This window comes from Nicotiana tabacum, chromosome 23 (genome assembly GCF_000715075.1).
Source record: "Nicotiana tabacum cultivar K326 chromosome 23, ASM71507v2, whole genome shotgun sequence".
NCBI lineage: Eukaryota > Viridiplantae > Streptophyta > Magnoliopsida > Solanales > Solanaceae > Nicotiana > Nicotiana tabacum.
The window spans coordinates 123,400,056-123,467,176 of NC_134102.1; the positions used below are offsets into that span (position 1 = coordinate 123,400,056).

At 39.1% G+C, this 67,121-nt stretch overlaps 2 protein-coding genes across 3 annotated transcripts; one reads left to right on the forward strand and one right to left on the reverse strand.

Moving 5' to 3' along the window:
* Positions 1-1,196: 1,196 nt before the first annotated feature.
* On the forward strand, positions 1,197-1,556 carry LOC142177364 (uncharacterized). Its single transcript, XM_075245841.1, has one exon. It carries the CDS (start codon positions 1,197-1,199, stop codon positions 1,554-1,556), a length of 360 nt encoding a protein of 119 aa, XP_075101942.1.
* Positions 1,557-52,820: 51,264 nt separating this feature from the next.
* Positions 52,821-60,723, reverse strand: LOC107829166 (U4/U6 small nuclear ribonucleoprotein Prp31 homolog). Of its 2 annotated transcripts, XM_075245463.1 has the most exons (9): positions 60,554-60,686; positions 60,151-60,249; positions 58,207-58,272; positions 56,710-56,841; positions 55,380-56,272; positions 55,163-55,233; positions 54,510-54,612; positions 54,271-54,346; positions 52,821-53,131 (listed from the first exon to the last, which is right to left on the reverse strand). In XM_075245463.1, the coding sequence occupies exons 4-9, from the start codon at positions 56,812-56,814 to the stop codon at positions 53,024-53,026; spliced, it is 1,356 nt and encodes a 451-aa protein (XP_075101564.1). In that variant the 5' UTR covers positions 56,815-56,841; positions 58,207-58,272; positions 60,151-60,249; positions 60,554-60,686; the 3' UTR covers positions 52,821-53,023. The 2 variants fall into 2 exon arrangements, with proteins under 2 accessions (XP_075101564.1, XP_075101563.1); XM_075245462.1 differs by lacking the exon at positions 60,151-60,249 and having other exon boundaries at positions 60,554-60,723.
* Positions 60,724-67,121: the final 6,398 nt, after the last annotated feature.

Below are 67,121 nucleotides of genomic sequence, written 5' to 3' on the forward strand. Positions count from 1 at the left end.
GGGAATGCCTTGTGGAAACTATAACAGAAACTAAATATGCTCAGCAAAAGACTCACTCAATGGTCTAAAGAAGAAGTTGGCAATGTGTTTGAACATGTTCAACTTTGGGAAGCCAAAATGCAAGAACTAGAGGAGTTAGATTTTAACAACAACACTGATTCCTCTATAAAATAACTGAACAAAGGGCAAGCAGAATACATTAGATAGATATCCATGCAAGATGCTATTCTGAAACAGAAAGCTAACTCCAAGTGGTTTGAAGAAGGTTATTCTAATACCAAGTACTTTCACGCCTTAATCAGAAAAAGAAGAAGAAAACTCCAACTTCACAGGATCAAAGATCATAGAGACTGATGGGTAGATGGTGATGACAACATTTAAAAAACTGCCATTCACCACTTCTAAAAGAGATTCGACATTCATCACCAATTCAGATATACTGACATTCTTGATTGCATTCCCCATAGAATCACTGATGAGGACAATAGATCTCTCACTCTATTCCTAATACTGAAGAAATCAGAGATGCAGTCTTTGATATGGGAGCTACAAGTGCAGCAGGTCCTGATGGCTTCAATGGTACTTATTTCCCTAAGTGCCGGGATATTATCAAAAATGATATCACTGATTTTGTTCAAGAGGTGTTCAATGGGAAGAGACTTACCAAATTCTTCTCACATACCTTCCTTGTCCTGATTCCTAAAGTGGAGTCTCCTACCAACTTCTTTGAACTTAGACCTATCAGTCTAAGCAACTTCACTGGCAAGATTATTTCCAAAATTCTATCAAGAAGACTTAACCCTATGCTTCACAAGCTCATCTCAGAGAATCAAAGTGGTTTTGTCAAAGAAAGATCTATTACTAAAAATATTCTTCTTGCGCAAGAGATCATTCAGAATATCAACCATAGGAATTATGGTGGTAACGTCATTATCAAACTAGATATGGAGAAAGCCTACGACAGAATGTCATGGAACTTTCTTGTGTCTGTTATGAGGAAATTTGGATTCTCAGAGGAATGAATTGACATCATTTGGTCTTGGTCAATGAAGTCTGGCATTCTATTATTATCAATGGTACTAGGAAAGGTTTCTTTACTTCTTCCCATGGTCTTAAGTAGGGGGACCCTTTGTCCCATTCCTTGTTCATCATTGGTGCTGAAGTCTTGTCCAGATCTCTGAATAAGCTATTTGAATATGACAACTTCACTCCATTTAGCATGGATAACAGAGGATATCAACCACTTAGCCTATGCAGATGACATTGTCATTTTCTGTGGAGAAAACAAGCAGTCTATCAATCTTATTAAGAAGCATATCAAGAGGTATGAAAAGGCTTCTGGGCAAAAAGTTAACAACGACAAGAGTCCTAACACCTCTGCCTCCAGGATCAATAGAATTAGACAAGTTTCTGGTTTTATAGATAAAAAGTTTCCTTTCACTTACCTGGGATGCCCTATCTACCATGGGAGGAAGAACACTTGTTTATTTGATGGCATGTTAGCCAAAATTGTCAAAAGGCTCAATGGATGGCAAGGCAAGATTCTATCTCCGTGAGAAAAATCACTCTTATCAAGCATATTCTACAATCTCTTCCCACATATATTTTGTCAGCTATGAACCCCCCTCCCCCCCCCCCAAAGGTACTGTTAACCTTATGGAAAAGTATTTTGCTAATTTTTATTCTGGGGATCTACGAATGGTAAGAATAAATACCACTCAAGTTCTTGGCATAACATGTGCTTTCCCAAAGATGAAGGTGGAATTAGTATAAGGAAGATGCAAGATGTGATTGAAATATTTAGTATCAAAAGATAGTGGAGGTTTAGAACGCAACAATCTTTATGGGCCACCTTCCTCGAAGCTAAATATTGTAAGAGATCTCATCCCGTGAGTAAAGTCCTTAACTCCTCGGATTCTCACAGCTGGAAGAACCTATTGAAGAATAGGAGTAAAGCTAAAATGCACATTAACTGAAAAATTCAAAATGGTTCCTCCAGCTTCTGGTGGGATAACTGGACTGAAAAAGGTCCTCTAGCACACCTGTGTCAAGGTACCAGGAAGTCTACAAAAACTCAAGTAAATAGCTTCTTTTACAATGGGTAATAGGACATGAACAACTTAAACCAGGTTCTACCTTCACATATTACTGAGTATATTATAAATATTGATAAAGGTAATTATATGGAGGATGACTTCCCTGTTTGGAATATTTCTGATGATGATCTGTTTGCTAACAAATCTACTTGGCACCTTATTAGATCAAAAAAGCAAAAAAATAATTTCTTAAATAAGGTTTGGCATCACTCTATCCCTTTTAAAATGTCTTTCCTAACTTGGAGATTATTTAAAAGAAAATTGCCGTTTGATAACATGATTGGTAGGTTTGGTACTAACATCACATCTAGATGCTCTTGTTATAGTGCACCACGGGTGGAGACTATGTAACATGTGTTCGTGGAAAGTGAAGGAGCAATGTTTATTTGGAATGCAATTGGCAACCCGCTAGGAATTAGGCATCAATAGGCCCTTGTTCCTGCAACCTTCAAAAGGTGGTGGGAAGAGAAATCTAACAACAAAGTCCATGCCTTGAGTCTCCAAGTCGCACCAACTGTCATATGCTGGAAAATTTGAAAACAGAGAAGCTCTTGTAGATATGGCACGCAGAAGAATTTCAATTCAACTTCATGAAATATCAAGTAGTATGGACTATCAAATCCACCATTACTAAGCTAATGCTTAATGGAGAGGCCTCTTCTCAATGGCCTACTTTATGTAGCAGGATAGAAAAGCTAAGACCTATTCAAACCTGGAAGCAAGTTCAATGGCAACTTCCTTTATATGGCACTATCAAAGTTAACACTGATGGTAGTTACATAAAGGAAAGTGGGAAAGCCGGCATAGGAGGCATAATCAGAGATGGTAATGGTGACTGTATCATGACCTTTGCTATGCATGTTATTTGTGATAGCAATAATGTGGCAGAAGCCTTAGCCGCAGAGTTTGGAGGAAAATGGTGCAACCAATTAGGTTTCACTAATTTTGCTCTCGAACTTGACTCAACGGTCATTGTCAACATGATCAACCAAAGAGGAACAAAGAACATGAAGCTAAAGATGGTGGTGGAGAGGATTTTAAAAGTTGTCCATAATGCAAATACGACTGTTCAACACTGCTACAGAAAGGGCAACCAAGTAGCTGATGCTTTAGCTAAACTAGCCTCTACCTTCACTCAAAGTTTAATCTGCCACTCTTTTGGCCATCTACCAAAAGAAGCCAAAGGCCCTTTTATTCTAGATAAATGGCAAATGCCTAGTATTAGAACAAGATATGATAAGTGTAACTTTTTTGTTAGTTGATTTTGTATATATATATATATATATATTGCACTGTCAGTAGGGAGGACTTTTAATGTATACCTCCTACTGTCTTCTTTTTTGGGTGATAGAAATCACCATGTTGTATTAAGTTATTGAGGTAATGTGTAGCCCCCCTCACTGCACTTTTTTGAAATACAACACCTCCCAGACCTCTGTCTGGGTACCTTATTTAAAAAAATAAAAAATAAAAGGTAAAACTGGTAAGGCTGCGTACAATAGACCCTTGTGACAGAGGAGCCTTGGCGTAACTGGTAAAATAGTTATCATGTGACCAGGAGGTCATGGGTTCAAACCGTGGAAATAGCCTCTTGCAGAAATGTAGGGTAAGGCTGCGTACAATAGAATATTGTGGCCAGCCCTTCCGCGGACCTCGCGCATAGCGGAAGCTTAGTGCATCAAGTTGCCATGTCCTTTTATATTAGTAGTGTGTCTAGCTACTTGTGTATATTTCGATTATTTCGTTAGGTACATATTATTTCCCATCAGCATAAATCCGGACAAATATTTTGAGCAAATTCAACTAGTCACTTACAAGCAAATTTATGTCAATTATATGAATTTTATATGTCCATATCGCTTCATTTAATCTCATCTAATTAGTCCAATAGATTAACTACCAAATTTAAGAAAGTACATCTGTTTTAGATAATAATAAAAATTATTTTAGCTGCCATGTAAGCAATGGATGTATGCCACCTCATCATGACCTCATTCACATCTCTTATGTGCATTGATGTGGAGTACGATTTGTTTCTCTAGTCATTGATGTGGATTATGTGCCATTTGAAAGATGTTACATATAAATTCTTATTTTCTATCAATTTAAAAGGTCTAAGATAAAATTACTATTTCAAACTTACCTTGTACCAAAATCTTTACCAAATATGACTTCAAAAGGCGAAATTAAAGCAATGTATAAGTTTTTTAAACATGTGCATTTGGTCAAATTGAGCTTTGACATTCAAAAAAATCTATATACATGACAAAAAATTTGGTGTAGGAGTAGACATTTTTCTTCTTCTTAAATTATGAGTTATAACGTAATGAGTATGTGATGGAATTCATTTACAAATAATCACTACACATGGAAATTAATGTTTTGTATTACTAGCTAGTATATTTTTCAATTATTTCAATTCCATATCTCGTGCATTTGCACGGGCAAAAGTCCAGTGATGGATTTTCTATCTGCAATTTCCATTAGATATGGCCCGGCAAAGATACCAGTAGTATATATATATATATTGTTTCATGAATAACTTAGTTATTCTCAAGGATGTTTCTTTTCATTACAATGTCGAAGCAACATGTTGCCATATGATTTCACGAGGCAAGATGTAGTATATTCTCTTCCTTTTAATGTTGAGTTGGATTTTTCTTTTTCAATATCCTCTTCTTCTTTTTTGTTGTTGCATTTTAACTATGAAATCTACAATCTGAATTGGCCCGAATAGAAAAATAGTAAGAATTATAAATCAAGCGGCCAGTAGCTAGGTGGACGAAAAGCAGCGAATGGTGGGGCAATGGCTTACAAACAGAAGAGAAGAGAAGAGTATTGAGGTTAAAGTGATAAATGGCAATATGAATTATGCAGACCATCTTTGTCTTTCTTTTGAGTTGGAAACCTAAGTAAGTAATGCTTTTTTTTTGCTTAATCATTGAGTACCTCTTTTGCTTTTCATGCATTTACCTTTTGTCCTGTTTCCATTTCCCCCAAACCCACCCCCTCCCCTCCCCACCTCCCACACACATGGGCGGATTTATAGCCCAAATCATGAGATATGTGAACACATGTTCTCTCTGCCAAATTATGTATTTTATATACATATTTTCTAGAATTTGTCTAATATTATCTATTGATACCCTTATTCCAAAAAAATTAAATTGCGCATTTGATTGAATATTGAATTATTTATCTAGAAAAATATGAGATTAATTTTCACTTAATATTTTTTTAGTGGTGCATCCATATTCAATGCTATCTCGTGAAGTAGTTGACTTGTCCACTCACCACTATATAACAAAACATTTGTACTATCCTAAAAACATGGTAATATTAAAGTCAAAACATTATCCAACTTTCTGCTATTAGCTAAGAGCATAGTATACTTAAACAGGAGCTGCTTAATTAGCATTTAGTCAACCATATCGTTTTGAAAGGACTTGTTCCCCTCTAAGATTTACCCAAACTACATATTTACAGACTACAGTAATCAGATTTGACCAATGTCTTCGTTATGATAACAAATATTGGTCTTAATTGTCAAGTGCTGTTACATCCCGGAAAAAAAAAAGAAAAAAAGAACCACAAAAATTGTCAGATAGCTTTCATGATTAGTTTCTTATTCTTTTTTCCTTTTCCTTTTTGTGGTGTCATGTTAATTGGGAAAGAGCTTGTCCTTATTAATCAATGTGTTTCACGGTAGTAATAAAATATAGTATCTGCAGGTTTAATTAAACGATAAGTACAAAAGATCCTCCAAATTGGAAAAGCTTTATGAATTACTTTAATTAATAACTAAAAACAAGTCTTCTTTCCACATCATTGTGACGGGATTAATGCTTTAGATGTTTATTTATACAGGCACATGTTAAATAATTTGAATTAAAGGGATCAGTATTTTGCCAATATTTAAGAACATCATTAAAAAAAAAAATTAAAAAAAGCGGTATAGTGGAAGGAATAAAGCTAAAATCAACAAAGCGAACCATGTGGGAATTCCAAAGATGTTCAAAAGATCAAAAGAATCTAGACCAATTGACAAGCATTATTATACAATACAAGAAATTAAAAAGAAAAGGATCACTTTTCTGTTTTTTCATCAGCTGTTCGTACTGAATAAGGCTCGGGAAAATGTTTTTTATCAGGATTTTTTATATATCATAAGACTTGAACACGAGACGTATGATTAAGGACGCGGAGAAATTATGTTCATCCCCCACAACTCTTAATGGTAAAGCTAGGTGGTCAGTTGACAATCCTTTGTTGAAAAATTGTACTATGTATATATGTAAAATATTACGTTTTAAACGTATATAATACATATTAAACACCATTTATCGTGAATACTCTTAGAAAAATTTCTAACTTCGCCACTGGTGAGACCACTTATTCACTTGACTTTTCATTGAGACCAAACCTACAAAAGCATATGATAATCAACTAATGAAAATATCCCAAATAGGAGTTTAGGAAGATTTCTTTGTTTGTCTGCTTATTACTATAAATAAAAAAAGTAGAAAAGGAAAAGATTACATGCAGATATATCCTTTGGTAGGTTGTTCTTGTTCAGTAGTGCATGCAAAGAAGGTAGGAACTAAAAGTTAAAGGCCCCCTTATTTAAAACTCAATTAAAGAAAAAAGAGAGGAGTGCAAAAAGAAAGAGAGAATGATTAAGGTCAATGGACCAAGACTTGGATGACAAGCTAGAATCTCACATATCTATAAGTAGTATACTTTATCCCATCTGGAAATATTGGCCAGTGTCCAAGAGGAAATGGTACAAAATAATTAGTTACAATTATACTATAAAAACAACAACAACACTCTAGTATAATCTCACTAATGGAGTCAGGGAAGGGTAGTATGTACGCAGACTTTACCTCTACCCTAGGGTAGAAAGGCTGTTTCCGATATACCCTCGGCTCCCTCCCTCCAAAAACTCTTCACCTTGCTATTGGGGTGACTCGAACTCACAACCTCTTGATAGGAAGTGGAGGATGTTCGAGCAACCTAGTCTTGTCCATAAATGAATTCTATAAAGATTATAAAAAGAATTCTATAAAGATTCCCTACATATGTATTACCTATCTACTTTACGTCTTACATAAAGATTGAGATGATTGGCCATAAATGATAAAACTAAAAGAATAATTAGCCAAGATAATGCTATATTTACTACATATAATCATATCAGGTCTATAAGAAACATCCCAAATATGAGATAAAACAAAACAGGTATATTTAATGTAACATAAGAATGGACAAATTCTGCACAAATATAATAGGATCCAGGGGCGGAGCTAGCCCATCAGTTATGGGTTCAGCCGAACTTACTAACTATAGTACAAAACCCTTTTTTTGTCTTATGAAATTCATTGATTATGTACTAATTATTAGTTTAGATAACTTAAAAAGATTAGAACTTTGAACCCATAACTTTTAAATTTTGGCTCCGCCTCTGATAGTATCCACGTGCCCCTCCCTGACTGACTTATTTGTCCTATGCCCCTCAATTATCATATATATGTCCTACATATATTTAAATCCTGTAGATCCAATGAATTTGCCTCCTCTATTTGTCATACATTGATCTCCATTGCCAAATTCATAATATTAACGAGGGGTCAAAATAGAGGATAGTCTAGGCCGATTCATAGATAGACCTCTTTCCATGTAGATAGAGATAAAGATACGGATCCATCTAGATCTTGATTCACTATTTTTATATTTTTTCTTGATTCCGATAGATTGTCTTTTTTTTTTTTACGACAAGTTTTAAAGCTTAATGCGGGCAACGAAACATTATTTTTCAATTATTACATGTAATCTTAAGATAGGTGATGGAAAATACTTATAACTTGAGCAACTTTCTCTTGTCAAATTCCATAATATTACAAATTCTTAGTAACATTTAGAAAGAAACTTTCTACAGTTTAGTCAGGTAAGTATGGATATGATGTTTCTTTCCATTAAAATGCAGCATTCCTAACTCTTTCAAACATAATTTACCCAATTGGGTGAGACTTCGTTTAATCCATGATAAATGAATATAAGTTACATATTCATGACTTTGATACAATTTTAGATCGGCCAGGTAGTCTAAGGACAAGGTGGGCATATATAGATTCTTTAGACTACCTGACAATTCAATTGTCCTTATAGACCTTATCCAAGGAGAGTAAGTGGTGGTACAAAAGTCATCATTAATGCTTTCACTATTTCCAGAAGGTAACTGTAGTATATTGTAAGGTTACAGCTGTGTACTTTTGTTTAAACTCAGGACTTTCCCTACTTTATGGAACATGCTACTGCTCAACTATGTTGACACCACGATTGGACACTTTTGGCTTCTTTCTGCCGAAAAATTGGTAAATTATCATAAAAATCTAACCAAAGGTACAACTATGGACCCCAAACAGAAGGATGCTAAATTGGATGTTTACTATCTTTAGGTCCTAGTATAGGACCTACACTCTATTATAGATATCGATTGCAAGAATACCGAGTAAATCTTTAAAGTTAACGAGTTTCTGCCACAATCTCATTTTATAATAATAATTCTGTTCATTCTTAAATATTTATAGATATTTAATAATTTTTTAATAAATATACACATGATCCGTGCAAAAATTATTGAATTACCGTAATATCATACGTTGTGCTCTAGATCTGCCATTGAATGTTACTAAATCTACGATAGTAGAAATACCTCTCCAAATTTTAAAATTTGCTCTATCTGTTACAAATTGAAACTCATGCCGCTGGTAGTAAAATGAAAATTTTCACTATTATTGCATTTTAACATGTTATAAAAAGGTTAATTGCCTTATTTTTCAGACAATTAATTTCACTTATTATGTGTAATTGTCTTCTGAATGATATGGTCGTATAAAAAAAATTATACAATATTGCTGGTAATATTAAAGTATTTCAAATTAATAGTGCCTTGTTTTCTCTTATAGATATAGAAAAGTTAATAATTATTGTAATATCTTACAAAAACTCATATTTGTTGTGCTTTCTTCATTTTAATTTGTTTATACATTTACTCATGAAGTTCAATTTGATCAGCTTTTAGAGCTAACCGAACAACAAAGTTCCTTTTATCTTCGAAATAATAGGGATATAAATTACAAAACGGTATTATAGCAATTTTCCTCATATCAAAGTGACAAAAGAATGCATTTAAAAGTTTTGAGGACGGTAACTTAATTTAAGGTTCAAGAAGTGAAATGTAACAACTTGGAACATGAAAAATATGTGTCACCAAGTTAAGAAAAGTAGCCATAGTAATAACTGCATATTGGACCACCCTCTAGTACAAACGAAGAAATATTATTCTTTGGCGTGCCTTAGACTAAAATTAGCGTGCTCTTTACCATTACTTGCTTCACTCTTTCTCTCTTCCTATCCCAATCTCAATCACCATATATAACAAGGATACACACATAAATAAGCTCCAAGAAATTTTGGTTTGAAATATACAAGGTGATATGTTAGCTTAGACACTGGCACACTCACTGCTTTAGACTTGTGTGTTTATATACAATTTGCAGAGGACGTAAAGGTATACTATAAGCTTGCACCTATTATCATATACAATTGGCTTAAAATCTTACATGGTATCGGCTAGTGGTATTTTTCACAACTTTAGTGTACCTTATGGGCCTTTTCATGGTTCCACTCGAAAGCTACTTCCCAAATCTCTTACCTTACTTCTTTTAGCGACTAAGTGCCTTCGGAGATAAAGGTTCAACAAGCTAAATTAAGAAAAAACAGGGATACAGCTTGTAGTGTGGGTGCCAAAGAAAAGGTCTATAGGATCAAAGGGGCTAGCAGCATGAAAATTTTATTTCTAAGTGACAGGCACATCTATGATCAAGCAAGAAACTCCTACGTCATCTTCTAGACTAGCACAACTTAATGATTTCGCTTTGATTAACACATGGGGTAAGTTCTATACTACACATGATAGCACAGAATAACATGAATCCTTACACACACATTGCACATGACTCAATCAAGACGGTTCTATTCAACTCTCAAGTCAAGCAAACACATACAGTTGAGAAATTTTAAGCAATAATGCACTAGGCGACATACGAGTCAAACAACTGAGAAAAAAGCGTCACAGAGTAGGCTACTTAATTTAGTTTAGGCATCACTGTAACGATCCGACTTGTCGTTTTAAGAATTTATGCCCCGTTCAGTGACTTAAAGTCTCGAGCAGCCTCGTAATATGTATTATGACCCGCGTGTGTGGTCGAGTTTGATTTACGGATGATTCGGAGAGATTTGGGACACTTAGTCCCTGAGATGGAAGCTTAAGTCTTAGGGTTTTTACTGTAGTCGGAACTGTGTGAAGACGACTCCGGAATAGAGTTCTGTCGGTTCCGTTAGCTCCGTTGGATGATTTTGGACTTAGGAGCGTGTCCGGACTGTGAATCTGAGGTCTGTAGTCAATTTAGGCTTGAAATAGCGAAAGTCGAATTTTTGAGAAGTTTGATCGGGGGTTGACTTTTTGATATCGGGGTCGGAATACAATTCCCAGAGTTAAAAAAGCTCCATTATATTATTTGGGACTTGCCTGCAAAATTTGACGTCATTCCGGGTTGGTTTGATAGGTTTCGGCATGAGTTTTAGAAGTTGGAAGTTTTAGAAGTTCATAATTCGATTCGATGCGCGATTCATAATTCCGGCGTTGTTTGATGTGGTTTGAAGCCTCGACTAAGTTTGTAGGATGTTTTGGGACTTGATGGTATGTTTGATTGGGGTCCCGAGTGGCTCGGGTGTGTTTCGGGGTGGTTTCGGACCAAATTGGAGCTGTTTGGACTAATGTTGCTGAAGTCTGGTTTCCTTCTTCGCAAACGCGAAGGGATTCCCGTGTTCGCGAAGAGGAATTTGAGGGACTGATGGTTTGGTCTTCGCAAACGCGAAGCTATGGACGCGAACGCGAAGAAGGATCAGGGCAAGCCTTCGCGAACGCGGCCCAGGTAATGCGAAGAAGAAAGGAAGATTGGGGCTTGGGGTCGTTTGGCCTTCGCGAACGCGAAGCGTGGAACGCGAACGTGAAGGAGTTGGTCAGCTGATCATCGCGAACATGACAAGGAGTTTGCGAGCGTGAAGAGGAAATGATGGGGCAGAAACAGTTGGCCTTCGTGAACGCAAAGCAATGGTCGCGAACGCGAAGAAGACCTATTTGGGCAGAATTAAAAGTCCCAAAAACGGAGGTTTGAGTTCATAACTCAAAATTAAATTTGGAGCTCGGTAGAAGGTAATTTTTGGAGAGATTCTTTCGTGGGTATTTGGGGTAAGTGATTCTTATCCAGTTTTGATTAAGTTTCATGATTATGTCTTTGAATCCATCATTTAATTCGGATTTAATGGAGGAAAAATCAAGATTTTTATAAAATCTTCCAAAAACGAAAATTTAAGATTTGGAAGTCGAGTTGTTATTAGAATTCGATAAAATTGGTATGGTTGAACTCGTATCGGAATGGATATTTGGATTTCATGAAAATTATGTCGGGTTCCGAGAGGCGGGTCCCGCATTGACTTTTGTTGACTTTTTGGAATAAAATTTTAAGTCGACGTATTATTATCCGAAATTATTTCCGATGAATTTTAATGAAGTTATACAATTAATTTGGATAGATTTGAACGACCCGGAGGTCAATTCAAGCAAGAAGGCGATTTTGGAATATCGGCATAACTTCAAAGAAGTAAGTATCTTGCTTAACCTCGAGTGGGGAAAATTTCCCTTAGGCATTGAGTCTTATGTGCCATTGGTGTAATTGAAAACCATGTACGCGATGTGACGAGTACGTACTTGGTTTATATGTGTAAATTTTATTGAGTTAAAGTCTTGAGCATATTGTGTAGTAAATTGGATAATTGTTGGCATATATTTAAGCATCTACTTGTCGCGTCTAAATCCTTGTTGTTGACTCTGTTGTTATATGACAATGTGATGTAATTGTTGTTTGATTATTTATAAAATTTCGTGAATTTGCTGGTTTGATAATTATTGTAATTTAATTTCATTATGGATTTTTCTTCTGCAAATAATTAATTAAATGAGCTTAAGAAGAGGTGGTTATATAATTATTGAAAAATTGAATTTAAATGAAGTCTTTGCCTTATGTTGAGTAAATTTTATCTCTATTGATTGTTTTTGGGTGTTGTGCACATTGTGTGGAGCTTTTGGCTATTTGTTGTGAAATTAGTTGACTTGGTTGTAGCTTTGAAATTTGGTTGTGGCCATTGGGCAAATTGTGATATGAATTGATTTTGTTATGTTGCTGCGATAATTTTTCGTGTGAATTATTGTGTTGTGTGAGTTGTTATTTTGGGGAGATAAGGGTGGCATTTCACCGTTGATATTATGTGGTTATAAGGGTGGCATTTCACTGTTGTGTTTGTTGGCTATTGATATTGTCTGGGCGGAGCGATAAGGGTAGCTATAGGAGCGATAAGGGTGGCAATAGAAGCGATAAGGGTGGCTATTGATATTATCTGGGCGGAGCGATAAGGGTGGCTATAGGAGTGATAAGGGTGGCAATAGGAGCGATAAGGGTGGCTATTGTCAGGGACGATATGTGATGGTGTGGGGTTGTGGTGTTGATAATTTTTATGTGATGTTGTGATTTTCTTGTGTTTATGTTTATACCTTGTGCAACTTGTCTTGTTGTTAGTAAATTGATAATAATCTGATTTATGTTGAAATTGAGAGCGTGTGGCTATTGCCAGGCGGTTTATAAAGTAAAATGTGGGCACGAGGTGCTGTGATGAAATGATAATGATATTTGACACATGAATTATCCGTGCAGTTGTGATATAAAATGAGGGCACGAGGTGCCGGAAAAATATGATAATTTAATTATGGGCACGAGGTGCCGTAGAAATATGAAAATGGGCTGAGACCCGTATTTACGAAATATATAAAAATGGGCTGAGACCCGTATTATGATAATTTTGAAATGAGGTGTCACATGGTGACTTTTTTATAATTGAAAGAATTATATTCAAAATATTTATTTGGAAGGATTTTTACTTAGAAAGTATTATATAAAAGAATTGTATTTTGAAAGATATTTATTTGAGAAAATTGTATTTTAAAAGATTTATTGAAAGAATTATATTCAAAATATTTATTTGGAAGGATTTTTACTTAGAAAGTATTATATAAAAGAATTGTATTTTGAAAGATATTTATTTGAGGAAATTGTATTTGAAAAGATTTATTGAAAGATTTATATTCAAAATATTTATTTGAAAGGGTTTTTACTTAGAAAGTACTATATAAAAGAATTGTATTTGAAAAGATTTATTGAAAGAATTATATTTGAAAAATAATCATTTGAGAAAATTATATTTGAAAGAGAGTTATCTGGAAGAACTATGTGAAAGCCATTTATTTGAAGGGCTTGATTTAATTGGGTGTAATTGTGTTTATTAATTGTTGAGTGATATTAATGGTATTCTTGTTGTCTGTTATGTATATCACTGGTTGTTTTATCCTGCCTTTATTATTATTTGTTTCCTATTATTTATGTATATTATATTGCACAGGTTATTAGACTGGTGAGTGTCTTGACTGTACCTCGTCTCTACTCCATTAAGGTTAGTCTTGATACTTACTGGGCACCGCTGTGGTGTGTTCACTCTACACTTCTGTACATTTTGTGCAAAGCCAAGTATTGAAGATAACGGACTTGAGCAGAGTTAAAGAGGGATCGTAAGGATTCAAGGTAGAGTTGCTTGGTCGTCGCAGTCCCTTGGAGTCTTTTCATTTTATTGTATTGTTAACTTGTAATCAAACAGTATTGTATATTCGGTTCTCGTGATCATTCTATGTATTCAGTTAGAGTTAATGACTCAGTACTACCAGTCTTGGGAGGTTGTATATTCATATTTGTTTCGCTGTCAGTTTCGATTATTTATTTAGTTTTAAAAAAAATGGCTTCAAAAGGTAATTGAAATCGGCTTACCTAGTCTTAGAGACTAGGTGCCATCACGACGCATGTGGTGGGATTTTGGGTCGTGACAAGTTGGTATCAAAACTCTAGGTTCATAGGTTCAACGAGTCACGAACGAGTCTAGTAGAGTCTTGCGGATCGATACGGAGACGTCTGTACTTATCTTCGAGAGGCTACGGAACTGTTAGGAAATTTCCATTTCTTCCATTCCTATCGTGCGAAATTTGTTGAATTTGAAATTTGAACCTTTGTATCTCCATTCTCTCACAGATGGTGAGGACACATGCTACTGGGTTAGCTGAGCAGGCATTCGGACATACTGCTAGGGCTGCAAGAGGCCGGGGCTGAGGTAGAGGTCGAGGAAGGGCACGTGCTGCGACTAAAGCACCTGTTAGAACAACAGTTGAGGAGCCACTAGTAGCTCCAGTTGGGGGACAGGTACCAGAAGCACCTGTTGTTACCCACGGACTTCAGGAGACCTTAGCACAGTTCCTGAGTGTGTTTGGTACATTAACTCAGGCGGGATTGATCTCTGTTGCACCAAATATTTCGCAGATTGCGGGAGTAGCTCAGACTCCTACCACAACTCTAGAGCAGTAGGTTCACGTTAGTCAGGTTCCGGGTGTAGTACCGATACAGCCTGTTATTCCGGTTCTGCATGAGGTCAGGCCCGAGGCATCAGAAGAAGAACAAAAGAGACTTGAAAGGTTTAAGAAATATGATCCACCAACTTTCAGTGGCACAGCTACAGATGATGCCCAAGAATTTCTAGAGAACTGTCACCATATTCTCCGCACCATGGGTATTGTGGAAGTGAGCGGAGTTGCCTTTACTACATTTCAACTGTCAGGCGCAGCGTATCGGTGGTGGCAAATCTATGAAGAAGGTAGACCAGCCGATGCAACACCAACAACTTGGAATCAATTTTCGGAAATGTTCTTGAAAGAGTTTGTTCCCCAGACTCTCCGAGATGCGTGGCGCACGGAGTTTGAACGGTTGCATCAGGGCACTATGACAGTGTCAGAATATGCTATCAAGTTCAGTGAGTTAGCCCGTCATGCACCTATCTTAGTTCCTACAATCAGAGAACGGGTCCGCAGATTCATTGAGGGGCTCGATTATGATATTAAAATATGTATGGCTCGAGAGTTGCAAACTGATGCCCCATTTCAACAAGTAGTGGAGATCGCAAGGAAGATCGAGGGTGTTTTAGGAAGAAAGGGAGTCTAAGGAGGCCAAGAGGTCTCGAAGATCTGGAGGGTTCAGTGGATTTTACTCTTTAGCTAGAACCCATTATAACGGAGGCTCGAGCAGTCGGTCAGCTCAGTCCGCACATCAGATTTCTCGGAGTGCTCCAGTTTACAGTGCACCACCGACACGAGATTCTTATAGTGGTTATTCTAATTATCTGACACAGACTCAGTACGAGCAGCTGCGACCTCAGAGGGGTTGTTATGAGTGTGGTGATACTAGGCATATCATGAGAGATTGTCCCAGACTTGGGAGGGGTGGATTTTATCAGAACACTCAAACTACAAGCTTTATTCCAGTTGATACTCCACGTGCACAATCAGCTATATGTGGAGGACAGGTGGGTAGTGGGCGCCTAAGAGGTAGAGGCCCGACCCGTTGATTTAATCACTATAATTTGGCTAAGGCCAATACACTAGATGGTGTCGTTACAGGTATGATCTTGATTTTTTTTATAAAGGGATATTTTCCTTAATTTGATTCGGTTCTGAATATTGAGGTGAGTCCTCCTATTATGCTTTACTTATGGGTGAACTTCGTAAATTTGTGACCCACTTATATGTTATCCCTGTTGGGAGATTTGAAGGTGTGAGCCCGGGTCTGTCATTTTATTTTTGGTACACCATTGAGGGCTATAAGTCCAAAAGTAATTTTTATTATTCATTACAGTGGGTTTAATGTGTTTCGGAATAATTGATTCCAATTTTTATGAATTATATGCCCTACCGGTAGGAGGGTTCATTATGTGTTATGAAAAATATTTACGAAATTTATTGAAAAGGAGAAAGAAAGGAAACTAAAAAATTTCAGTTGGCACAATGTGCAACATACTTGTGATTCGGAGTTGAGGACGAGATTCTCGCAATTTTACATGATGTGAAATATTTAAACCGGGCTGCAAGCCACGATGGAAGTTATGTAAGGACGAGGTCCTTGTGGTAAAATATTTATGAGTTTAAAATTTTTCTTTTGTGAAATCTTATTGTACAATAGTATTAATAGGGAGTCATGCCTGTTAGGCTTATTTGATAATTCTTGTAAATTTTTTTGTGCATATTCAGCCATTTTGGTGCTGTAAACAATGAGTTGTAACCTATGAGATGAGTGCCCAGGTGGCGTTAAATGTGACTCATTAATCCGAGTAAGTAATCATGAGGTCTTCATGCCTCACATTCCGTTGTCAGTGTTGTGAAAATTCAAAATTAGGTGGTGGTTAATATGAGATTAATTGATGATGCTGGAATTAATTATGAACAGCTTTTAAGACCAGAGATGTGGTGATGCGCATACATATGATGTACTTCATGTCCTGATATCATTATGATAATGCAGTGTTTGTAACGTTGATATTGTGTTATTGATATATATACATTGTGGATGTGTTGTTAGGAGTTGTTTTGGTGTTACTTTGGCAGGTGGTTAGGCCTACTTACAGGGGAGACTTTGCCGAAATTTCTGAAAAAATTGGGAGTTAGTAAAATTTGGAGGATTGAGATTTGCAAAGGAAGAGATAAGTTATGTTATGTGTTTGAGGGTGAATGACCCTAAGCGGGGAAGAATGAAACACCCCAGAAAATTTTTGAAGTACTTCAACACTATCAAGATAGTTGATGTGTGCATAGGCACGAGTTGCTATAGCTTGTTGAGACTAATACCGTGCAACAAAGTAAAAATCAGGTATTTTGGAAATGATTGGAGGGTTAGGGATTTTGCTCTAAAGCTTATAAGAATGGAGAAAAGAAATAATCTCAATTGAGATGCTGTTGTCGGACCCGTGATAAATTGTGGGAATGTAGAATCACCCACAAGTATGTGTGCAAGAATATACTCTGTAATTTAAAGTCCTCAGGAAGATTCTTAGAAAGTTCGAGGACGAACGTTTGTTTAAGAGGTGGAGAATGTAACGACCCGTCTTGTCGTTTTAAGAATTTACACCTCGTTCAGTGGCTTAAGGTCTCGAGAAGTTTTGTAATATGTATTATGACTCGTGGGTGTGGTCGAGTTTGATTTTCGGAATTTAATTAAAAGAACAATTGTTATTTAGAAGCTTAAATGGAAAGAGTTGACCGAAGAGTTGACTTTTGAGCAAACGACCCTGGAATGGAATTTCAATGATGGCAATATCTTCGTATGATGATTTTGGACTTAAGCGTATGTTCGGATTTGGATTTGGAAGTCCGTAGGACAATTCGACACATTTTGGCAAAAGTTGGAAAATATAAGATCTTGGAAAAGTCCAACCGAAGGGTGAATTTTTTGATAACGAGGTCGTATTTCGATTCCGAAAATGGGAATATCTCCCTTACGTCAATTATGACTTGTGTGCAAAATTTGAAGTCATTTCGGATTGATTTGATACGTTTAGGCGCAAAATATAGAAGTTGAAAGATTTGAAAACTTATAATTCAATTCGATTCGATGCGCGATTCGTAATTCCGGCATTGTTTGATATGGCTTGAAGCCTCAACTAAGTTTGTATTGTATATGGCTAGTGCATTTTGGATGTCAGTGCCGAGATCACGTCAAAGCAGATATTGATGTTCATATGCCAACAAAGATCGAGAACCAGATACTAATGGTCGACGAAAGGAAAGGGTGATTCCATTGTCTTTCGTCAGTCTAAGGTCCTACTGAATGAGGTGATATGCCGATGAGTCAAATGGCCAAGAGAATGCCATGTTTGCCAGGTTGCGCAACCATATTACGAAAGAGTAGGCCATGGACTATAAACTTGGGGCATGATTATAGCGGAGATCTTGCCAAGGATGCGTGCAACGCATCAAGCTGAGTGTCTTTCCTTTGGGAAAAGACTTTGGGTTGCCTGAGGGCATTGCTAAGGTGAGGAAAAGAATTTGAAGCTATAGCGAAGCAGCGGAATGGGACGAGTCCCAAGTTTGAAAGGTGTCATCATTCTGGAAAGGGGTAAGTCGAATGATCGGGGACCGAGAGAGTCTAAGTGCGTGGCACACCGAACCAGGAAGCCGTGCTAGTAGGACCAAGAGAGTACCTATCTATAGGGCGAGTATTGAAGTACTACCGGGAGAATTGGATACTTGCTGAGGAAGTGACGGCCGGAGAACAAAGAACTCTGTTCGGAAAGGCGGCGATGCTATGACTTTGGGAATGTAGTACTCACCGAGAGTCGTCTCAAGAGTTGGCCGAATGCCAAGTGAGACGACAGTGCTAAAATGTATCCTCCACATTTAGTGTGGGAGGATCCCGCCTATGCAAGAGGCATAAGGGCGAAGTCGTGGGTCTGGAAGCGAACACATCTTCAAGGTAGTGAAGGCAAAGAGAGCTACGGGAGCGAAATGCTACGTGAGCTATGCCAGAGGCGTTTGAAGTCCAAGTGAGCGAATGAGCTACTAGGGCCGCTCCAAAGAAGGCGTCTTAATGCTATGGGAGCGAAAGGCTACGGGAGCCAAGCCAAAGGCATCTTATGGCTACGTGAGCAAAAGGCTGCGGGACCTATGCCAAAGAAGGCATCTTGAGGCTACGGAAGCGGATGGCTACGGGAGCGACGTCAAAATAGCACATTGATGTGCTAACCTGTGAAGGAAAGCTTCAGACGGACATGAAGGCCGTGAGAGTCATGGTGTGATTTGACTAGTGTGGATCAATCACAAAGTTAGACACCAGAGGGTGCAAGTGCGGAGGCACTTTCCAAGTGAACACCAAATAGAGGTGAAGTGCAGAGGCACGCTTGGAAGATACTTGGGAGGAGGAGTGCATGGGGCACGACTCCTTTTTGAGAAAGGACTTCGAGGAAGTCCAACCCACAAGACAAAGGGAGCTTGAATGGGCATACCTGAGGGGGCAGACTCCGGGATGTCTTAAGCCATGATGTGTCATCGGGGCGATGACATTATGAGTGTGGGAGGATGTTACAACCCAGAATTTGGGGTTGTAATTTCGGCCAAGAACTGGTGAGAAAGGAGCCTTCTGATGGTCTGACGTAGAGCAGTCTACTCGGGCAACTTGGGCTTTTTAATTTTAAGCATATATAAGGGGGGTATAGGTGATGAAAGCTCCGACCTGCCTCCCCCATACGCGCTGCCACCGAGCCGTATAGAACGAGCTGCCTTGGGGGCGAACCCCAAGGGCCTGCCTAGATGACTCAAGGGAGTGTCAAAGGTATCCATGCGAGTTTGGGAACTCGTATGGGCTGCGCAATGCCTTAGGGCCTGCGTTGGGCATCAAAAGGGCAGTGGAGGCTGCTATTGTGGAACGGCCAGCCCCGCGGGCTGCCGAGTGTTGGAAAGAGACCTCCACGCCGATTGGATACTTGACGCACCTGTCTGAGGGGAATCATGTGTCGACTTGTGAGCATGGCTTTGGTTCAGTCATGCAAGCAAGGGTCCGTTGGCCTAAAGGTGCAGGTGTGGGCGACACTGCACTAATTCGGAATGGAAGTGCGCTGCAAGAGGGCTATGTATGGGCATGGCACGAAAGAGGCGCATGACTATGGCCAAGGACTAAAGGTTGCCTTACTCAGGCGAGGCACGAGCTAGTCGCGGATGCACTAGACGAGTGTAAGCTTGAGGATTGGGCTGTGCACGCGGGAGCGATGCTCAGTCTTGGGCTAAGGACAAGGCATGTCCTAAGCCAAGTCCCCAGGGCGCGCATGGATTGTGATCCTAAGATGGAGCGCCACGACATGCCTATGGCCAAGGGCCTAGGCATCTTACGGGCGGCACAAGTTGGGGGGAGCCCCCAACTGACAGGCACAGGATCGTGCTTGGGAAATCCTGGGACGGATAGGAAGGCTGGCCCGCAGCGAGGGAAACTGCGGGCGCCGCACGGGCGAGCAGGTGCCGCTACCCAATGTAAGGAAATGGGCCCCTGACACTTGGTATCAGAGCTGATTAAGGCCATACTATGCCATGGCACAACATCAAGGCAAAGGGTGGATATGGCTAGTGCATTTTGGATGTCAGTGCCGAGATCACGTCAAAGCAGATATTGATGTTCATATGCCAACAAAGATCGAGAACCAGATACTAATGGTCGACGAAAGGAATGGGTGATTCCATTTTCTTTCATCAGTCTAAGGTGCTACTGAATGAGGTGATATGCCGATGAGTCGGATGGCCAAGAGAATGCCATGTTTGCCAGGTCGCGCAACCATATTACGAAAGAGTAGGCCATGGACTATAAACTTGGGCATGATCATAGCGGATCTTGCCAAGGATGCGTACAACGCATCAAGCTGAGTGTCTTTCCTTCGGGAAAAGACTTTGGGTTGCCTGAGGGCATTGCTAAGGTGAGGAAAAGAATTTGAAGCTATAGCGAAGCAGCGGAATGGGACGAGTCCCAAGTTTGGAAGGTGTCATCATTCTGGAAAGGGGTAAGTCGAATGATAGGGGACCGAGAGTGTCCAAGTGCGTGGCACACCGAACCGGGAAGCCGTGCTAGCAGGACCAAGAGAGTAGCTGTCTATAGGGCGAGTATCGAAGTACTACCGGGAGCATTGGCTACTTGCTGAGGAAGTGACGGCCGGAGAACAAAGAACTCTGTTCGGAAAGGCGGCGATGCTATGACTTTGGGAATGTAGTACTCACCGAGAGTCGTCTCAAGAGTTGGCCGAATGCCAAGTGAGACGACAGTGCTAAAATGTATCCTCCACATTTAGTGTGGGAGGATCCCGCCTATGCAAGAGGCATAAGGGCGAAGTCGTGGGTCTGGAAGCTAACACATCTTCAAGGTAGTGAAGGCAAAGAGAGCTACGGGAGCGAAATGCTACATGAGCTATGCAGAGGCGTTTGAAGGCCAAGTGAGCGAATGAGCTACTAGGGCCGCGCCAAAGAGGACGTCTTAATGCTACGGGAGCGAAAGGCTACGGGAGCCATGCCAAAGGCATCTTAGGGCTACGCAAGCGAAAGGCTGCGGGAGCTATGCCAAAGAGGGCATCTTGAGGCTACGGAAGCGGATGGCTACGGGAGCGACGTCAAAATAGCACATTGATGTGCTAACCTGTGAAGGAAAGCTTCAGACAGACATGAAGGCCGTGAGGGTCATGGTGTGATTTGACTAGTGTGGGTCAATCACAAAGTTAGACACCAAAGGGTGCAAGTGCGGAGGCACTTTCCAAGTGAACACCGAATAGAGGTGAAGTGCAGAGGCGCGCTTGGAAGATACTTGGGAGGAGCAGTGCATGGGGCACGACTCCTTTTTGAGAAAGGACTTCGAGGAAGTCCAACCCACAGGACAAAGGGAGCTTGAATGGGCATACCTGAGGGGGCAGACTCCGGGATGTCTTAAGCCATGATGTGTCATCGGTGCGATGATATTATGAGTGTAATGGAATAGGATGTTACAACTCAGAATTTGGAGTTGTAATTTCGGCCAAGAACTAGTGAGAAAAGGTCCTTCTGATGGTCTGACGTAGAGCAGTCTACTCGGGCAACTTGGGCTTTTTAATTTTAAGCATATATAAGGGGGGGAAAGGTGATGAAAGCTCCGACCTGCCTCCCCCATACGCGCTGCCACCGAGCCGTATAGAACGAGCTGCCTTGGGGGCGAACCCCAAGGGCCTGCCTAAATGACTCAAGGGAGTGTCAAAGGTATCCATGCGAGTTTGGGAACTCATATGGGCTGCGCAATGCCTTAGGGCCTGTGTTGGGCATCAAAAGGGCAGTGGAGGCTGCTATTGTGGAACGGCCAGCCCCGCGGGCTGCCGAGTGTTGGAAAGAGACCTCCACGCCGATTGGATACTTAACGCACCTGTCTGAGGGGCATCATGTGTCGACTTGTGAGCATGGCTTTGGTTCAGTTATGCAAGCAAGGGTCCGTTGGCCTAAAGGTGCAGGTGTGGGCGACACTGCACTAATTCGGAATGGAAGTGTGCTGCAAGAGGGCTATGTATGGGCATGGCACGAAAGCAGCGCATGACTATGGCCAAGGACTAAAGGTTGCCTTACTCAGACGAGGCACGAGCTAGTCGCGGATGCACTAGATGAGTGTAAGCTTGAGGATTGGGTTGTGCACGCGGGAGCGATGCTCAGTCTTGGGCTAAGGACAAGGCATGTCCTAAGCCAAGTCCCCAGGGCGCGCATGGATTGTGATCCTAAGATGGAGCGCCACGACATGCCTATGGCCAAGGGCCTAGGCATCTTACGGGCGGCACAAGTTGGGGCGAGCCCCCAACCGACAGGCACAGGATCGTGCTTGGGAAATCCTGGGACGGATAGAAAGGCTGGCCTGCAGCGAGGCGAATTGCGGGCGCCGCACGGGCGAGCAGGTGCTGCTACCCAATGTAAGGAAATGGGCCCCTGACACTTCGTGCACCGCCCCGCCATCGCACCTATTAATTTTCTGCAAAACCAGCGATAGCGAGCCTTGTCCGAGCTCAACTCTCGGACTGCCATCAGTGGGCCATGGTTGACATCTTATTCCACAAAGTCTGCCTTTCCAGATTTTCCTGCAGGAATCCAGGCAGCTTCCCATGCAGGAATCCAGGCAGCTTTCCATACTGAAATCCAGGCAGCTTTTCATCCAGGAATCCAGGCAGCTTTCCAGGCTGGAATGCACCAGGCTGTTTTAACAGCCAACCAACCCTTTGTATAGCCATTTTAGTTCTATAAATAGGCTTTGTTTTCATTCTTTGTAAGGCATCAGATATTGAATAAACACAACAGAAAATTGTCACTTGCCTCCCAAATTCGAGTCTCTTTATTTCAAAGCTATCTTGCTTGTTTCATATGATTGCCATCGCTTTAGCACGATTGTGCTATTTATTGTCAAAGGGCTGAAGCTAAGTAGCAGTCAGGCTTACTTTGCTGCCCTCGCCGAATCTTCAGAAATTCGGTTCCGCGACAAATTGGTACCAGAGCCTAGGTTCTTGCATGGCTAAGAACTCACAACGTAACATTGAAGAAACCCACATTGAAGAGAACCCTTAACCACAAAGAGGCATGGGTCGAAAGCGCGACAAAAGTAGGGCCAGGGACGCATCTCCACCTGAAAGCGAGTTGCTGCCCTATACTGCACCCGAAACTTCTCAAGCTATATCTCTAGTTGAGAGAGTTTGTATGATAGAAAAGGGTATAGAGGTCGCACATCGTCGTATTTCCGCTGCAGAAATCAATATTTGTTCACTTGAGTCAGTTGCCCTTGATGGACTTCAAGAAGTCAAAGGGAACGTTCAGGAGCAAGATGACGGGCTAAACAACATTGAACTCAAGCTCACTGAGGCTTTGTCTTCCTTACAGGCAGAAGTTGAAGCTTTGAAACAGCGCCTAGAGGAGACAGCAGGAACCACTGGGCGAGGTCCCATCACTGTCCGAGAAACACGTATTGAGGCTCCCAAACCCAAAGAATTTCGGGGTGAAAGAAGCGCTCAAGACGTGGAGAACTTCTTGTGGCAGCTGGATGCTTATTTCGAACATGTAAGCATTACCAACGATACTGCCAAAATCCGAACGGCAGCCATGTATTTATCAGAAACCGCCATACTTTGGTGGCGCAGAAAGAAGGCAAATATGGAGAAAGGAACGTGCTTCATTGATACTTGGAAGCAGTTCAAAGAGGAGCTAAAACGGCAGTTTTATCCTCAAAATATTGTGCACGAAGCTCGCCGACAGTTGAGGGAGCTTAGGCAAACATCATCCATCCGTGAGTACGTAAAGGATTTTACAAAACTCACCCTTCAGATCCCCAACTTGACTAGTGAGGATCTATTGTTCCATTTCTTGGATGGCTTGCAGTATTGGGCCAAACAAGAGTTGCAAAGGCGACAGATCGACAACGTCGATGAGGCTATTGTAGTAGCCGAATCATTGGCAGATTTCCGGACCGGAGTGTCTAAGGGAAATAACAATCGGAGCCAAGCTGCTGCTGCTCCAAAGACGGACCCCAACCGAGGCAAAGGTAGATTCGTTCCCAATCGGAACAATGATAATCGAGGTAACCGCAACCACTCTTCTAATTATCGCAAGGATTACGATGATAAGAGAAAAGGAGGCGCACCGAAGGCTGCTCAGCGAGATGTTTGCTATCTCTGCGGAAACCATTCTCATACTGCTTGAGATTGTCCTACTCTGAACAAATTAGGAGCAATTGTCGCAGCACACCAGCAGCAAGGACAAACTGTTGCGCAACCCGAAGAGCGAAGAGCACCAGCTGATGGTGCAGGACAAGGGAAGAACAAGGCCGTAGGCTTGTTCAATCATATGGCCTTGAAAAACCATATGACCATTGCCGCTATTGCTTCCCAACCGCCTCGTGTGAGGCCCCGTGAATCTTTATTCGTCGATGCCAAGTTAAACGGCAAAGACGTACGCATCATGGTGGATACAGGTGCGACTCATAACTTTGTGACAGAGGAACGAGCTAGGGAGCTTGGACTTGACTTTATTTCTAGCGACACGATAATGAAGACTGTCAATGCCCTTCCCACTACCGTTCATGGCTTTGCTCCTAACGTACAGATTGCTTTAGGAGACTGGCAGGGATTAACGGACTTCACCGTTGCTCCTATGGATATCTTTGACATCATTCTGGGATTGGACTTTTGGTACGAGGTCAACGCACTTATTGCACCACGTATCAACCAGCTTCATATAAGTGATCCTAGAGGTTCGTGTATTGTGCCCCTTGTTCGGGTACCACAAACTGGAGTGCATCTGTCAGCGATGAAACTTGTGAAAGGTTTCAAGAAAGGAGAACCAACATTTCTTGCAACCCTGACGGGAATCGTTGAGCATTCCCTTGAGGCAGTAGCATTGCCTCCCCGCATTGAGCAAGTCCTTGATGAGAATAAGGACGTGATGCCGGAAGAACTTCCCAAACATTTGCCACCACAGAGGGAAGTTGACCATCAGATCGAGCTGGTTCCAGGGGCAAAGCCACCTGCCATGTCGCCTTATCGCATGGCGCCCCCGGAATTGGAGGAATTGAGGAAGGCTGGCCACATACGACCATCCAAGGCACCTTACGGAGCTCCTGTCTTATTTCAGAAGAATGAGGAGGATACCATGCGGTTATGTATTGATTATAGGGCCCTTAACAAGGTCACAGTAAAGAACAAGTACCATATCCCTCTCATTGCTGATTTATTTGACCGCTTGGGGCAGGCCAAGGTGTTCACCAAGATGGATCTGAGGAAAGGTTACTACCAAGTGCGGATTGCCGATGGAGATGAGCCCAAGACAACTTGTGTTACACGGTATGGGGCTTTTGAATGGTTAGTAATGCCATTTGGTTTAGCAAATGCTCCAGCAACCTTCTGCACTTTGATGAACAAACTATTCCATCCCTTCTTGGATCAGTTCGTTGTCATCTATCTAAATGATATCGTGGTTTACAGCAACGATATGGAAGACCATGCGGAACATCTTCGCAAGGTATTCAAGGTACTAAGGGAAAATGATCTGTGCGTCAAACGTGAGAAATGCAGCTTCGCACAGCCCATAGTACAATTCCTCGGGCATACAATTAGCCATGGGGAAATTCGGATGGATAGGGACAAGGTGGAAGCTATCCAGGACTGGGAAGCTCCAACAAAGGTACCGGAACTTCGGTCCTTCCTCGGTTTAGCCAACTATTATCGGAGATTCATCTTCGGTTACTCGGCTATTGCATCTCCCCTCACAGATTTGCTGAAGAAAGACAGAGAGTGGGAATGGAGCGACATTCGCCAGAAGGCATTCGAGAAACTCAAGGCAGCAATCACCAAGGAACCCGTATTGGCCCTGCCTGATTTCTCGAAAGAATTTGAAGTCCAGACTGATGCATCTGACTTTGCTATAGGAGGCGTACTGATAAAAGAAGGCCATCCTATAGCCTTTGAGAGTCGAAAGCTGAACGACGCTGAAAGGCGTTACACTGTCCAAGAGAAAGAAATGACTGTTGTAGTCCACTGCCTAAGGACTTGGCATCATTACTTGTTAGGAGCACATTTTGTTGTCAAGACTGACAACGTTGCAACAAGCTACTTCCAAACACAGAAGAAGCTATCTGCCAAGCAAGCTCGTTGGCAAGATTTCTTGGCCGAATTCGACTACACCCTGGAATACAAACCAGGAAAAGCTAACGTAGTTGCCGATGCTTTGAGTCGCAAGACAATATTGGCAAACATGGTTAGCTCGGCAAGCAGTGGCATCATCAAGACCATCAAGGAAGGTATGCAACATGATCCCGTGGCAAAACAGCTTATTGCCTTGGCCAGTCAAGGCAAAACTCAGCACTTTTGGGAAGAAGATGGTCTCTTGTACACCACTGGCAAAAGAATTTACGTGCCCAAATGGGCAAATCTCCGGCGTACTCTACTGAAAGAGGGTCATGACTCTGCCTGGGCAGGTCATCCAGGGCAAAAACGCACAATGGCCCTGATTGAGTCTTCTTATTATTGGCCTCGGATGCGGGACGACATCAAGGTATATGTATGCACTTGTCTAGTTTGTCAGCAAGACAAGGTGGAATCCAAGCTTCCTAGGGGATTACTTGAGTCGCTGCCAGTTGCGGCGAAGCCATGGGATAGCATAACCATGGACTTCATCACGTGTTTGCCAAATTCGGAGGGATTCGGCACCATTATGGTGGTTGTCGATAGATTCACCAAGTATGCAACATTTTCAGCCACCACTGCCGGTTGCAAAGCTAAAGAGGCAGCACGCATATTCTTGAGGGACATCGTGAAATATTGGGGCATGCCTAAGCACATTGTAAGCGATCGAGACCCTCATTTCACCGGCGCATTCTAGAAAGAATTGTTCAGCTTGTTGGGAACTCAACTGCACATCTCAACAAGTTTTCATCCACAAACAGATGGACAAACGGAAAGGATTAATGCCTTGCTTGAATGCTATCTGAGGCATTATGTCAGCGCCAATCAAAGAGACTGGGCTAAGCTACTGGACATAGCTCAATTCTCTTACAATTTGCAACGCAGCGAGGCGACTGGGAAGAGTCCCTTTGAGCTTGCAACTGGGCAACAGCCCAACACTCCTCAATCATTGCCCGCCAACGTCGGATTGAAGAATCCAGGGGCTTTTCACATGGCCAAGTTTTGGGAGGAACAAGCCGATCTAGCCAGGTCATATCTTGACAAGGCAGCCCGCAAAATGAAGAAATTTGCGGATAGGAAGCGTCGTCCAGTCAACTACAGGATTGGAGACAGGGTCATGGTGAAATTAAATCCAAGGCAGTTCAAATCACTGCGAGGCGTACATCATAGTCTGATTCGCCGATATGAGGGCCCATTCGAGATCGTTGCCAAAGTGGGGATAATATCATATCGACTGGACATGCCGCGTCATCTAAAAATCTATCCAGTCTTCCATGCTAGCCAATTGAAACCATATTTCGAAGACAAGGAAGACAAGGATCGGGCGCAGTCCAGCCGAAGCCAAATTTTTGCTACTCCGCCAGCAACAGACAAGCAATTGGAAGCCATCATAGACCATCAGTTGGTCCGTGGAAAAGGATGGGGCAATTCAAGCGCACAGTTCCTTGTTCATTGGAAAGGAACTTCGCTAGAGGAAGCATCATGGGAGAAGTTTGAAGATTTGTGGCAGTTCAAGGAACAAGTCCACAATTATCTTCAGTTGTGTGGCGCTGGGGTCATTGCCATTTTAGTGGGGGAGCGTGCACCACCCCGCCATCGCACCTATTAATTTTCGGCAAAACCAGCGATAGCGAGCCTTGTCCGAGCTCAACTCTCGGACTGCCATCAGTGGGCCATGGTTGACATCATATTCCACAAAGTCTGCCTTTCCAGATTTTCCTGCAGGAATCCAGGCAGCTTCCCATGCAGGAATCCAGGCAGCTTTCCATACTGAAATCCAGGCAGCTTTTCATCCAGGAATCCAGGCAGCTTTCCAGGCTGGAATGCACCAGGCTGTTTTAACAGCCAACCAACCCTTTGTATAGCCATTTTAGTTCTATAAATAGGCTTTGTTTTCATTCTTTGTAAGGCATCAGATATTGAATAAACACAACAGAAAATTGGCACTTGCCTCCCAAATTCGAGTCTCATTATTTCAAAGCTTTCTTGCTTGTTTCGTGTGATTGCCATCGCTTTAGCACGATTGTGCTATTTATTGTCAAAGGGCTGAAGCTAAGTAGCAGTCAGGCTTATTGACCGAAGAGTTGACTTTTGAGAAAATGACCCTGGAATGGAATTTCGATGATGGAAATATCTTCGTATGATGATTTTGGACTTAAGCGTATGTTCGGATTTGGATTTGGAAGTCCGTAGGACAATTCGACACATTTTGGCGAAAGTTGGAAAATATAAGATCTTGGAAAAGTCCGACCGAAGGGTGAATTTTTTGATAACGAGGTCGTATTTCGATTCCGGAAATGGGAATATCTCCCTTACGTCAATTATGACTTGTGTGCAAAATTTGAAGTCATTTCGGATTGATTTGATACGTTTCGGCGCAAAATATAGAAGTTGAAAGATTTGAAAACTTATAATTCGATTCGATTCGATGCGCGATTTGTAATTCCGGCATTGTTTGATATGGCTTGAAGCCTCAACTAAGTTTGTATTGTATTTTGTGACATGTTGGTATAATTGTTGGTTAAACAGATCAAAATTTGACTTAAAGGAACTGTTGGAAATCTGCCACTGGTGTCATCGCATTTGCGATGAAATTGATCGCAGATGCGCAATCGCAGATGCAAGATTTAAGTCGCAGAAGCAAAAGGAAAAGGCCTAGGCAGTGGTAGCAGGTGCAAAAAATATCCCGCACCTGCGTGATTGCAGAAGCGGGCAGAGAAGGCGCAGAAGCGGAGGGGCATCAGAGGTGCGCGTGATTCATCGCATAAGCGATTCCCGCAGAAGCGGAAAAGCTTCCGCAAATGCGATGGTCGACTGGGAAGTGCACTTCCACAAAAGCGAGTTTTTACTCGCAAAAGAGAGTTCGCAGGTGCGACTAAAAGGTCCGCAGGTGCAAAACTGGGCAGAAACATAAGGATGGAACTTGGCCATTTGTGGCATTTCGTTTGGAATTTTTGGAGCTCGGATTTGGGTGATTCTGGAAGGATTCTTCACGTGATGGGTTGGGGTAAGTGTTATATATCCTAAATTGATTATATTTCATGAATCTATGATTATATTCATCGTTTAATTCAGATTTAAATGGAGAAAATCAAGTTTTTTGTAAAATCTTCCAAAAACGAAAATTTAAGATTTGGAAGTCGAGTTGTTATTGGAATTCAATAAAATTGGTATGGTTGAACTCATATCAGAATGGGTGTTTAGATTTCATGAAAATTATGTCGGGTTCGAAGAGGCGGGTCCTATGTTGACTTTTGTTGACTTTTTGAAATAAATTTTTAAGTCGACGTATTATTATCCGAAATTATTTTCGATGATTTTTAATGAAGTTATACAATTAATTTGGATAGATTTGAGTTGTCCGGAGGTCAATTCAAGAAAGAAGGCTATTTTGGAATATCGACCTAACTTCAAAAATGTAAGTGTCTTGCTTAACCTCGAGTGGGAGAATTTTCCCTTAAGCATTGAGTCTTATGTGCAATTTGTGTAATTGAAAACCATGTACGCGAGGTGACGAGTACGTACTTGGTTTATATATGCAAATTTTATTGAGTTAAAGTCTTGAGCATATTGTGTAATAAATTGGATAATTGTCGGCATATATTTAATCATCTATTTGTCGTGCCTAAATCCTTGTTGTTGACTCTGTTGTTATATGACAATTTGATGTGATTGTTATTTGATTATTTATGAAATTTCATGAATTTGCTGGTTTGATAATTATTGGAATTTAATTTTATTTTGGATTTTTTCCCTCTGCAAATAATTAATTAAATGAGCTTAAGAAGAGGTATTTATATAATTATTGAAAATTTGGAGTTAATGAAGACTTTGCTTTATGTTGAGTAATTTCTATCTCTGTTGATTGTTTTTGGGTGTTGTACACATTGTGTGGAGCCTTCGGCTATTTGTTGTGAAATTAATTGACTTGGTTGTATCTTTGAAATTTTAGTTGTACCCATTGGGCAAATTATGATATGAATTGATTTTGTTATGTTGCCGTAATAATTTTCCGTGTAAATTATTGGGTTGTGTTAATTATTATTTTGAAGATATAATGGTGGCATTTCACAGTTGATATTATGTGGGTATAAGGGTGACATTTCACTGTGGTTGTGTTTGTTAGAATATTGTCTGGGCGGAGCGATAAGGGTGGCAATAGGAGCGATAAGAGTGGCTATTGAAATTGTCTCGGTGGAGCGATAAGGGTGGCTATAGCGATAAGGGTGGCTATAGGAGTGATAAGGGTGGCATTAAGGGTGGCTATAGGAGTGATAAGGGTGGCATTAAGAGCGATAAGGGTGGCTATTGTCAGGGACGATATGTGATGATGTGGGGTTATGGTGTTGATGATTTTCATGTGATGTTGTGATTTTCTTGTGTTTACTTTTATATCTTTTGCAATTTGTCTTGTTGTTGGTAAATTAATAACAATCTAATTTTTGTTGAAATCGAGAGCCTGTGGCTATTGCCAGGCGGTTTATCAAAATAAAATGTGGGCACGAGGTGCTGTGATGAAATGATAATGATATTTGGCACATGAATTGTTCGTGCAGTTGTGATATGAAATGTGGGCACGAGGTGCTGTGATGAAATGATAATGATAATTGGCACGTGAATTGTCCATGCAGTTGTGATATGAAATGAGGGCACGAGGTACCGGGGAAATATGATGATTTAATTATGGACACGAGATGCCGTGGAAATATAAAAAAAGGCCAAGACCCGTATTTTTATGATTATGAAATGAAGTATCACATGGTGACTTTTTAATTAAAAGAATTATATTAAAAATATTTATTTGGAAGGAATTTTACTTAGAAAGTATTATATGAAAGAATTGTATTTGAAATATATTTATTTGAGGAAATTATATTTGAAAAGATTTATTGAAAGAATTATATTTGAAAAATAATTATTTGAGAAAATTATATTTGAAAGAGAGTTATCTGGAAGAATTATATGTGAAAGACATTTATTTGAAGGACTTGATTTAATTGGGTGTAATTGTGTTTATTAATTATTGAGTGATATTAATGGTATTTTTGTTGTCTGTTGTGCATATCACTGGTTATTTTATCCTGTCCTTATTATTATTATTTATTTCCTATTATTTTGTATATTATATTGCACAGGTTATTAGACTAGTGAGTGTCTTGATTGTACCTTATCTCTACTCCATTGAGGTTAGTCTTGATACTTACTGGGCACCACTGTGGTGTGCTCACTCTACACTTCTGTACATTTTTTTGTGCAGAGCCAGGTATTGGAGACATCGGACTTGAGAAGAGTTAAAGCGTGATCGTAAGGATTCAAGGTAGAGCTGCTTGGTCATCGCAGTCCCTTGGAGTCTTTTTATTTCATTGTACTGTTAATTTTAATTAAACAGTATTGTATATTCGGTCCTCGTGAATATTCCATGTATTCATTTAGAGTTCGTGACTCAGTACTACCAGTCTTGGGAGGTTGTACATTCATATTTGTTCCGCTGTTAGTTTTGGCTACTTATTTAATTAAAAAACAAATGGCTCCAAAAATATAATTGAAATCGGCTTACCTAGTCTTAGAGACTAGGTGCCATCACGACGCCTGTGGTGGGATTTTGGGCCGTGACAAGTTGGTATCAGAGCTCTAGGTTCATAGGTTCTACGAGTCATGAACGAGTCTAGTAGAGTCTTGCGGATCGGTACAGAGACGTCTGTACTTATCTTCGAGAGGCTACAAAACTGTTAGGAAATTTCCATTTCTTTCATTCCTGTCATGCGGATTTTGTTGAATTTGGAATTTGAACCTTTTTATCTCCATTCTCTCATAGATCGTGAGGACATGTGCTACTGGGTTAGCTGAGCAGGCATCCACACATACTGCTAGGGCTGCAAGAGGCCGGGGCTGAGGTAGAGGCCGAGGTAGAGGTCGAGGAAGGGCACGTGCTACGACTAGAGCACCTGTCAGAACAACAGTTGAGGAGCCAACAGTAGCTCCGGTTGGGGGACAGGTACCAGAAGCACATGTTGTTACCCCCAGACTTCAGGAGATTTTAGCACAGTTCCTGAGTATGTTTGGTACATTAACTCAAGCGGGATTGATCTCTGTTGCACCAAACATTCTGCAGATCTGGGGAGTAGCTCACACTCCTATCACAACTCCAGAGCAGCAGGTTCACGTTGGTCAGGTTCCAGATGTAGTACCGATACAACCTGTTATTCTGGTTCGGCTTGAGGTCAGGCCCGAGGCATCAGAAGAAGAACAAAAGAGAATTAAAAGGTTTAAGAGGTATAGTCTACCTACTTTCAGTGGCACAGCTACAGAGAATGACCAAGAATTTCTAGAAATTGTCGTTGTATTCTCCGCAGCATGGGTATTGTGGAGGTGAGAAGAGTTGCCTTTACTACATTTCTACTGTCAGGCGCAATGTATCGATGGTGGAAAATCTGTGAAGAAGGTAGACCAGTCAATGCCACACCACCAACTTGGGCTCAATTTTCGGAAATGTTCTTGAAAGAGTTTGTTCCCTAGACTCTCAGAGATGCGTGGCGCGCAGAGTTTGAACGGTTGCGTCAGGGCACTATGATAGTGTCAGAATATGCTATCAGGTTCAGTGAGTTAGCCCGTCATGCACCTATTTTAGTTCCTATAATCAGAGAAAGGGTCTGCAGATTCATTGAGGGGCTCAATTATGAAATTAAAATATGTATGTCTTGAGAGTTGCAAACTGATGCTCAATTTCAACAAGTAGTGGAGATTGCAAGGAAGATTAAGGGTGTTTTAGGCGAGAAAAGGGAGTCTAATGAGGCCAAAAGGTCTCAAAAATCTGGAGGGTTCAGTGGATTTTACTCTTTAGCTAGAACCCATTATAGCGGAGGCTCGAGCTGTCGGTCAGCTCAGTCCGCACATCAGATTACTCGGAGTGCTCCAGTTTACAGTGCACCACCGACACGAGATTCTTACAGTGGTTATTCCAGTTATCCGACGCAGACTCAGTACGAGCAACAGCGACCTCAGAGGGGTTGTTATGAGTATGGTGATACTAGGCATATCATGAGAGATTGTCCCAGACTTGGGAGGGGTGGATTTCATTAGAACACTCCAGCTACAAGCTTTATTCCAGTTGATACTCCACGTGCACAGTTAGCTAGAGGTGGAGGACAGGCGGGTAGTGGGCACCTAAGAGGTGGAGACCCGACCCGTTGATATAATTGCTAGGATTTGGCTGAGGTCAATACACCAGATGGTGACGTTACAGGTACGATCCTGATTTTTGTCATAAAAAGATATTTTCCCATAATTTGATTCGGTTTTGAATATTGAGGTGAGTCCTCCTATTATGCTCCATTTATGGGTGAGCTTCGTAAAATTATGACCCACTTATATATTTATCCCTGTTGGGAGATTTAAAGATGTGAACCCGTGTCTGTCATTTTATTTTGTACACCATTGAGGGCTATAAGTCCAAAAGTAATTTTTTTTATTATTCATTACAATGGGTTAAATGTGTTTCGGAATAATTGATTCCAATTTTTTTTATGAATTATATGCCCTACCGGTATGAGGGTTCATTATATGTTGTGAAAAAAAAATTATTTATGAAATATATTGAAAAGAAAAAAGAAAGAAAATTGAAAATTTCAGTTGGCACAGTGTGCAACATACTTGTGATTCGGAGTTGAGGACGAGATCCTCGTATTTTTACATGATGTGAAATATTTAAACAGGGCTGCAAGCCGCGATGGAAGTTATGTAAGGACGAGATCCTTGTGGTGAAATATTTATGAGTTTAAAATTTTTCCTTTGTGAAATTTAATTGTACAATGGTATTAATAGGGAGTCATGCCTGTTAGGCTTATTTGATAATTCTTGAATATTTTTCTGTGCATATTCAGCCATTTTGGTGTTGTAAACATTGAGTTTTAACCTACGAGATGAGTGCCCGTGTGGCGTTAAATGTGACTCATTAACCCGAGTAAGCAATCATGAGGTCTTCATGCCTCACATTCTGCTGTAAGTGTTGTGAAAAATTCGAAATGAGGTGGTGGTTAATATGAGATTAATTGATGATGCTGGAATTAATTATGAACAGCTTTTAAGACAGAGATGTGGTGATGAGCATACATATGATGTGCTTCATGTCCTGATATCATTATGATAATGCAGTGCTTGTAATGCTGAGATTGGTGTTATTGATATATACCTTATGGTATTGTGTTGGGTTGTGAATGTGTTGTTAGGAGTTGTTTTGGTATTACTTTGGCAGGTGGATAGGCCCAATTACAGGGGAGATTCTGCCGAAATTTCTAAAAAATTTGGGAGTTAGTAAAAAATTTGGAGGATTGAGATTTGTAAAGGAAGAGATAAGTTATGTTATGTGTTTGAGGGCGAATGATCCTAAGCGGGGAATAATGCAGCACCCCAAAGAAAGTTTTGAATTACTTTAACACTATCGAGAAAATTGATGCTATAGCCAGTTGAGACTAATACTGTGCGTTGTTGTGAGAAATCGGGCTTTTTAAAAATATTGGAGCGTAAGAAAATGGCCTTAAAGTTTTTCAAATATGGATAAAAGAAATAATCTCAAATGAGATAATGTTGTCATGCTTATCTCAAATGCGGTAGCGTGGAATCAACCATGAGTATATGTGTAAAAGTAAAATCATCAATGTGGTAACCGCAGAATAATTCTTAGCATGTTCGAGGATGAACGTTTGTTTAAGAGGTGGAGAATATAACGACCCGACTTGTTGTTTTAAGAATTTACGCCCCGTTCAACCGCGTGTGTGGTTGAGTTTGATTTACGGATGATTCGGAGAGATTTGGGACACTTAGTCCCTGAGATGGAAGCTTAAGTCGTAGGGTTTTTACCGTAGTAGGAACTGTATGAAGACGACTCCAGAATAGAGTTCTGTCGAATCCGTTAGCTCCGTTGGGTGATTTTGGACTTAGGAGCGTGTCCGGACTGTGAATCTGAGGTCTGTAGCCAATTTAGGCTTGAAATGGCGAAAGTCGAATTTTTAGGAAGTTTGACCGGGGGTTGACTTTTTGATATCGGGGTCAGAATGCGATTCCGAGAGTTGGAACAACTCCGTTATGTTATTTGGGACTTGCCTGCAAAATTTGACGTCATTTTAGGTTGGTTTGATAGGTTTTGGCACGAGTTTTAGAATTTGGAAGTTCATAATTCGATTCGATGTGCAATTCATAATTCCGGCGTTGTTTGATGTGGTTTGAAGCCTCGACTAAGTTCGTATGATGTTTTGGAACTTGATGGTATGTTTGGTTGTGGTCCCGAGGGGCTCGGGTGTGTTTCGGGGTGGTTTCGGACCAAATTGGAGCAGTTTGGACTGCTATTGATAAAGTCTGGTTTCCTTCTTCACGAACGCGAAGGGAGTCCCGCATTCGCGAAGAGGAATTTGAGGGACTGATGGTTTGGTCTTCGCGAACGCAAAGCTGTGGACGCGAACGCGAAGAAGGAGCAAGGTAAGCCTTCGCGAACGCAGCCCAGGCAACGCAAACGCGAAGAAGAAAGTAAGATTGGGGCCTGGGGTTGTTTGGCCTTCGCGAATGCGAAGCGTGGAACGCGAACGCGAACGCGAAGGAGTTGATCAGCTGGTCATCGCGAAAGCGACAAAAAGTTTGTGAACGCGAAGAGGAAATGATAGGGCAGAAATAGTTGGTCTTCGCGAACACGACGAGGAGGTCACGAACGCGATGAAGGATTTGAGGCAGTTGGGTTTTGGCCTTCGCGAACGCGAAGCAATGGTCGCGAACGCGAAGAAGACCTATCTGGCAGAATTAAAAGTCCCAAAAACGGGGGTTTGAGTTCATAACTCAAAATCAAATTTGGAGCTCGGTAGAAGGTGATTTTTGGAGAGATTCTTGCGTGGGTGTTTGGGTTAAGTGATTCTTATCCAGTTTTGATTAATTTTCATGATTATGTCTTTGCATCCATCATGTAATTCGGATTTAATGGAGGAAAAATCAAGATTTTTGTAAAATCTTCCAAAAACGAAAATTTAAGATTTGGAAGTTGAGTTGTTATTGGAATTCAATAAAATTGGTATGGTTGAACTCGTATCAGAATGGGTGTTCGGATTTCATAAAAATTATGTCGGGTTCCGATAGGCGGGTCCCGCATTGACTTTTGTTGATTTTTTGGAATAAAATTTTAAGTCGACGTATTATTATCCGAAATTATTTTCGATGAATTTTAATGAAGTGATACAATTAATTTGGATAGATTTGGACGGCCCGAAGGTCAATTCAAGCAAGAAGGCGATTTTGGAATATCGGCATAACTTCAAAGAAGTAAGTGTCTTACTTAACCTCGAGTGGGGAAAATTTCCCTTAGGCATTGAGTCTTATGTGCCATTGGTGTAATTGAAAATCAAGTACGCGATGTGACGAGTACGTACTTGGTTTATATGTGCAAATTTTATTGAGTTAAAGTCTTGAGCATATTGTGTAGTAAATTGGATAATTGTTGGCATATATTTAATCATCTACTTGTCGCGCCTAAATCCTTGTTGTTGACTCTGTTGTTATATAACAATGTGATGTGATTGTTGTTTGATTATTTATGAAATTTCGTGAATTTGTTGGTTTGATAATTATTGTAATTTAATTTCATTATGGATTTTCCTTCTACAAATAATTAATTATATGAGCTTAAGAAGAGGTGTTTATATAATTAATGAAAAATTGAATTTAAATGAAGTCTTTGCCTTATGTTGAGTAATTGCTATCTCTATTGATTGTTTTTGGGTGTTGTACACATTGTGTGGAGCTTTTGGCTATTTGTTGTGAAATTAGTTGTCTTGGTTGTAGCTTTAAAATTTAGTTGTGGCCATTGGAAAAATTATGATATGAATTGATTTTTGTTATATTGCTACGATAATTTCCCGTGTGAATTGTTATGTTGTGTGAGTTGTTATTTTGGGGAGATAAGGGTGGCATTTCACCGTTGATATTATGTGGTTATAAGGGTGGCATTTCACTATTGTGTTTGTTGGCTATTGATATTGTCTGGGCGGAGCGATAAGGGTGGCAATAGGAGCAATAAGGGTGGCTATTGGTATTGTCCGGGCAGAGCGATAAGGGTGGCTATAGGAGTGATAAGGGTGGCAATAGGAGTAATAAGGGTGGCTATTGTTAGGGACGATATGTGATGGTGTGGGGTTGTGGTGTTGATGATTTTTATGTGATGTTGTGATTTTCTTGTGTTTATGTTTATACCTTGTGCAACTTGTCTTGTTGTTAGTAAATTGATAATAATCTCATTTATGTTGAAATTGGGAGCCTGTGGCTATTGCCAGGCGGTTTATAAAGTGAAATGTGGGCACGAGGTGCTGTGATGAAATGATAATGATATTTGGCACGTGAATTGTCCGTGCAGTTGTGATATGAAATGAGGGCACGAGGTGCCGGACAAATATGATGATTTAATTATGGGCACGAGGTGCCGTGAAAATATGAAAATGGGCTGAGACCCGTATTTACGAAAAATATAAAAATGGGCTAAGACCCATATTATGATGATTTTGAAATGAGGTGTCACATGGTGACTTTTTTTTAATTGAAAGATTTATATTCAAAATATTTATTTGGAAGTATTTTTACTTAGAAAGTATTATATAAAAGATTTGTATTTTGAAAGATATTTATTTGAGGAAATTGTATTTGAAAAGATTTATTAAAAGAATTATATTCAAAATATTTATTTGGATGGATTTTTACTTAGAAAGTATTATCTAAAAGAATTGTATTTTGAAAGATATTTATTTGAGAAAATTGTATTTGAAAAGATTTATTGAAAGAATTGTATTCAAAATATTTATTTGGATGGATTTTTTACTTAGAAAGTATTATATAAAAGAATTGTATTTTGAAAGATATTTATTTGAGGAAATTGTATTTGAAAAGATTTATTGAAAGAATTATATTTGAAAAATAATCATTTGAGAAAATTATATTTGAAAGAGAGTTATGTGGAAGAACTATGTGAAAGACATTTATTTGAAGGGCTTGATTTAATTGGGTGTAATTGTGTTTATTAATTGTTGAGTGATATTAATGGTATTCTTGTTGTCTGTTGTGTATATCATTGGTTGTTTTATCGTGCCTTGATTATTATTTGTTTCCTATTATTTTTGTATATTATATTGCACAGGTTATTAGACTAGTGAGTGTCTTGACTGCACCTCGTCTCTACTCCATTGAGGTTAGTCTTGATACTTACTGGGCACCGCTGTGGTGTGCTCACTCTATACTTTTGCACATTTTTGTGCAGAGCCAGGTATTGAAGATAACGGACTTGAGCAGAGTTAAAGCGGGATCGTAAGGATTCAAGGTAGAGCTGTTTGGTCGTCGCAGTCCCTTGGAGTCTTTTCATTTTATTGTATTGTTAACTTGTAATCAAACAGTATTGTATATTCGGTTCTCGTGATCATTCTATGTATTCAGTTAGAGTTCGTGACTCAGTACTACCAGTCTTGGGAGGTTGTATATTCATATTTGTTCCGCTGTCAGTTTCGATTATTTATTTATTTATTTAAAAAAAAATGGCTTCAAAAGGTAATTGAAATCGGCTTACCTAGTCTTAGAGACTAGGTGCCATCACGACGCCTGTGGTGGGATTTTGGGTCGTGACAATCACAATCCAAATTAAATATACAGGAAGATAGACTGCTTGCCATAGCCTAATGTGCCAGCACTATACATGTCAACAGGTATCTCAGAGCAACTCAGTTTTCTTCCTATCCTACTCCTAAAAAAATAAAAATAAAATACCAGTTCAAGCTACACCCTTGGAAAATAACCGGCGCCTAAAGAAAAACCAAGGGCTACTACCTAACTATCCTAATAAAATAAAAGAAAATATTTTTGATATTTTTAATCAGACCTTAATCCCTCAAAAAAACTGTCCAAAAGATCCATCGTCGTGAAAAGTCCGAGCTTTTTCTAATTTATTTTTTTAAGTCTACTACTCTAGTAGACTATTTCTAACTATGGGCTATATAAAAAATAATGAGAAAATATTTTCATACAATTATACTTAGAAATTAATTTTTCCATCCTACACTTATAACATGCATAGTCTTCGATGCATGATCACATAGAAAAATATTAAAATAAGAATGAAAAATACTCCCTGAGACCCTCTAGGGCCTAGCTAGCACATGATCCTCAATATTAAGGACCGGGACGACCCCACACTTAAGCTAAAACATGCTACTCAGCTTCTAGTTTGAGTACTCAGACTTCCCCTAATCTACAAAACAAAAATAAACAAACATAACACTAAAATAATAAAAAACAATAAAGATTCAAGTGTGGGTTGCCTCCTGATGGATATAATTTATTCATATATTTTTATATGTAAATATTAAATATTTTAAATAAAACATGAATAAATATACCATGTTCTCCCATATTTTCTAACATACTTCGCAGGAGGAAGAGCATATGAAAATTGAAGAAAAGAAGCAAAACAAGAGTGGGAATTGAGTAGTCAACCGGGAATGAAGAAGCAAATATAACACCATAGTTGCGACAATGGCAATTGAAAATAATGGAGCAAATTACATAGTTGCAACTAGCAAACTATAATTGAAACTATGGTTCTTCCTCTGCAGAATGAAACTCAATTGGCAAGGTCATAGTTGCACCTACAATTTCCATAGTTGCAACTATGGAGAACCTTAGGCAAGAAAACTCTATAAATAGAGTGTGAATTTTGAAGAGAAGACATTGAGTCTTTGTAACGACCCGTCGGTCATTTTGAGAATTAGAGCTCTGATCCCCTAATATCTACTTTCCCCATATTTGTTTCTACTTTTGGGACTTGCCAGAGTGATTGGTTATGGAATTCAGAGAGTTTTGGGACACTTAGTCCCTAGTTGTGAGTTTAAGCCTTAGAGATTGGACCGTAGTCGAAATTGTGTGAAGACGGATTCGAAATGGAATTTCGTTAACTCCGTTAGCTCCGTTGAGTGATTTTGGGATTAGGAGCGCATCCGGAATATGTTTTGGAGGTTTGTAGTAGATTTAGGCTTGAATTGGCGAAAGTTAGTTTTTCGGCGATTTCGGCTGATAGTGAAAATTTTGATATCGACCTTGGAATGGAATTCCGAAAGTGGATGTAGGTTCGTAGTGTCAATTGTGACCTGTGTGTAAATTTTGAGGTCATTCGGACTAGATTTGATGTGGTTCGGCGTCGTTTGTAGCATTTGGAAAATTTTAAATTCTTAGGCTTGAATCCGTGCTTAATTCATGATTTTGGTGTTGTTCGACGTGGTTTGAAGTCTCGACTAAGTTCATATGGTATTTTAGGATTGGTTGGTATGTTTGGTTGAGGTCGCGGGGACCTCGGGTGTGTTTCGGATGCTTAACGGGAAGAAATTTGGACTTCAAAAAATCTAGTGCATTGTTGGTTCTGGTGTTTCGCACCTGCAGAGGGGAGTCCGCAGGTGCGGACTCGCAGGTGCGCTTGAGAGTTCGCAGATGCGGAAATGGACAGGGCATGCTGGGCTCGCAGGTGCGGCTGGTCGTCCGCAGATGCGGACCAGGGGTCGCAGATGCGGACCTAGACCAATAAGTGACTTTCGCACCTGCGTTGATTGTTCCGTAGGTGCGAGACTGCAGATGCTGCCCCATGAGCACAGATGCGGAAATCGCTGGGCAGAAAAGGGGATTTCAAGGGTTTGAAATTTCATAACACAAAATTCGATTTGGAGCTTAGTGGGAGACGATTTCTCGAGGGATTTTGAAGGAGAACTATTGAGTAACGAATTCTAACTCTATTTTGATCATAATACAATAATTTATTGTTGTTTTCCTAGTCTAATTAAGGAATTTGAGGGTAAAAGTTTGGAAATGGGGGAAAAGGTTCCCCAATTGAAAATCTGAGATTTTGAATGGGAATTTGAAGTAATATTCAAGTGAACTCGTGAGTGAATGGGTGTTCATAATTTGTAATTTTTACCCGATTCCGAGACGTGGGACCGGGGAGACTTTTTTGGACATTTTTCCTAAATTCACGTTTTAGCTTCGAAGTAATTAGTTAAATTAGTTACTTGTAGTTATATTTACATTATGCAATTACTTTGAATAGATTCAAGCCATTTGGAGTCGGATACTCGTGGCAAGAACGTGATATCGAGTTGATTTGAGCGGTTTGAGGTAAGTGGCTTGCCAAACCTTGTGTTGGGGACTTTCCACTTAGGATATTTTGATATTATTTGGTGTGTGAGCGCCATGTACGTGAGGTGACGAGTGCGTACACGGGCTGTTATTGCAAAAATCCCGTTTATCCTTTTTAAATCATAAATTGTTTCTCTTATTAAATTGCACTAATATGCTTAATTGTTTAGTTTAGACTAGAAAAGCATGCTAACGTGTTTTAACTGCCTATTTGACATTCTGTGCGCCATGCCTAGTTAAATCCCTATTTTTCCTTATCTGTGTTCAGTATAAATTGTATAACTCGATGTCATACCTGCCATTTCATCTTGCGTTGCATATTTAAATTGGGACTACGGACGTATTTCAGGAGATCCCCCTATCTTGCATATTTACTTTGGGACTACACACGTATTCCGAGAGATCCCCCAGCACTGCATATTTACTTTGGGACTACGGACGTATTCCAGGAGATCCCCCAGCACTGCATATTTACTTTAAGACTACGAGCGTATTCCGGGAGATCCCCTTGTACTACATATTCATTCGAAACTACAGGAGATTTCCCACCGTGTTTACCTTGTTATGAGCCGAGGGCTCCCTTAACTGTTAAATATTTTTTGAGAATCTCTTTAACTGTGTTGCCATAAATTTTACTTATATCTTTTACTGTTTAATTTATTATATTTACTCCGGTAGGGCCTTGACCTGACCTCGTCACTATTCGACCGAGGTTAAGCTTGGCACTTTCTGGGTACCATTGTGGTGTACTCATGCCCTTTCCTGCACATGTTTTCGTGTGCAGATCCAGGTGCGAGCTATCAGCCTCGAGGTTAGTGCGTGCTGCTGATTCTAGGAGACTTCAAGGTACTTCTGCTTGCGTCCGCAGATCTTCGGAGTCCCCTTCTACTCCCTCGCCTATAGACTTTCTTTATTATCTTCAGACTTTTGTATAGAGCTACATAGATTATAGCAGCTTGTGACTTAGTGATATTCCGGGTCCTGAGAAACTATTTTGTATATGCCGAGTGGTACTACTCTTGGTTATTCATAATATGCTGTTTATCTTAAAATTGTTGTGTTTTCTTTATATTTTTTGTAATATTAGGCTTACCTAGTCGTAAATACTAGGTGCCATCACAACACCGTATGGAGGGTTAAGTTTGGTCGTTACAAGTTGGTATAAGAGCACTAGATTCATAGGAGTCGCGAGTCATAAGCAGGTTTATTAGAGTCTCGCGAATCGGTGCGGAGACGTCCGTACTTATCTTCGGGAGGCTATGTAACTGTTAAGAACAATCATATTTCTTTGATTTCCTTGTCGTGCGAGTTATTGACACTAGAAATTCTAAGATTCTATTCTATTCTTTCTCACATATGGTGAGGACCCGTACTGGGAGGACCGACGATCAGGCACCCGAGCCCCCTGTCAGAGCCGCCAGAGGCCGGGGTCGGGGTAAAGGACGACCATGCAGTGCAGCCCGAGCACCTGCGAGAGCTGCGTCAGAGGATCCCCCAGCAGTTCCAGCTGAAGGGCCAGCACCGGAGATCCCTATTGCTACTCCAGCCCTCCAGGAGACTTTAGCTCAGTTCTAGAGCATGTTCAGCACTCAGGCTCAGGCTGGACTATTTCCGATAGCTCCTGCTACATCTCAGACCGGGGGAGGGGTACAGACTCTGTTAGCTCCATTGAGTGATTTTGGGGTTAGGAGCGCGTCCGGAATGTGTTTTGGAGGTCTGTAGTAGATTTAGGCTCGAATTGGCGAAAGTTAGTTTTTCGGCAATTTCAGCCAATAGTGAAAATTTTGATATCGACCTCGGAATGGAATTCCGAAATGGGATGTAGGTCCGTAGTGTCAATTTTGACCTGTGTGTAAATTTTGAGTCATTCGGACTAGATTTGATGTGGTTCGGTGTCATTTGTAGCATTTGGAAAATTTTAAATTCTTAGGCTTGAATCCGTGCTTAATTCATAATTTTGGTGTTGTTCGACGTGGTTTGAAGGCTCGACTAAGTTCGTATGGTGTTTTAGGATTGGTTGGTATGTTTGGTTGAGGTCCCGGGGGCCTCGGGTGTGTTTCGGATGCTTAACGGGAAGAAATTTGGACTTCAAAAAATCTGGTGCATTGCTGGTCCTGGTGTTTCGCACCTGCGGAGGAGAGTCCGCAGGTGCGGACTCGCAGGTGTGCTTGAAAGTTCGCAGATGCGGAAATGGACAGGGCATGCTGGGCTCGCAGGTGCGGCTGGTCGTCCGCAGAATCGCAGCCGCAGATGCGGACCAGGGGTCACAGATGCGGACCCAGCCCAATAAGTGACTTTCGCACCTGCATTGATTGTTCCGTAGGTGCGAGACCGCAGATGCGGCCCCATGAGCGCAGATGCGGAAATCGCTGGGCAGAAAAGGGGATTTCGAGGGTTTGAAAATTCATAACACAAAATTTGATTTGGAGCTCGGTGGGAGACGATTTCTCGAGGGATTTTGAAGGAGAACTATTGGGTAACAAATTCTAACTCTATTTTGATCATAATACAATAATCTATTGTTGTTTTCCTAGTCTAATTAGGGAATTTGAGGGTAAAAGTTTGGAAATGGGGGAAAAGGTTCCCCAATTGAAAATCTGAGATTTTGGATGGGAATTTGATGTCAGATTTATATGATTTTTGTTCGAGTGAACTCGTGAGTGAATGGGTGTTCATAATTTATAATTTTTACCCGATCCTGAGACGTGGGTCCGGGGAGACTTTTTGGGCGTTTTTCCTAAATTCACGTTTTAGCTTCGAATTAATTAGTTAAATTAGTTACTTGTAGTTATATTTACATTATGTAATTACTTTGAATAGATTCGGGCCATTTGGAGTCGGATACTCGTGGCAAAAACGTGATATCGAGTTGATTTGAGCGGTTCGAGGTAAGTGGCTTGCCTAACCTTGTATTGGGGACTTTCCCCTTAGGATATTTCGATATTATTTGGTGTGTGAGCACCGTGTACGTGAGGTGACGAGTGCGTGCACGGGTTGTTATTGCAAAAATCCTGTTTATCCTTTTTAAATCATAAATTGTTTCTCTTATTAAATTGCCCTAATATGTTTAATTATTTAGTTTAGACTAGTAAAGCATGCTAACGTGTTTTAACTGCCTATTTGACATTCTATGTGCCATGCCTAGTTAAATCCCTATTTTTCCTTATCTGTGTTCAATATAAACTGTATAACTCGATGTCATACCTGCCATTTTATCTTGCGTTGCATATTTAAATTGGGACTACGGACGTATTCCGGGAGATCCCCCTGTCTTGCATATTTACTTTGGGACTACGGACGTATTTCGGGAGATCCCCCAGCACTGCATATTTACTTTGGGACTACGGACGTATTCCGGAAGATCCCCCAGCACTGCATATTTACTTTGGGACTACGGACGTATTCTGGGAGATCCCCTTGTACTGCATATTCATTCGGAACTACGGGAGATTTCCCACCGTGTTTACCTTGTTATGAGCCGAGGGCTCCCTTAACTGTTAAATATTTTTTGAGAATCTCTTTAACTGTGTTGCCATAAATTTTACTTATATCTTTTACTGTTTAATTTATTATATTTACTCCGGTAGGGCCTTGACCTGACCTCGTCACTCCTCGACCGAGGTTAGGCTTGGCACTTTCTGGGTACCATTGTGGTGTACTCATGCCCTTTTCTGCACATGTTTTCGTGTGCAGATCCAGGTGCGAGCTATCAGCCTCGAGGTTAGTGTGTGCTGCTGATTCTAGGAGACTTCAAGGTACTTCTACTTACGTCCGCAGATCTTCGGAGTCCCCTTCTACTCCCTCACCTATAGACTTTCTTTATTATCTTCAGACTTTTGTATAGAGCTACATAGATTATAGCAGCTTGTGACTTAGTGATATTTCAGGTTCTGAGAAACTATTTTGTATATGCCGAGTGGTACTACTCTTGGTTATTCATAATATGCTATTTATCTTAAAATTCTTGTGTTTTCTTTATATTTTTCGTAATATTAGGCTTACCTAGTCGTAAAGACTAGGTGCCATCACGACAACTTATGGAGGATTAGTTTGGGTCGTGACAGTATTACGGGAGAAAATTACTTTTTGGTCTCTCTCTTTCTTTTGTCTTTAGTATTTCCTACTAGTTGTCTTTCTTTTAGAAGAATAATATTTCTTCATAAGTTCTTTATTCCTAAATTAGTTTTTCTTACTTCGTAATGGAGTAACTTCTTTTGTTGGGATAGTTGATGAAACTTGATATATATATTTATAATACTATCTCAGTTTAATACATTCTTGGCTTGAAACTTTCTTTTTATACTTTGTACTGTGCCGTAATAATAGTTTTAATTAATCATTATTATCACTTCTACATAGTTTATCTCTAAGTTATTTTTATATTGATTTTGTAATTCTCACGAAGCAAAATTGATATATAATAACCAATGAATAATTAGTAAAGTGAGAGTAATTTTTAGTAATCTATTATTCCAACTTCGTAATCTTGCTTGCCTCAGTTTTAATTCTCATGGAGGAATTGTTGTAGGCAAGATTATTGATTTTTTTTTAGTAAAAATATTCTCACGAAGTTTTTACTATCTCTTAGCACAATTCAAGCAAGAAAAATATTTCGGTTTAATCGTCACTAGTTTTAACTCAATAAATCACATAACCTCACGGAGTGCTATTAATTGACTACTTCTTAGTGAGCTAAATATAATTGTATTAGCAATAAGCAATTATTCCTAAGAGAAATACATGTAAAATTTGAGATTTTATTGTAATATATTATCAATTGAATTCAACGATTCCCAACTCTTTTAAATTATAAATCTTCCGAAAGTTCTTGGTTTTTGTTTAAGTAATTAACAAGCTTTAAACCTCACTCACTTTTCATCAAACTGATTCTCTCAAATAGTAGTTGAAATATTAAAAGTCTGTAGCATAGATGTTCCAATCTCTGTGGGACGCCTCATAAACTATACTAGAATTCAACAAAGCACGAGCAGGAAAATCCTATACATATTGGCCTCGTCACCTCCCAACAAGCGTCTTATTTATAGTCGTGGCACGACTCTGCTACTCTGCTCAAGCTGTTTGCTTTCGCTTCCTCCTTCCATGGAGTTTTGCCTTTTTGAGCATTGTAGGAGGATCTCCTCTTTCCTTTCTGACCCTTTTCTCTTTTACCTTTACACATTCAGCTCGCATCACCACTTCTTTTAACTCGATTTTCTTTTCCATGATACTAGGCCCCACATAAGGACATTGCTCTATCAACTTCGATTCTACCATAGAGATCATGCACAAATCCTCATAATGCATGCTTAGAAAGATTAAGCACCTTGTACACATTAAATGTGATTTTTTCATCATGCACTCTCATCTTTAGTTTACCCTCTCTCACATTAATAAGTGCTCCACTAGTAGCCAGGAATGGTCGCCCCAAAATAATTGAAACCTCCTCATCGGCCATGTAGTCAAGAATAATGAAATCAACGGGAAAAATGAACTTCCCCACTCGCACCAGCACATCTTCAATAATTCCTTCAGACGCTACTAATGACCGATCTGCTAGCTGTAGAGTTATAGTAGTAGGCCTGGGGGCTCCAAGATTCAGCTGCTTGAATACTGATAGTAGAATCAAATTAATGCTCGCTCCCAAATCGCATAAGGCTCTACCAACCACGTGTTTTCTATCGCCAAGGAAATTGTAAAACAACCCAGATCCTTCAACTTAGGCGGGATCTTACTCTGTACTCTAGCACTGCACTCCTCAGTAAGTGCAACCATTTCAAACTCTGTCATCCTTATTTTGTTGGCCACAATGTCTCTCAAGTACTTGGCATATTTAGGTACTTCTTGCAGCACTTCTATCAAAAGTAGATTCACTCACACCTGGCTCCAGATATCTAAGAACTTTTTGTACTTGGACTCATCTTTAGACTTTTGCAACCTTTGAGGAAAAAAGGTGGTGGCCTTACCTCTATCTCCTGCCTATGTTTATCATTTTTCTTTTCAGCTTCTACCTCTGGTTTAGGTACCAATATTTCAAAAACTTCTTTAGACGTGTACTTTTTAGGCGGTACCTCCTCCAATGCTTTCCCACTTCTTAGATTAATTGTTTGCACTTGTTCAATAGGATTCTTCTCAGTATCACTTGGGAGTGCCCCATTAGGTCTAGCATTCTGAGTGGAGGCAACTTGCCCAACTTGCCTTTCCAAATTATTGAATTCTGTCCGAAGTTGTTAATTATCAAGCAAATGCTTCTTTAACAAGTCATTAGTAGTATCCTCTGCCGATTGTTATGGAGTCTGTGGTACGTTGAAATTTCCTTAAGGCCTGTTACTATTCTGATTACCACCCCAAGAGAAGTTGGGATGATTTCTCCAGTTTGGATTGTAAGTGTTCCCATACTAAGTATTCTTGTTCATAGGACCTTTGTTGTGCTGCCCCACATAATAAATGGATTCAGGATTCAATGGACAATGGTTACTCGTGTGGCGTTCTCCACATATCTCACAACTTGTAGACATTTGTTGTACCTGCTGCATTTATTGTGCTTGTTGCATCGTCATCTTATTTACCCGATGGGCTAACTTTGCTATATTTCCCTCATGGCTGAGAATTCATCAAGCTCAATAATACATACTACCTTCTGTTGAAGTGTTCTCTGTAGTTTCCTGTCTCCTTGCCAATTGTTATCATTAGCCGTGAAATTGTTCAACGGGGTTTGGATTTCAGTGTACGGCCTAGCCATGCAACTACCTCCACATGCCGAATCAAGAATCATCTTGGATGCTTCGTCTAACCCATCAATAATAGTATGACCCAGGACTTCATCAGCCTGACAGTGATGTGGGCAATCTCTAAGTAGTTTTTTATATCTCTCCCAGGCTTGACATAGAGTCTTGCCATCTTTTTGTTGAAACCCCAGAATTTGGCTTCTCGGTGACTTTGTTTTCTTTATGGGAAAGAATTTGATAAGAAATTTCTGTGCTAGATCACCCTATGTTCGGATTGAGTTTGATGGCTCTTTATTCAACCACTCTTTTGCTTCCCCCAATAGAGAAAAGGGAAACAATGTCAGTCTGACATAGTCCTTGGGGACGTTCGGATAGTTGTATGTATTTGTAATCTCAAAGTGCTTAGTTATGTCACGCTTCACGATAGCCTGAGTCATGTTTGCGAGACTAGGCCTTGCGGCCTCAATCACCGGCCTTACTTCATTTTCTGCCATCTCGATTAGCTGTGGTTGGAATACAATACCCAACTCTGCAATTCTTGCTCTTTCTTCCATCTCCCTCTTTAACCTGTGGAAGAGTCTTTCGGGTTCAGGATCTGGAGGAGGAAGGTTGTTCAAACTGTTGCTTCTTCTTAGCATTCAATGTGAACACCTGTAGAGTCAGAAATAGATAAACAGATTAACACTTGAACAAAAATAAATAAGAGCTTATTTTCGACAAATAACTAATTTCTAAATCCCCGACAACTGATGGTAGACTATAATCCTGTATTTTAGTCACTTATTACACTTTAATTCACTATACTTTACTTGTGTTGAACTTTAATTGGTAGTGTTTTTGCACTTATTGTGTATTTTATCTTGTAGGAGTGATTTCGAGTTATGTAGATATTGTGGAGCTAATTCGAGTTATTTGAAACTTTGAAGTCTGACTAGAAGCCCAAGAAATTAAGTCAAGATTACGTTCGGGGATCGAAAACCAAGTCTGAATGTGAAAATTTGAAAAACTCATTTCTGGCACAATTTGCATCGCCCCGCGGCATGCCCCGCAGGGCGCGGGGCGCTAGTGCAAAAAGTGGCCAGAAATCATATTTTGGCATGTTCTAGAATTTCCTACATGTGTGTCGCATGGGGCAGTGCAGCAGCCCAAAAATGTTATGGTGACTTCCCAATTTCACTAAAAAGGGTAATTTCGTCCGGGGATTATTGGGGGCGGCTTAAATACATCAAAACACCATTTTAGATGGACTTTTGACACATTTTCGACCTAAGGAGGCTAAGGAGGAGTTGGGAGAACACAAGCACAAGGATTTCATCATTCCTTTCTCGCTCAAGATCCGGGTTTGGATTGAATTTATGTTTTTCTATACTTTAGTTACATTTGTGAAAAACTTCTCCATGTCTATGGAGTAGATCCTTTTGGGTTTTGATGGATTTGGTGTATTGATGATTGTTTGTGGATTATAACTCTTTTTTATGTATTTGAATCATTTTTGGAAGATTTAATTATTGCATTCATATTCACTTGTTCTTGTAACTGAAAGAGGCATAACTTGTAATATCTTTGCATTATATTGTTGGTTGAGTTCATAGATTCTTCTAAGTAATCGAAACAGGCTAGTTGAATCATTGATTAAACCTAGTTAGGAGAATAATCGAAAGAGGTTTTTCTAAAGACCGATCCATTATCCATTCTTGCATATCTTCAGAGAGCTTAAATTGGTTCATATTGAGAGGTTGGGACATAATTGAGAGAGGAGTTTCTACTAAATAATTGTACTGATAATTAGGTGAATTCGAGAGACTTAGTTGAACATTAGAAGTGAATTATCTAAACTTAAATCCCAAAAAATTATCTTGCACCTAACCTATCAAAATCCTATTTTCTCCCATTAATAACTTCATTTGCTTAGGCCTTGCTTCGATTGTCATTAGTTAATTAGCTCTAGATTCTCAATTAATTTTAGTATTAACGACATAAATCTAAATTGTTGATCATCTTGGATAGCAATCTAGCTACAAACTATGATAATACTGTCTAACTCCAATCCCTATGGATACGATATTATACTATACTATCTTTGACTAGCGAGCACAATGTAAGTGTGTTTTGCGCTCGTTCGCAACGGCGCCAGAAACTTGTTGGATCCAAACGCACATGCAAGTATACGCGGTCGACAAGTAATAAAGTGATAAAAAAAGTACCGTTGTCACGAGGATTTATGATCAACTATTTTTTAATCTAAGCTATTTATATATTTAATACTCGAGTAAGTGTAAAGAAGATGATTGTGATTCTTATAACTAAATTACTATGAACTAATAAGCAAGCAAGAAAATAAGATCGCAAATAGAGCAAACAAACACTTATAAAGAATTCAATAAGATGGAGATATTCCAAGGTTATGGGACTGACATCTCTCCTATTGCATTTTTCATGTTGATGTAATCACTTGACTTATCTAATTTGTTGATTAGCAGGGTTTATTATGCTCGTGAAGTTCTTTCGATGCTTCGCTCGCCTATTCAAGCCAACCTAAGACTATATATCTATAGAATCAAACTTGACAAGAATGCATGTATATTTCCTGCAAAAATAACCAAGTAAGGCAACTAGAATATGTCTATCCTAATCACGAATCTATTCTCCGATGACCGGATTCAAAAACTTACTTTATTCAATCCTATATGCAATTTATAGTTTTCACTTTCGAGTTCAACTATAAATTCGTAGATAGTATTTTATTGTTAGCTACGCAATAGAATAATTAAATGTAAGATTGAATAAATAAATTAATATGATAAACTCAAGCAAAACAATCGACCGTCAATTTACAATAGTCAAGAATGACCCATTACCCCAGAATAATATAGTTCTTAGCCACTCATGTTCATAACAATAATCAAAATATTATTTTTAAACATAAAAGGTATGAATACTAGGTGAAGGATGGAAGAATCGATAAATTTCGTGCTCACAAGTGTTTTGTGCTTGTGTTTTCCTCTCAAAGTGGCGTCCCTCCTCCAAAATAGGTTTAGGTTTGCTTTTATACGAGTTGGAGCGTCTTGGGGTCTAAATAACCAAGTCCTAGGAGAAATAGGACAAGTTCCCGTCACCATTGCCCAGGGTAGCGTGGGGCGCTAGCCCTGGCGCTGGAAATTTTGAGGGTCTGGAAACTGCGCCACAGGTAGCGCAGGGCTACCTGTAGCGCTACTTTGTGACTTTTTCTCGTTTCTTCCCCTTTTCGCTTCAACTCACGCACCTTCGTCCCAAATTGCCTCCGGATGATTCCTAGACATAAAAATACAACAAATTAGCACAAATCATTACATTACACATCCGAAATCTACAAAACATGAGTAAAATGCGAAGCAATATGTATATAATTATACATACTTTAAGCCAAAAATCACACACCCACCCATTGCCATGCCGGCCAAAATCATAATTGTTCTGCTTCTTTTTACATAACATTATAACTATTTGCGAATCAAATATCTCTGATTACAATTTTTCATATATTTTTAAAATGTTTTTACTTATAAAAAGTTATTGATTTAGAGTATGCTTTTTATGTGAGTAATTTACAATAATCTATTTTTGTGTGTTTAAAAGGCTTAATGGATAATGTCTGAATTGACCAGAGTTAGAAAATTTAGTCCTAGAACTGCCAACTCCACCATTCGTTTCGAAACAGAGGAAGTAATAATTATAATGAACCCACAACCAAACACTTCTACTAGATTGTGCTTTTATTTTCGGTTGCTAAATTTGGTTTTGCGAGTCAAATACCCCCCAATTTTATAGTGAAGAAAGAACCGAAAGGAATAGGTGGGACGAAAATTTTCAATTATTAAACGAGGAAAAAGCATAAGCGTTTCATGTACGAGGTCCAATGAGACAAAATTGCGTGTGCATATGATTGGTTTTGCACTTTCATCATCACCATTGTTAAAGTGGTTTTGCACAATGCTTTTGGTCATACCTCAATAGTGTGGTCCTATCGCCACTCGAATATCTATGTTCAACATCGGACTGGTGGTTGGTCCAACACTGGACTGGTCCTATAACAACTCCTTTTTTCTTTCCTTTTTTCTTTTGATAACCATAATTTTACGGGTCCTGTTACCTCCACCAAAACTTGGACACATGAAAAAATCATCTAATATTTTTGCCAAAATTGAACCTAAAACCTCACCACTTCACTATCCATTAGGTCACACCCGAAAAGAAATCACCAGTATTGTTTTTCCTTTCCTTTTTCTTCACCGAACAAAATAATATTCTTTCGGCAACTCTTTCACTAAAGATTTAGCACATGGCAACTGATCCTATAACAACTTGGTCTTTATTAGAGTTGACCAAGTTGAGCCATGACCAGCACACACGAAGGAGAACCTCTGCTTAACAATTCATTTTTCCAACTCTACTAAATCATATCAGTTCACAGAAGCTGACGCAAAGATTACTGTACCTATTTTTTTCGAATTCTGGATGCTCTTCAATAGCTAACCGAAGACGATAGTTAAAATGAGCTAGACAAGCAATAACACAATTGAAATAGAGGTTAGGAAAATTAGTAGTACGTACCTAATTCTGATATTGATAAAGCTAAAACATATGTTACATTTGATGTATCAAACAATTTGCATGGTGTTTTCTTCTATCAAAAGCACAACCAAGAAAGGACAAAAGGTTGTATTTTCAGTAGTAGAAGCTTAATGTACTGAAAGGGCAAGAAAACTGAACATTGGCGCCACTAGGTTTGCTTCATGTTCTCTTAATCTTAGAAAACGTTCCAGTCTCAGAGAAATAGGTGCTTTGCGTTCCGCTGCCAAGCTGATTTGCAAGCGCCTGAGGATTTGATAGCTCGATCCCCTGACATAAAAGTTAATATTAGGATAACCAACACAAAACACAGAGAAGTATAGAGACAGAATAAGACAAAGGGGGGGAAAAGATTGACCGAGTTAGACCAACACAATCTTAAGAAATAACCAAATCAGAGACTGACACAATGAGTTCAAAAGGGCAACCTCAAAAGTGCACACATTGACAAGCTTATCCCCATCCACCCACATTTAGATATTATTTAGCAAAGATTCATGGGAACCGTATTACATTATAATTCCGGCTGAGCCTTCCCCAACTGACTTGGAGCATTCTTGCACAATCCTGGCATCTAGGTGGGGTTAAATAGGCGTGCAGGGTCATATTTTTTGGGTGGATCAAATGGATTGATACAATCAATTGGCAGTGTCTGTGTTTTCATTGATAACAATTCTTTTCACTACCACAATAATCCCTAATGCCACTTGTGAATGTCATAAGCAAGAGCCCAAAATCTACAAGTTACGGTCCACACAATGTTAATTTGTATTGTGAAGTAAATAGGAGTTTTTTGCTAATCATTCCAGATGAGAGAAAACCAGCTGCTAATTAGTGGAGGCAGGGGTAAGTTATCAGATTGCAGATAAGACTTATTGCATGCTAAAAAAATTAACTTAGTAGTTGGGTTGGCACCCTTTGATAAATGAACTATTTCAACTTTTTTCTGACAAGTAAACAGTATTATTATTATTTTTTCATTATTGTTGACAAAAAAGGACACGCTCCTGTTCACAAGACGTAAAGAGCAGTACTCCAAGAAAGTACAGAACAAAGACCAACAAATGTCAGTTTAGTGGTTTTTCCTTGCTTGTAAAATTGGAGATGCCCCTCTCGTTATGACTCAGGAATAACAACTTGACCAAAAGAAAGGTTTCATTTAACAGAACCTACACCAAGATTGAACCGGTAGGAATCATAGAAAGGTACAGTAACAAGCTGGGAAGGGACAGTGTTGCAATAATTCATAGTACAATTGTACAAAGTACCTAAAAACTTGACATGAAACATAAAGCCGAAAAACCTCAGCCTTCCGACTCCACATGCAGTACTTCAGACAATCTTGTGTATAATGTTTGCTTAACAAGAAGGCAAAACAAATAAGTAATTAAACAGTAAAAAGAGCTTACTTGCACTGGGGTGAAGGCCAAACTTGAAGTCAACCCTGATGTGGCACCACTGCTTCCATAACTCTTCTCCTTGAATCTGGTAAATTGTCAAGCAATGAGAAATAAAGAGGCGTAAGACATAGACAGAACAAGTTAATAACATGATTGCTGCAAGCCCCGCATACTGCAAATTTCACTGGTCATTAATGTTCAAACAAGTGAGAACTTTTATGGGAAAAGAGAAAAGAAGAGAGACTTACTTCTTTGCTACTTTGGCAGCAAGCTTGCTTTGACCAACTGATACACGCAACTTGCCGCTTCCAGCCTGACCAAGCATGCCGTAGCCCTCCCCTAGTCCATCCCCTAATTCCAGGAAAGATTGAATATGAAGTAAAGAGCAACATCAGTCCTGATCTATACTAAAAAAAAATAGCTTGAAATTCTGAAAAACAAAATCATAAAAAGCACCAAAAGTTATCTCAGATTAGATTCGAGTCCTCTCATCCCATAAACTTTGCAAATACCCACAAGAATTTATAACTAGTACTAGCTAACATTATATACTTGGTCTTTAGAATGCCCAAAGGAAAAGGATTCCTGAGAATGGGTAACACAAGGATAAGAATTTTTGCTTCAATGAGTTCTGGAAATCAAACAGCCAGATTCACTACCAAGTGCAGAACAGTTATTTCACTTGCAGGAGTTATGTACTCTAATTTGAATCAAAGATTTCATAAAATATGCAGTTGCAAACAACATTGTCGTCAATCACCACCAACCATACTTGAGAAATGAAACCATTTATTCAAGTGCAGTATTAACCAAACTTTTCCATTTCCACTTTTTGCTCTCATTTTGGGACTTCTATTTAATTTGGAAGGTGAAGGGGTTGCATTGAGCTAGTTGTTATTACCTAAGGAGCTTTCTTCAGGTACTCCAAACTGCATCCTGTTTGCTAGCTTCCGCATGTCCGTGATAGCATATCTGATGAAATATCACGAAAACATGTATGTCAAGCAAAAAACATGTGCTTAACCAGATATAACTCTGGAAACTTATTTAAAATAAATAGATAAATATATAAATCTGGAAACTTTAGTGCACATAAGATGAAGTGAAACATCCAGTACCTTTCCTTCATCTTTCTCAGACGACGACCACCTCTCTTTTTCTTAGGCTCAGAATCAGGAACTGGAAGAGGCTTTGGCTGCTTTGCAGGAGGTGGCTCTTGCCATTTCTCTATCTTTTTCTGGATCTCTTCCCTAAGAGTTCTTCCAGTTTTTCCAGTCGGGTCTCCACTGATTGAGTCCACACGTGCCGCTAATGTAGATTTTGCTGCCAGCAGTCTAACGGCTCGCATCCTTAAGGAAGGAGGTGTACTTTGAAATGTTTCTGTTTGCTCAATATAACCCACATGAAATTGGGAAGTTGCTGTGGAGAACCCTGCTAAAGTCTTCTTTTTGGCACCAAGAAGCTGGACATTACAAGCAGGCATTTTTGCCAATGACGAGAGACCACCAGCAGTACCCATAAGTTTTGCAGCAACTGCGCTCCCAACTACAGCAGAAAGATTGGGAGCAATATATCCCATTCGACTCTCAACAAAATCAAGAACCTTTTTCTTTGCTGAATCAAGAGCAAGGGCTCTATCACATGCTTCCACTGTCTTTTGTAAAACATCTTCTGGCAATGGCTTGCCACTGGTAGTTGATGCCGTAACAGAGACAACCATGATGATAGCTGAGGGTAGCAATCCTTCCAAGTCAACAAGAGTCAGATCCATTTCATTGCCAATCTTCTTAACAACCCGAGCATAATCAATTGGGTGATGAACAAGTGACTCTAACTCAGGGAATTTCAATCGATACTTGTCGCGTATGAAATTGTGGATTATAACAATTTCATTCTCAATGTCAACTGATAAGGCATTACAGTCTACTATCAACTGATACTCTGGATCATCTTCGAGAACAATACCTCTATTCGTGACATCGGACTCCTTCTCAAGTGCATCTTCAACTTTCTGCAGCATTAATAGAATATCACCATTTGCAGAATTACTCCCAACACCATAGGGAAAGGGGATAGTTGGAGGTAAGACTAAGAGGAAAAAAAGTAAATAAAAAGCTCTAAGTTTCTAATTAACACATGGAACATTTAACCTCTAACTTCAACTCAGAAGGGGAAAAAAGGGCGATCTCACTTGCCCATCCATGTTAACATAATATAAGCAGAAATGGCACATGAGGAAAGAGAAAAGGTAACAGGAATAGAAAATATCAGAGATAAAAAGCACACAAGACCCTTGAATTTAACCAAGAAGAAAAGGGCATCAACAGCTATAATGTAAAAAACTTATGGGCAGTCCACATTGTTTTAATTGGGGCAACTTTTTATAAGCATAACCGGGAAGATGATGTGAACAGTGAGCACATGAAAGATCATAAGGTATGTACCAACCTGCATTATGTCAATGTAGCGACGTGATTTTAGCAGCTTGGAAACATTATCTAGATCGTCATAATTTAGTGCTTCTAAGTCTGCCAAGTCTCCGTCTTCCTCCATATGCTCAGCATCAAGATTCTCCTCATCCTAGTTAAATAAAGAGGAGAAAAGGGTCAGAGTTGGAAGACGATAGAAAAGGAATTTGATAACTGTATGGACAACATCTTCCACCCACAATTTTCTTCTACTGCTCCAAGAATCCCAACCCTAATCATAGAAAAACAGAAATATACGCAGTATGCCTTATGGAAACACCAGTTAACACAATATAACATTGACTTTTCTTTCACCCAGTACCCACAATAAGTTCTTATTATCCATTTTTAACTTCTAATACTCCCTCCGTTTCAATTTATGTGAACCTGTTTGACTGGATACGGAGTTCAAGAAAAAAGAGAAGACTTTTGAACTTCTTGTGTAAAATGAGTCACATATATTTTGTGTAACTATAAATCATTGCGTAAAGGTAAATTGTTTCAAAATATAAAAAGGGGCCATTCCTTTTTTTGGTACGGACTAAAATGAAAATAGGTTCACATAAATTGAAACGAAGGGAGTACATTTTTGTATATCATCCTAACATTAATATCTAATTGTTCCAATTTCCCACATTTTAAGGAATTGTTATCTATTACCTTTTCTCTCTCTCCACTCTATTTTTTTTTCAACCTCTCCCCCTCTCTTCTCACAATTTCTTACCCAATTTGATTGAGATCTCTCTGCAAATTTGATTTTGGATCAGGCTTTTACCTTTTCTATCTATCCCTTCTCTCCCATAGACATACAATTACTGACTTTGTATTCAACCATTCATCTCCTTTTATATTCGATTTCTCTGATTGAAGATTTGTTGGAATACTGTAGCTTTTTATTTAAATATTTTGATTTTGAATTGAATACTATAGTTTTTATTTGAATACCATAGTTTTGGTTTGAATATTGTATTTTTGAATTGAATACTGTAGTTTCAAATTGAATATTGTACTTTTGAATTAAATATTGTAATTTTGCATTGAATAGAATTGATTATGTAGTTTTGAATTACTGTATTTTTGAATTGATACTATAGCTCTGAATTAAATACTGTAGTTTCATAAAAAGTAGAGTGATGATAGAGATTGGTAGCTGTCTTGTGTTTTGAGGAATGAGAGAAACAAATTACAATATTGACTAAAGATACTTTTAATTAATTAAGGCTAACTTATAAGGATATTATCCCATATAATACGCTGCCATTGAAAAAACCAAGAGTCAACTTTGACTAGATTTGTTATACCGTATAATTAGCTATCGAATCCTATATGTAATGTCCATAATTACGGTATATCGTGTAAAAAGGGTCCGCAGGTGGTATAGTTGTGTTTCATTCCCTAGACAAAGTATAGAGGAAAACAGAAAATGAAGAAACGGAGATGGCTAATGAGTGGCAAAAAGTGAAAAAGATGTACTCACAAGAACATCAGCATCATTGTCTGACAACTCGTCCAGATCTGCCAGGAAAGAATCAGCAAGAGTTGCCTGCAACCAGGTAAAAATTATTAAATTACGACATTAATTACATAAGAAAATCCACCAGAAAATCAAAAAAGACATGTCAAGGGCACAATCAGTACAATTCTCATACATACAGAGAACACAGGGAACAGAATGGAAAAGGAAATATTCTCTATCAGCATATTTGGGAGTGGGCAACACATCTAATCATGCGCATCTCTCCTGCTGCTAGCAAGTAGTTATAAACATGTGCAACACACAGTCTTTAGTTTTTAGAGAGATGACACACAGCTCGGCATGACATCAGAGCAACCAAAGGTCTTGAGTTTAAGTTATTGTATTGAATATGTCTTAACAAATTGTTTCCCGTGCGGGCATAATTCTTTTTTTCCTCAGTCAAACACATGAAAATATTTTTATATTAAAGGTGATGGTGTGACTTGACCAAGACCTAATATAAATAAACAATAGGGTCTCATTGCTAATGGCTTAAACTTTTAGACGAGGCATTCACACTTCACACAATTCAAAACAGCGCACTGTATCACATCGGAAAAATGGATACAAATAATAATGTTGTTGTTGGTCAGGGAATGGGGAGAAACTGCAAATTCACATGGAGTTGGTTTGTCGAAAAAAAATATAAAAAGGGACAAACTTCTTTTTTCTTTTGATAATGATGGTGTCAGAGCCACTATGTGCGCACCTAGACTATTTCATTGGTACCTACTACCCACCATGACTTAGGAAGATAGGAAGCAATCACCTACTCTCCCGTCCCGATTTATGTAGTGGTGTTTGATTGTGCATGAAGTTTAAGAATGAAAGAAAGATTTTTGAAACTTGTGGTCTAAAATTAACCATAGAAATTTTATGGATATAAATCATCTCATGAGAAGTTTGAAATTGAATTTTTATTAAATAGAGAAAGGTGTCACTTTTTGGGACAGACTAAAAAGGAAAGAATGTCACATAAATTAGGACGGAAGGAGTAGTACTTTTTTTCTCTACTGAATTTGAACCCTAGTCCCCTATGGTTTTCACCCACTTGATTAACCACTAAGCCACACCATTGGTGCCTATGAAGGGGGCATACTCATTCTTATCGTATGTTTACTAAGTAGTGGGTAACAGGATGAGAATTAGCTTATGGACGGATAAGTGGCATGCTGACATGACCCTTGCAGAAGCATCCAGCAAGCGTCACAAACTTGTGACTAACAAGAACACAAATGAGTGTGTCACCATTTGAGGAGTATAAGTAATGAAAATGAAATGAAAAGCAATATTTAGGAGGACTATCAAGGACAGAAGCGGGAAGAGAATGGGGTCTTTTTGCTACATTATGTGAGTAACAAATAGATGATGGAGAGGATAGAATTACATGGAGAGAGAAGGGAGAGAAATTGTTCATGATTACGCCAAATTATTGGAAACACTTGATATCGATATTACGGATGCTAACTAAACTCAAGTGCATTAGCTAAAAATCACAACTGAAGTGCTCAAACAAACTTTGGACTCATATATTGGGCACGACATAAAGGACTCATTCTCCAAGTCCAGGCTCTAAGAAGACTGCAGAAGAAAGTTTCTTTACTTTGCTTTGCATGTTGCCAAAACACTCCAGTTTCTTAAAAGAACATTAGTTTTCCCTCCAAGTAGAAGCATTGATTTATCTGGGTGTCCGAAATGCAATTCATTCCAAAAACAAAGGGGACATACAGAGAAGGAGACATCGTCTAAAACAAATCCTAAAACAGGTACTAGCACGCCACAAAATCCCAGATTGGTAAACCTGAGGTATAAGGAGCCAAATTTTTTTTAAATAACAATACAAATTCATGTGGACTTATTAGAATAAGCAACTGACAATTTTTCAGAAGTAAACAGTATCAGTACCTATCCAAAAAGAAACCTTTAAGTAAATGCGCGGAGCACATATACAAGGAGCACACATCTATGCTCAGGCTGAACTTCATGAAATTCCAAACATGTCTCCTTTAACCAAACCAAAAAAAAAAACGCAAAAAATCAAAAAACAAAACAAAATAAACTCCAAACATGTTTTTGTTCTTCACAATTAAACTAGGGAAAATTTTCTGACCACCAAAAACCAGTCTTTGCAAAGCACTATAAAGAACTATAATTTATTTCAATAAATTACTATGAGCATGGGAATAACCCACATATACCTACACACAAACACCCAATGATTCAGAGTATTGTTCCGTTAAGAAACCCTAATAAAAATTATAATCAATAGAAATCTCTAAAACATGAATTTAGGAAATTGGATAAATACCATTGTCCTTCCGTGCGAAAAATCCGACAGCACACTTGATGATTTCGCCGCAAACACTAAATTTGTGTAATGATAATCTTCTGAAAAGGACTTGGACCTATAGAGTTGCAGAAGAGAAAATTGAACAAAAAATTAAGTACCTTTATTGACAGGAGAGAACTAGGGAATCCGGGTTATGAAAGAAGTCCAGAACCGACTCTAAATTCATGGGCCGGTAAAACTAGTAGGCCCACTACCAGAAGCCCACGTTCATGTCGACCCGGCCCATTTCTGCCACAAAAAATGATGCCGTTTGCACGACTTCTTGCGAGAAAAAAAAACGAAATCGTCCCGCAAAACACTTTTCGATGCAAACTTTGGGGATGTGAATAATTCTCACTAAAAAAAATTAAAACTTTTAAACGAACAATGTTTATAGAAAGAAACAGAAGAATTAGTTTGGCAAGAAATGGTATCGAACCAAAATTTCAATGCAATATCATCTATAAATGCAAAGTACAATCTCTAATAATTTATCTATAACTTTTATAAGATAGGTTTTCTAGCACTTTTCGAAAAAGTGTTTTTGAACCTTGTAGATAAGTTCTTTAATAAGTATTTTGATGCTCTGTTATTTTATTACTCCTATATATTCTGTTTTCTTATTTGTTTAAGTAGAATATATAGATAATAGATTTTGCACTTTAATTTGATAGCCGCGGACATTATTTTTTCTGAAATATTGCTCAACAAGTTTAATTTCATATCTGAACTTTTACGGAGTGAGTTTTAAAGAGTAAAATATAAGGCATTCAGGCATGATACTTTAAAGAGGAACTTGGTGCATTTATTTTCATGCCTTGCCTAAATATAAGGTATTACACTTTGAGAGGGACGTAAATTGATACCTCTTGGTCTTACACGTCCTCCTTAATTAAACCTCATTGATTGATGTTAATTATTTAGACATATAAATATACTATGTCTCAATCACATTAAGTACTTATAGAAAGACTGATAAATTTGAATCAGAATTATAAAAAACTAATAAATTTATCCGCGCTTCACGCGGTTATGAAAAAAATAGTAAATTTAATATATGTATATTTGAGTTTAACTTTCGAATTTTTTTGAAAGTTTCTCGACATTTTTAAAAGAAGAAGATAAGTGAAATAGTAGGGAAAAAAAGAAATTAAAAAACAAATAAATATTCGCCCATCTACGATAAATATGAAACTTGGTCATTCCTCTTTTCTTCACATTTTTTAATTTTTTTTTCTTTTTTCCTATTTATTTTTCTAATATTCCCTCTTTAATAATATCTTATAGCATTACTGTCACGGCCCAATTCTCGCTATAAGTCGTGATGGGCCCCAACGTCACCGTCGGACAAGCCGAAGGTGAACCATCTAATTAATTATTCATTTTATTACTTTTTAAAATCACAATTTTTTATTAAATAAAGAAATTTGCGTATTTAAAATCATTGATACATACAATGCTAGTAAGATATAAAATAAAAGGTGACAATATTAAAGCAAAATTATTAACATCAACTAGAATATCTCAAAATCCGGTGCCACAAGTGCATGAGCAACTACTAAAAAATACAATACCAATACAACATATGTCTGAAATGCAAAATAGGCAGGATAACACAACCGAACATGAAGGAGACTCTGTGTGCTGCGGATCGTAACATGGGATGCAACTCACCGTAAAGTCCCCGCAATAATTGCGCCTTTGCGCCCAAAAGACCACCAAAAATATATACTTGCACATAAGCGTAGAAGTATAGCATGGGTACGTAAATCAATGTGTACCCAGTAAGTATCTAGCCTAACCCGGAAAGTAGTGACGAGGGGTCGATATCGACACTTACTAGCGATCCAATAAATCAAGTACAGTAGAAAGTAAACAAGTATGAAGCATCGGTAATTAAACAGTGAAATCAAATATAGGTACATGATACGATCCTCATCTGAACAGTAAACACAAAGTCCTTAAATATCGGTTACCTCCTCAAATGGAGTATATAATATGGTCCCCACCAGATAGGTCATTATATCTCAAGTCAGAAAAACTCACGGATACACTGGCTTCTTATCAAATATTACGCACGATTCTGCCAAGGCGAGCGGCCTGATCCCATAAGAGTATTTCATGAAATTGTCTAGGCGAACGACCCAATCCCATAAGAATATTTACATGATACTGCCGAGCCGAACGACCTGATCCTATAAGAGTGTGTTATAATATCTTGCCGAGGCGAACGGTCCGATCCCGTAAGAGTGTGATACATGATACTGTCGAGGCGAACGACCTGATCGCACAAGAGTGTGGTACATAATATTGTCAAGGCAAACGGCTAGATCCCATAAGAGTGTTGTTGAGGCGTTAGCCAGATCCCATTAGAATATGAAGTTTTTACAGGTCTTCGACCCCACTCACGAATATACGTGTGAGTTATAGATTCAAGAAAAACTTTCCGATGAATACGCACAACGCGGGAGAAATCCGTAAGAGAAGTACAATTTCTACGACCAATCAAGTAGCTCGTCAAGTATCTAAAATAGCGAGTTCATTACCCTACACGAGTATAGTCTCAGGTCATAATGCGAATTAAAGCAATTAAACAGGTAAGAATAACTTCAATAGTACAATTAGAGCATGACGTGAATCTAAGTTTACCCGGACATAATCAAAAATTCTAGCATACGCACGGACACTCATCACCTCATACGTGCGTAGCTCCCACAATATGTAGCACATACAAAATATAATACCTACGGGGGTAATTTTTCCCTCATAAGGTTAGACACGAGACTTACCTCGCTCCGAAATTCAAATAACCAGCTCCAATGCCTCTCTAACTCCTCAATTCAAAGCCAAACGATCCGAAACTAGTCAAATAACATGCAAACCAATAAAAATATACCCTAACACTCATAATTAATTATTTTATAACAACTCTAAACTCCGCTCGAAAGGTCAACAAATTCAACCCTCGGGCCCACGTGCCGGATTTCGAAACCTTTCGAAGAGAAACTTTTCCCATAATGTCACGAACTCAAATATATGATTTATTCCAAATTCTATGTCCAATTTCGTGGTCAAAATTTTAAAATATTAAATTCTAGGTTTTCTTTCAAAATCCCCCAATTCTACAAAATTCAATATTTAAATCCATATACAATCCATGTATTTATCTTATAACAAGTGGAAATAACCTACCTCATCATATATGGCGAAAATGATCTTCAAGAATCACCCCCAAATCGCCCTACATGTGCTCCAAGAACTTAAAGTTGAAGAAAATGAGCTCAAAATTCCGAAATTAGATGTTTAATACACCTGTCAGGCCTTCTCTTTCGCGATCGCGATCATTACCCATGCGATCGCGGTTAACAAAAGTTCCAGCATAGTTTCCTTTATCGCGATCGCGGTGTACAAATTTTATTTTCTTCTTTATAGACATTCTTTGGTATAATAGCCATAACTTTTTGTATAAAATTTCAACTAATAAACTATTTATTTATCTTAAAACTAGATTCAAAGACTTACAACTTTAATTTTTGGATCATCTCCATATTTCTTATAGGTTGTAAGATATAACCTCTCGAAATCAGACCACTATTAGCAAAAAATTCCTTCTACGCGATCGCGACCCTTCCTTCCGCGATCGCGATTCACAAGGCCTAGATTGCACTTTACTCTTAGCGATCACGGCTCAGACCTCCGCGATCGCATTGCACACCCCTAACACCAGTTATCAGCAGTTTCAAAAGGCCTAAAAGTGGTCTGAAATCACCACAAAACTCACCCAAGGTCCGAGGAACCCCGTTCAATTATTCTAACAAGTTTATATACCCTATGTAAACTTGTCTGAAGGCTCGAAACACAAATTACAACATCGAAACCAAGAATTAAATATTAAACTCAGTTTCTTAAACTCTCTTAACTTTCAAACCTTCATCCTTCGCCGAACGCGTCTGAATCACACGTAAACATTTCGGAACGACTCCAAATTTTGCGTACAAGTCACAAATCACAATACGAACCTATTCCAAGACTCGAAATCCCAAACGGATATCAATAACACCAAAGTCTGCTTCAACTCGAACTTAGGAAATTTTAAGACCTTCAAAATGCAGCTTTCCATAATAAGCACCAACATGCTCTAGGATCATCCGATACTTAACTCGAACATATGCCAAGTCCAAAATCATGATACGAACCTATTGGAACCTTCAAATCCCTATTCCTAGGTTGTTTACTCAAAAGTCAAATATTGGTCAACTCCTCCAACTTAAAGCTTCCGAATTAAAAAATTTTCATCCGAATCAACTCCGAACTTCCCAAAATTTAATTCCGACCATACGTATAAGTCATAAAATATGAAGTGAAGTTACTCAAAGCCTCAAACCACCGAACGACGCGCTAAAGTTCAAAATGACCGATCGGGTTGTTATATTCTCCCCTACTTAAATATACGTTCGTCATCGAACGTGCCAAGCACCGCTCCAGAGCTGTCCAAAATTATTGTTTAACACCTCGTGCGCCTGCCCGTGCCACCACAACCCATATGAGCACATTAGCTCAAACCAGACTGAAGATTCTTCCTGCTACCTTAGTCCACAAGCCTTAGAACTATATTCCAACATCCGAAATTCTTTGCAAGACCTGATTCTAACGTACGAGCACTGTATCAATCTCAACACGTTAGATCAAACATGATCATGCACCCATGCTGAACCCACGCAATGCACCGCATAATTCGTATGCCCATAATAACATCCTTCAAACATAGAAGCTGCAAAATTACTAACATGATGCTTGTAGTATACCTCATAACTGAAAGTACAAGGAGGGGTGAATTGTAGCCTTTTTAAATTTCTAGTCGACTACTCTTCAGACCTAGTCGACTTATGCGGAGACAGCCTGAACCAAAACTGTTAGTACTTCAGTTTAAATAGATGCTACTCATAACAAACAGTAAGGTGTATAATAAAATATGAGAGCAGCAAAATAAATGACACCAGAAATTTTATACTGGTTCGGAACCAATGTGGTATCCTAATCTAGACTCCTTGGGTTACAAGGATGCTATCTCTTGAGCTCATTGTAATTTGGGTTAAGTACAACTTGTGTGATTTTCAACGTTCACCACTAACGTTTACAGGGTTGGTTTTCACTCGCTCACCAACAACGAACAAGGGTTGGTTTTTACTCGCTCACCAACAACGACCTTTTGGTTTTCACTCGCTCACCAAAGAAACGAACAATGACACAACCTCTCGGATACACTGCCTCTCCAATATTTTTCTGTCTCTCTTCTCTCTTTTGTGTATACAGTAAATCTAAAAGTGAATTACAATTCTTGTTAAAAGTAGAGCAAAAAACTTGAAGTTGGGTAGACAATTATATAGAAGGTTGCGTGCTTTTTCTCTTCTATGAACTCTTATATATATATAGCCTTTTCAACTTGTTCTGGCTATTGCATAGCCTAAGGGAATTTTCTGTCCAAAGCCTTTTCCTGACCGTGCTTTATGAAACTTTCCATCTTGAAAATATTTGCTTTCACAATTAGCCTTGAGAGTTATCCAGATGACTTCTTGATTAGCTTTACTAATTAATCTTAACCATTCCTTGACTCTCTTGGACTTTGAGAATTATTTCCTTCTATATTTTGATACTCCAACGAACTCTTCATTAGTGCATGAACTTGGCCATACTTTGTAGCCTTCTTTTGAACTTGGATAGTGTATGATTCTTCCTTAATAGTTGTGGCTTTCCAAGTATAGTCCAGTAAGTATCTTTCTTCACTCCTTAATCTGTGACATATGAGATTAGAATCTTTTTATCTCCTTCGCTCCTTAATTTGCGGTTCTTTCCGAAAGTTGATCACCGTTACCATCCTTGGCTTGTAGCCTCGTAATGAAGCTTTCCTTTTGAGAAGATTGGTACTACTCCTTTCCATAGTATCTTCTATGTACTTATATCACTTTATATTCATACCCTTGAATATAACTACCTTCCAAACCATAGATCGTAGTATAGCCATACAGATATTCTCTTTCCATAACTAAAGAGGGAATGTAGTAATAATATTTTTCCATAAATAATAGTAGCATCTTTGAACTCCTATTACATTGAAAATATTCCTTTCTTGATCTTGGAAAATAATCTTCCATAATATAGTTTTTGTGCTATATCCATACAATATTTTCTTTCCATAGAAAATATATTCTTCCTTGGCCTTGTAGTATCTTTTTCATGTAGTAATTTCCGTCCACAAAATAATAGATCTTCTCCGTGATTTTAGCAACTTTCCTTTTAAGATATTGGAAAACTTTCCTTCTATAATTTTCGCAGATTCTTCTTCTGATATTGTAGTAAGCTATTCAATATTTAAAATTTGACTTTCAAATATTATTCCTTCTATGACGCTTGGAGATCAATTCTCTGAAAATAATCTTTCTTGATAATATTTTCGCTCATAAATTCTTCTCATGATATTCTCTTTCTTATATTTGTTTGGATCTTTATCAGCATCTTCTTTTTTTAAATAAACCTGTACAAAAATAAG

Excerpts from the sequence above, each read along its gene's own strand:
- LOC142177364 (XM_075245841.1), top strand. The coding sequence starts at position 1,197 with ATGACAACTTCACTCCATTTAGCATGGATAACAGAGGATATCAACCAC.
- LOC107829166 (XM_075245462.1), bottom strand. Across the intron at positions 56,273-56,709 it reads GCTACATTGACATAATGCAG|AAAGTTGAAGATGCACTTGA; the intron begins GTTGGTACATAC and ends TTAATGCTGCAG. Across the intron at positions 53,132-54,270 it reads TGGCCTTCACCCCAGTGCAA|GGGATCGAGCTATCAAATCC; the intron begins GTAAGCTCTTTT and ends CTTTTATGTCAG.